This window comes from Oculina patagonica, chromosome 8 (assembly GCF_052425735.1).
Source record: "Oculina patagonica isolate OP01 chromosome 8, crgOcupat, whole genome shotgun sequence".
Classification (NCBI taxonomy): Eukaryota; Metazoa; Cnidaria; class Anthozoa; order Scleractinia; family Oculinidae; genus Oculina; species Oculina patagonica.
This window is the reverse complement of record NC_135765.1, coordinates 5,203,891-5,273,601: the sequence shown is the minus strand read 5'-3', so window position 1 is coordinate 5,273,601 and position 69,711 is coordinate 5,203,891. Positions and strand designations below refer to the sequence as shown.

At 39.7% G+C, this 69,711-nt stretch overlaps 7 protein-coding genes and 1 non-coding gene across 9 annotated transcripts in view; 7 read left to right on the top strand and 1 right to left on the bottom strand.

The window, feature by feature from the left end:
* Window positions 1-351: 351 nt before the first annotated feature.
* On the bottom strand, window positions 352-14,853 carry LOC144663403 (tyrosine-protein kinase RYK-like). Its single transcript, XM_078524332.1, has 12 exons — window positions 14,592-14,853; window positions 14,356-14,492; window positions 13,829-13,931; window positions 10,868-10,996; window positions 9,820-9,870; window positions 8,026-8,182; window positions 7,331-7,425; window positions 6,006-6,344; window positions 3,571-3,854; window positions 2,748-2,857; window positions 1,908-2,067; window positions 352-1,220 (listed from the first exon to the last, which is right to left on the bottom strand). Exons 1-12 carry the CDS (start codon window positions 14,701-14,703, stop codon window positions 972-974), a joined length of 1,926 nt encoding a protein of 641 aa, XP_078380458.1. The 5' UTR covers window positions 14,704-14,853; the 3' UTR covers window positions 352-971.
* Trnal-gag (transfer RNA leucine (anticodon GAG)) lies at window positions 5,470-5,541 on the top strand. The gene has a single exon. It is a non-coding gene; the product is annotated as a tRNA-Leu (tRNA).
* Window positions 14,854-16,978: 2,125 nt separating the features above from the next.
* LOC144663438 (uncharacterized) lies at window positions 16,979-20,530 on the top strand. Its single transcript, XM_078524390.1, has 2 exons — window positions 16,979-17,428; window positions 19,838-20,530. The coding sequence occupies exons 1-2, from the start codon at window positions 17,064-17,066 to the stop codon at window positions 20,502-20,504; spliced, it is 1,032 nt and encodes a 343-aa protein (XP_078380516.1). The 5' UTR covers window positions 16,979-17,063; the 3' UTR covers window positions 20,505-20,530.
* A 3,585-nt stretch (window positions 20,531-24,115) lies between these two features.
* LOC144663372 (fibronectin type-III domain-containing protein 3A-like) lies at window positions 24,116-48,127 on the top strand. 2 transcript variants are annotated; one of them, XR_013572603.1, is made up of 28 exons: window positions 24,116-25,051; window positions 25,498-25,527; window positions 28,974-29,017; window positions 30,159-30,289; window positions 30,786-30,845; window positions 31,375-31,513; window positions 32,011-32,192; window positions 33,995-34,122; window positions 34,355-34,398; window positions 34,672-34,758; window positions 35,352-35,427; window positions 36,301-36,363; window positions 36,456-36,521; window positions 37,608-37,726; window positions 38,330-38,441; window positions 39,409-39,480; window positions 40,046-40,149; window positions 40,693-40,806; window positions 41,287-41,358; window positions 41,517-41,594; window positions 41,725-41,817; window positions 42,575-42,780; window positions 43,084-43,128; window positions 43,365-43,535; window positions 44,229-44,395; window positions 45,016-45,149; window positions 46,282-46,885; window positions 46,993-48,127. XR_013572603.1 is itself a non-coding variant. In XM_078524289.1 (27 exons), exons 1-27 carry the CDS (start codon window positions 24,535-24,537, stop codon window positions 46,624-46,626), a joined length of 3,399 nt encoding a protein of 1,132 aa, XP_078380415.1. In that variant the 5' UTR covers window positions 24,116-24,534; the 3' UTR covers window positions 46,627-48,127. The 2 variants fall into 2 exon arrangements, 1 of the variants encoding a protein (XP_078380415.1); XM_078524289.1 differs by having other exon boundaries at window positions 46,282-48,127.
* A 3,040-nt stretch (window positions 48,128-51,167) lies between these two features.
* LOC144663424 (BTB/POZ domain-containing protein 6-B-like) lies at window positions 51,168-53,008 on the top strand. The gene has a single exon (XM_078524368.1). The coding sequence runs from the start codon at window positions 51,221-51,223 to the stop codon at window positions 52,550-52,552; it is 1,332 nt and encodes a 443-aa protein (XP_078380494.1). The 5' UTR covers window positions 51,168-51,220; the 3' UTR covers window positions 52,553-53,008.
* Window positions 53,009-55,530: 2,522 nt separating this feature from the next.
* On the top strand, window positions 55,531-57,667 carry LOC144663426 (BTB/POZ domain-containing protein 6-B-like). Its single transcript, XM_078524369.1, has 2 exons — window positions 55,531-56,299; window positions 57,015-57,667. The coding sequence occupies exons 1-2, from the start codon at window positions 55,596-55,598 to the stop codon at window positions 57,637-57,639; spliced, it is 1,329 nt and encodes a 442-aa protein (XP_078380495.1). The 5' UTR covers window positions 55,531-55,595; the 3' UTR covers window positions 57,640-57,667.
* A 4,996-nt stretch (window positions 57,668-62,663) lies between these two features.
* Window positions 62,664-66,530, top strand: LOC144663485 (BTB/POZ domain-containing protein 6-B-like). Its single transcript, XM_078524461.1, has 2 exons — window positions 62,664-63,551; window positions 64,976-66,530. Exons 1-2 carry the CDS (start codon window positions 62,714-62,716, stop codon window positions 65,467-65,469), a joined length of 1,332 nt encoding a protein of 443 aa, XP_078380587.1. The 5' UTR covers window positions 62,664-62,713; the 3' UTR covers window positions 65,470-66,530.
* Window positions 66,531-68,649: 2,119 nt separating this feature from the next.
* LOC144663422 (BTB/POZ domain-containing protein 6-like) overlaps window positions 68,650-69,711 on the top strand; it is a 2,026-nt gene continuing 964 nt past the window's right edge. The window contains exon 1 of the mRNA XM_078524366.1: window positions 68,650-69,711. This exon is cut by the window's right edge and continues 964 nt beyond it. Coding sequence (XP_078380492.1) covers window positions 68,837-69,711 — 875 coding nt within the window. The 5' untranslated portion in view covers window positions 68,650-68,836.

The following is a 69,711-nucleotide window of genomic DNA, read 5'->3' as shown; positions in this document are numbered from 1 at the left end:
AACAAAAAAACCCTCCCAAATTTCCTTAAAGGGTGAATATCCAAGGGGATTTGGTGTATCGGCAGTATTGCCTACTACAGGCACTCCAACACATTTAAAAACAATATTTAATTACTATATACACGGGTGCCACGCGGCCCAATTAATATCTATACCCTTTCCCATGCTTGATCGGTGTGGCCCGCCAACACAGTATGACGGCGATTTTTATGTTCAACCCTAAACGGGACCTTGGTAGCTAAAAAAGTTGCCGTTCTGTCCTGAACACGAAAAGTGAGACCAAAATCCGTAGTTCACACCCCCTTAGCGAGACCAAGAGCATCACCGTCCCTTTCATATGGGAGACCCCCGGACCAAAGCACGCCAAACACTCTGAATCGAAAGAGCTTCAACATTTAACAAAGAACACTCATCGAGCATAGCTCTGTACTGACGTTACCTATTAATTTAATTATTTCAACCTAAATTTTTATGCAATATATTAGCTACTCTCTGCTTTATGGCTGCGTTTCAATTTCCTCTTTCTCTCTGTTATAGTCTGGTTCGTCTCGGTCCCGCGATGCTAGTAGCAAAAGGAATATCGCTTCCATACAGCAAACCACTGTACCAGTCATGCGAGGGCACGAAGACCTGATTAAGGCTCTTCTCGTGAGCCAGTCACAAAGACAGGACATTTCTTTCCTCGACTAGCGATGGGCGCATCGTAACATTACAGCGAGACGTTCTTCGTTCTTTGCTTTCGAGGCCCATGTACACTAGATTAACGTCATTCGAGCATAATGCTTCCCGAGTATGGTACCAAACATCCAATATGGAGTAAATACTCTCTCGGAGGTAAATCCTTCACAGATTTGATGCTGCGAACTCGTAAAATAAACGTGACCCCGGCCTGAAGCTTGCCTTTGAAGCCAAGAACATCGGAACTCGCTGTCAAGATGTCTTCTTTCCTTCCAAACGATTTTCACATTCTTTCAAATGAAATTGCTCAGAGCATTAAGAAAGTCCGTCAAACACACAATCATCTGCCCAAAACCTGGACGCTCGTCTTCCGAAAGAGCCCAGCAACAGGCGATCACAGTGAAGAGTTCGTCAGGGCAGTTGACGGGCTGAGAAATTCTGTGTCCTTGCTTGAGGAAGTTCAGCATCTCGAAAGCGTCGATGTTTCCGTAAGGTTGTTGTCCCAGAGTCATTAACTCCCACAGAGTGACACCATAGGCCCACTACACAAGCGGACAGGGTAAAGAAGGGAAGAAAAAAGAAACATTAATTACTAGCTTCAAAGGTACTGATACTTCGTATAAGCCCACATAAAAACCTTCAACAGAAAACAGCTAACAGACTACACACAATATATTCTCACCACCTCAGACACTGCTTTCCCCTTCCCTCCCCCCCTCCCCGCACCCTCCCTTCCCCGAGAAGAGAAATATAAGAACTCAGATCCCTTAGTTCGACGAGTGAGAAACGAAAAATATAGCCATGCGAAAACCGGGGCGATGCGCGGCCAGTTTCATTGTTTCCTCTCGTTTTGTAATTTCACTCTTCGCTCATTCCCGCGAACCGCGTCAATTTGCGGGGAAAAATGTAGACAAATGTATGGGGAATTAAAAACGTAACTGAACGCTTTCTAACCCAGCTATAACCTTCAAACTCGGCGTATAAGAATTTTTGCCTAGCTGTATCTTCACTTCACAATTCATAAGTTGTCCAGAATTCAATTTTTGTAAAAGATATTTGTCGTTGGATTCCCATACAAACACTGTAATTTCTAACCGGGTTGCCTACCCGTCAAGATGGCGTCGAAAACCGCGCCTTATCTAAGTCACGCAATCATTTAGGTAGTAAACCCCCAAAAACCTTAATATTTCAGTCTCAAACTAAAGATATCAGTTCTGTCGTGCACTCACAATGTCGCTCGCCACTGTGTATCGGCCATGCTCCAAGCTTTCCACCGCCATCCACTTGACAGGTCTGTTCTCATTGTCTCCAAGGCAACAGTAATCTTGTGGAAATAAATCTCTTGATAACGCGCAGTCAGTCACTTTCACATTCAGGTCGTCATCAATGCTACAAGATGAGTAAACATCCATTTCATACGTGATTTTAATCAGCGACCCGCACACAGAAACCAGCGTTTATCATTTTCCTTATAACAAAAATATTTCTATTTATCGGCTAAGCCCAGGAGGGACCTTCCCGGAACATTATTTGGTGAGGACTTCTGAATTTTCCTTAGAATATTTTCTAGTTATAAGTTATTCTGTCACTTTGCTAGCATAAAATTCTGTGTCAGGGTTTTTAGTTTATTTTAGGCATGGGAAATGACCATCAAATTCGTTGAAATATAAAAATAACCTCTTTAAACAGTGAAGGAACGTTTTAATAACACACCAAATACAAAAGAAGGTACGGATGGCCAAAAGTGAAGAAGATTTAAACGGATTTCCATATAGGTTTTTTAAATACTGTTGGGCTGAACGGTTTTCAAAGTTAATGTCTTTTGCTTGTAACTTTACTTTTGACGCCCGGGAGACACATTTGGTTGCAATGAAGCTATGCATGGTTCTGTCATTTAGATCCACGGAAGTAATTCTTTGCAAACATTAAGTCAGTATAGCGAGTATTTGGCAAAACTTAATAAAGTAAACTTAACTCAGTCGTGACACAGTCCCTTAAACAAAAGCCTGACTCATGTTAAGCACATAAAAAGTTGACAAAAGCTACAACTAACTTCTCGGTCTACTTACACACAATTCCTGGCAGCTACATCTTTGTGTATAATTCTTCTTCGTGCTAAGTATTGAAGTCCTTTAGCAATTTGGATACCAACATGAACAAGATCTGCTGTTGTCAGCGACTAAACAAAAGAAGTAATAGTAATTGGACTCAGTTGAGAATTAATTGCATCAATGACAAAGTTTGAGTTAAGTGAGCTCGAAAATGTCAGTGATAGAAATTTTTAACATAGGGAAACAGCAGAAAGAACACATTTACAAGAAGAATTGATTGGAGTATGCGTCCAAATTCAGCGATTTAAAAAGTCACTTACAACAAAACAGTCGCAATTTGGACCCACAAAGTGATCGTACTCCAATTACGTAACAAAAACAAATAGACGCGTAGAGATATTGAAACAATTAAACCAAATAGGTACAAACCAAACCCATTTTGAGATGCATGCACACCATACCACATTACGTAAAATGATTTTCGATTACTAAGTCATACACCAACATCACTAGATGATCGCGACTAGATGATCGGGTTTAAAGGTCTGCTAGTGACGTCACAAAATCTACTCAGTACTGGGCCTTTGAACGCGGACAGAGGCAGCTGATGTGGCTTGGGGCAGAGTGACTTGAGTTCAAGCCCTATTTCCCATGAATGGAAGTGAACTTTGAATTGCGCAGCATGTACCTAACGCGCTTATGCGATCAACTTAGCATACTCTTGTAACCAAACTTGCCTGTGTGGCCACGCTTTTGCTTTTTTACTTGGGACAAATGGCACAGTCGCGACGTAAGCCGCGAAGAGATTGGGGAGAGGCGCTTCATCTGCCTTCTGTCTTACCTTGGAGCCACCTTCAGGAGATCTGGATTTTTTAATAAACATTTTTAGATTCCCTCTGTTCATGAATGGAAACATAATTAACGGTTGCTTCTCGTCCTCCAGGCAAACCGCCATTACAGGCAGAAGATTTCTGTGAGTTAAGTCCTTCAACATGGAGCTTTCTATCAGCAACAAATTGACTTGGTCAGACGACGCCATTCCTGAGACAGTTTTCACTAAAACTCCCTGCTGTTGCTTTTCTCCAGGTCCAGTTAAAACGCCATTGTAAATACGAGCGAACGTTCCTGTGACGACAGAAAAAATGCTGAGTTGGCATTTACGCTGGGAGATAGTTATTTTGTAGCCTGCGAACAGGCTCCCGAGTGGGGTTTCTGCGAGCGAAGCGAGTGGAAGAGCGGGGCCTGAGGGGGAGTATGGGGGCGCCACGCTCTTCCGCTCGCTTCGCTCGTGTAACCCCACTCGCTTCGCTCGCGGCAACCCCACTCGGGAGCCTGTTCGTAGGCTATGAAAGTGAAGAGTTTCGGTAGTAATTGAATTATCGTTTATAGTTGTTGTGGTTCAAATTTATTTTTGGTTCAAAATTTTTCAAATCAGTTTGATTTCTATTTTCATTTGTCTCAAATTAATTTTCATAATAAGTAAAACAACTAGCCCCCCGCGCCGTCGTTTTTAGGGGCGATAAAATAACTGAAACGTACAATTTCTGTACACTGAATACGTTACCAGAAAGATGTAAAATTTACAAAAGGACAACGATAAACTTCGAAATCAGTGAAACGTTAAGTCTTGTGCGACCTGAATCCCCCTCCCCCCACCCCCCCACCCCAAAAATAGAGACAACCTCACTTTGAACTAAAGAAAAACATCTCATGAGGAATGTATGGATGTTTTTACGATCCATAACCATTGAAAAATCGCCCCATATTGCATCTTACGCCTGATTTGTTTTAGCAAGCAATTAATGACAGAAACTTATACGGCAGGTATGCTCAGGAAGAATAAACACCACGGTTATACTCCATGTTGCATATATCAAGTGGTAGTTTGAAAAAATTAAAAACTTGTTCCCAGATTTCCTCGATATTTTTAATGGCGCGAGCGAAACCTTCGAGAAGATCTTCACTTCGTTGACGGTAAGTTGCCAGAGTTTTATTAAAAAAAAATAAAACCGCGTTTACCCCCCATTTACCGCCGGGGAGGGGCGAGCGCTAATTTCCAACCCTGGAATTTGTTGTTTCTTATTATTAAATTTAATCCCCAAGAGGGCCAAATTATTTTAGAGTGGCACAGATTTTAATATCTTTACAACAATATCCGTTGATCTACTTTTATAAATGATAAAGCCAGCAAAAAAAGAGCTTCTCTCTGACTTCTGTAAAGCCACAATTTCTTTCATAAGCCAGCTGAAGAGCCTGATGTAAGCTTAATTTGATACCACAATTGGTAACTGACACTCAGTGTTGTTAACTTGAAATCAGCTCATGTTTACAACAGAAAACAGTTTCCTAGATCTGCATTTATAACAGCAGTTAAGCTTTTTGTTGTAAGCTTTTACAGAGGCGCCCAAAAGTGGACCACTTTTAATTTTTCATTCTTTCGTGAGTTTTCAATCAAGCCGTGGATGCTCGCGTTGACTTCTGTTGGTCGGATGTGAATAAATAAGTGGTCACACTTTTGGGGGTGTACTTGGGAAGCTCACTCAAAGCTCATTTCTCCTAACTTATTGCCACAATATCCTTATGTTGGTATTGGAATACATGATACTGTGATTTATTTTCGGTGTCACATCTGCTTCACTGACATCGTGAGAAGCAATCTAACGATCAAAGAATTCCCATCGGGGCCTGGGGGCAAATGTCGGTATCGATGTTTTTTGCATTTCGACCCTCCGCTGTGGTTGCCTCGGTAGCTCAGTGGTTAGAGCACCTTCCTGAGATCGGGGTGTCGTGGGTTCGAATCCCGCTCGGGGCATCTGATTTTTTTCCGACATTTGTTCTGTTTAATATATGTAGGCATATCAGAGTTTACCTCTCTGTGATGAACTATGTTCGAAATATGCCGTATTACGTACAATCTTACTTTTATTTTGAAAGATTCTTACATGTACTTATCATTGGCTTTCCTGGGGGTCGACCTCGGGGGACACCCCCGGGGATTTGTTTTCGAGGCCCAAACAAAAACCTTCTAAATCCCTGGGGTATGGGCATATTTCACACACCATTTTCCCCTACCCCGGGGGCTAAGACAGAGAAAAAAAAACCTTTATTTACAATAAAAACCGACAAGTTTGTCTATTTTTTTTTTGTTCTCTTGGCACTCAGTTTAGCGGACCTTTAAAACTGCACCATTCTCCGCATGTTCCTGGGGGTTGACCAGGGGTGTCCCCGGGGTTGATCCCCGGGAAAGCCAACGATAAGTGCTAAGTATCACCTCACCTTCTTCTAACAATTCCCCCAAGGTGATTCTATCCATTTCCACTTCCAAGTCTTTCAACTCTGCTTTCATGTCCCTGTTGCCATATTTGCCCTTCTGTGTTGATTGTAGTCCCCCAGCGCTATAATATCCATCACTAGGGGTAATACTTATTGTACTGTCCCTGACAGGGAATCCCCCTGGTATTCTTGGTCTCACATGTGGTACATCCCCATTCAGAATTGTCATTACAGGCATGTTTCTGGTTAGATTAGTTGGTGCCTGGATTTCAGCTTTAACAGGAATGTGGTTTGTGTTGTTTGCAACTGGTGTGAAACCGTTTTGAGTCAAGTGATTTCCATCTGTAAGGAAGGGAGAAGAAAATGGAACAAAAATTCTTAGTCAAAAACGGTAAAGAATGGTTCTACAAAGGATTTTATTAGTTTTAAAATTTTAAGTCAGTTGTCTTAAGTGTGGGACCACGGCAAAACAAATCTGAGACCTGGATGGGAGTCGAACCCATGACCTTTCACATGGGGAATGGGGGGGGGAAAAATGGGGGGGGGGAGAGGAAAAAGAGAAAAAAAGAAAGAGAAAAAAAAAAAAAAAAAAAACCAGGGAAAAAACCGGAAATTGGGGGAGGGAGGCCCACCAGTTGGATCCGCTCTACACCACTGAACTACAGGGGAAGTTGAAGTGTTTTAGGGGAGCAGTGATGGTCAGTGTTAAGAGCGCTTGCCTTCCACCGATGTGACAGGCCTGGGTTTGAATCCTGGACCCAGCATCAAATTGTGGCTTAAGTTAATTTGTTGTTGGTTCTCGTCCTTGCTCTGAGGATTTTTCTCCTGGTTCTCCGGTTTTCCTCCCTTTACAAAAACCAACACTCCACAACTTCCAATTCGATCTTCACGCACATACATTTGCTAACAAGTGCTCTTGCTTAAAATTGGGTGGGTAAACAAATTACATTTACATTTTTGTTTTTTCATTTACTAGGTTCATACCGGTTATAACATGCCTTCTGCACAGTGCCAGGATCAGCAAAGTTGAAAGCATTCCGATCAGTAGTGAAAGTAAGATGGTTTGAATTTGTAACACAGTGATAACTTATATGATGGCCATTTGCAGGTTATGAATGGAAATTATTAACCGTAAACATTAAAAGCTATAATCACAATTTTAAAATTGTTTCAGCACAGATTGTTTCAGCGGGGGGAAAAAAAACATAATGTACAATGCATTTTAATACCTTGAGGACTATACATGCACTTATTATTGATCAGATCAAGTCTGTAATGCGATTATGCTGTTGTGATATATGCTATAAATTCATTAGTAGTACATGTACCTGGATTGATTGCGACTTGTTTTGGTTGTTCCGCTGTGGCAGTAATGAGAGGTGTTTTGGACACAGATTGCTGCCCTCCAGGGGCCTCGGACTCACTGTATGCATAAAAGATCAACATAAACTCATAAATGCCAGTCAAACATTTCAGAAGCATGTTGGTAAGAAAAAAAAGAACTTTAATAGAAACTCCCCCTTGGGGCTTTGCAGTAACTATTTACATTTAAAATATTTTAAAGTGACATAATTTCAAATTAAAAAGCACTAAATCTAAAAATTAATTATTATAAAGTAACATATCTAGCATGAATAAAAAAGCATGCTATCGAGGGCTGAACGTTACATTTAGGTAAGTAAATATACCTTCATCATTTTCTTAAACGTTTTGAAGGAAGAACGTTGAAAATTGTCAGGCAGGCAAAAGTCACTTCATGCTGGCTAACCTTGTGACTTTAAAGGTAACAATGCAAGAACAAGGGCAGAATGATAGCCTAAGAAGAACGAACGATGGCAGTGGCAGATCCAGACCTTCAGATAAGGGGGGGGGGGATCATCCAGACCTAGAATAAGGGGAGGGGAGAGGGTGCTCTCAAAAATAATTTTCCTCACCCCTTTGGGCCTCTATTTGTTCTAAAAGTAAGGTGGGGGGGGGGGGGGGGAGAAGCTCCCCCTAGATCCACAACTGGATGGATACCAACCTTGTGCCATCTTTATTAGGATTTGGCATGGAATGGACATGAATCGCAGCCACCGCAAGGGCAATGATTAAGATAATGCTGCATGCAACACCAACAGCAATGTAGAACACTTTGGTTTTATCCATTGGGGAGATGGGTGCACTTGCTTCGGTGCCAGCTGACAAAGAAAAAATACATTTTATTAAAAAATTGAGGTACAAGAAGTTACCGGTACTGCATGGTGGGAAATAATTATAATAATTGCGGTTTTCAGTGAAATGCGAACTCTGAAATTCAATCCTCAATCAACGGTTTACACTTAGCTTTTTGCTGCCATCAATCATCTTAGCAGACCTCTCGGGAAACAGAAGTTCACTTCAACTGGGTCAAAAGGTCACGTCTGTCAAATGTGATTGGTAGATTTCGATCCATTTTGTTTGATTTCATTTTTCATCGTCCGTTAGCTGTCGCCATAATTATAATTGACGGCAGCGAAAAACGCAATCGTTAGCCGGTTGGATTTTGAATTTCAGAGTTCGCATTTCACTGAAAACTGCAAATATTTAATAAAAGTTCCTCAATGCAATTTAAATCAGATGAAATCAACCCAAACCAAAACTTCTTTATTGAGGGTGACACTAAAAGGGAACCTCTGCCCTTGAGGCAAGTTGACGTTGAGTTATTCGCAATAATACTATGACTGCAAATTTTACAGGACGTACAGGGGAGAAAAAGCATTTTATTACAACCTTTTCAACTGAAACGATTATGGCTTTTAAATTTCCCACGCGGCGTGGCATTTAGTTTTTTCAATTTATAGTATATCAGGACTATGAGAAAAACTCCATCGGTTAAGAGGAAACAGGGATATATATATCTTGTTTGAGATGATCAATTACAATATATACATGTATGCTGTGTTCTGTAGCAGAAGAGTGCTCAATGATTTTGCTTGTGAAAGAAAAACAATGGAGATCTATGAATTTTTTGGCAAACTTGGCTGTCAGAATTAGCCTGCAGGCTAAACCAGTTTTCTAGTAATGTTGTTTATCTCAGGATGTAAAACATGATACCTACATCAGTATCCTATTAAGGCAAGCAAGTCAGAAATTTAAATCCTTTAAATTCCAGCTGTGACATTATCTATACATCCATTAGCTATCACAGAGAATTGTCAGTCCAAGAAACTAAATATTATTTTTTAGTACCTCCACAAACTTCATAACTTTCATTCTTTGTGTTTGAAGAATGACAACTTTCTTACAAATAGTTATTTCCTACAGCAATGTCTCATAGTTTCTGTAGATCTTCAGATTGAAAATAATCCCAAGCAGCTTAATATATATTAGCTAATTGCCAACTGGGTAAATATATTTCTGTAGATATCCAGACTGAAAATAATCTCAAATAGCTATATAGCTTATTGCCAACTGAGTAAATATCTTAAATAAAAGCCATTCTGGCCTCTCAGTTATTAAAAAGAGGATTAGGGCTTATCCAAGATTAGTATAATCCCAGGAATGAATAAATATTAAAAATAAATCAATTAAAATAGAATCCCCACTTCTCGATGGAAACTTCAGGGGAAATACTAAAAGTTACTTCAAGAAATCGGAGGTTCAAGAAATCAGAGGTAAAATTTCTGGTAAAATTTCTTTCAAGGGAAATGAAAATTGGTTTCGGAAACCTGGAGTTTCGAGAAACAGAGGGTTTGAGATGAGAACTCAGGATTCTACCTGACTGTATCCCTGACCAGCAAAGCTGGGATAATTAATAAACATCAAGTTTCCGACCAAATACCTAGTAAATAATTACCTCTCTGTGGTGAAATTGTTGGTTTGGTTTTATCAGTATTTACTTGAGCAACTAGTGGGAAAAAATGCAATTGTTAGTTAAACTTTTCAGCTCAAACTTTTCAGCTAGGCATGAGCGAGAAATGGTCTGTAAGTATGAGCCCCATAAAATTAAAGTTTTCAACCCATAGTAGGTGACTGAGACCTACACCTAAGGCACGTGTCTGAGTTGATGTATGGAGGGGGTGGATCATACTAAGTCGACAAAGATTTGAGAATAGGTAAGGTCTAGGTTGGGTCAAAGGGTCCCATCTTGCCAGAGCTTATCCCAGTTTCCTTAGCGTTAAGTGACTAGGAGTATGCTTATCCCTGGATGGGATGCAAGTCCATAACATGATTACCTCCAACATTAAATTCACTGGTAGCCATTTATACACCTGGGTGGAGAGAGGCACTGTAAGGGTTAAGTGCCTTGCCTAAGAATGTCACACAATAACCCCAGTCAGGGCTCGAACCTGGACTGCTTGGTCCAGCGTCCAACACACTAACCATAAGGCCATGTCTTATACCTGCCAACGTTTTCTGGGTCAAAGGCGTGAGATTTTTATCCTGGGAGTGCCAGGATTTCCGAAAAGATACGACAATGTCCGAAAGCCTCCCGAAGACGTACGAGGTATTTCAAAGACGGACCGAACATATCCCGATCCTAGTGCGTGGACGTGTTTTGCTAAACACGACCCCATTCAAAATGCTTTTCTCATCAAAACTCTTAGATTTTGGAGAAAGTATCGGCACTTACTCATTTTACAAGGAGTTTTTGTTTCTCACATTGGTTTGAGTTTACATTTTTTTGGAATGTGTGTCCGTTTTGGTTGTAAAAATGCACATTTTTCGACCAGGCGTGAGAAATTGGTTCCTAAGCGTGAGTTGGCGTGAGATCGAAGTTTTCAACTTGCAGGCGTGAGACTCATGCCCAAGGCGTGAGAGTTGGCAGATGTAATGTCTCTCCAGAAAAAGAACTTTAGAGAGAATCATTCTTTATATTTGTTTATGCAAAATGTTAAAACTACCTTTTCTACATGATTTTATCCTTCGAAGATTTAACACTAACTGTCTTTCTTCTGAAGTAATGTTAATCTGGATCATCATTACTGCTGTGCCATCTTTGGTTCCTCTACACGTCATGTTTACACAGAATTCTGTAATGAAAGAGAGAAAATATGCAGGTATCTAGTCAGGACTTTCAATACGACACAGAATCCAATGGAGCTCTGACAGGTATTCTGTCATGAATCACTAGCTAAAATTTAAGCCGCTCCCTGTAAAGAGAGATACTTCCAGCTTGTTATATTGCTTTCTGACAGGTGCTGCACACTGAAGGGCAGCCACTTACTTAAAATCTTATTGAAAGCCTTGCAAGTACTGTAAAGATACAAATGCAATATTAAAATTTATATTTTCAATGCATAGGTGGTAGAGCAGGGGGTGGGGGGGGGGGTGAGGTGGCAGGAGTGGTGTTGCCCCCCAAACAAAATTTGGGGGGTGAGCCCCCCCCCCACATTTTGGGGCCGAAAATATTGCAAGCACAGCTTAAAATTGGTTTGTCAAGGTATTCTATCTCGTGAGTGAGTTCAAACATCTCCAAAAACTTCCTTGGAAGTCTTGGAAGTCTTTGGAAAACTTTGTTTATCTTCCGAAAGTTCAAAAAATGATCGGAAGCATTTGTATGGTCTTCGACCAACAATCAGAGAATCTTTGGAAATCTTCGGCCTAGAAACTGCTCAGAAAACAAAAAGTTGGTAGAACTGAAAAAGATTGCTCCAAATATGAAAACCTGCCGAGTATTTTTGGGACCGTCTTAGCCCCCCCTACGTTCCAAAACGCTCCGCCGCCTCAGCAATGGTCCAAAAAAATCCACTAAAAAGCTCATGATACCACGGGTCAGCCCAAGTGGCTGTCTTGGATGGAGAGGGAGGAGGCAGGGGTCTTAACAGCAGAATATGTGCTAACAAAATTCTAAACCATCGCTGGTTTATAGTTTTCCATTATTTTTTAAGAAGGGTGGAACACCCAGACAATTTTGTTTGCATCCTTTTACTCTGTACCTAATAGCTTGCTTAAATGCATGTGAATTTATACAAAGGATTTTATCCCAGTTTCTCGAACCCCTAATTTCTCATACGTCCTAATAACTGAAACCAAATAAAGTGGTTTGTCTTGAATTTGCTCCACTCACTTGAACACTGCAATCCCCCCCCTTTAATTTCTCAGACTCCCCATTTCTTGAACCAATTTTTTCGTTTTCGAAGTTCGATAAATCAGGATTCTAATATACTTCACTTGTCTATGATGCTTATTCCAAATGCAAATTCACATTAGGGGTCCCTTTAAAATATATTATCTCTTGGAATATGTAGACAGGAGAGTTTGCTAAGTTATCAGACACTGAATACAATTTTCATTTTGTAATAACTTTCTCTTTTATTCACATGTCACCTGAGTCCACATCTCAGCATAAGGAACACTGCAAGGGCTGACCAAGAAGGGGTAATACATGATTTAATTTATAGATCTAGATCAATAATTTTGCAGTTTCTACAGTTTACTAAACAGGATGATATTTGATAGTTAGTATCAACTTTGTAAAACCAGTTTGTTCAGTTTGTAACATGTTTGACTGGTTCTCAGTAGAATAAAATTGATGTAAATAGAGTCAGACAGAAAGTTCATAGTCTTTCTTGGTTGACAAGCTTCAATAAACAGTGCCTTCAGGTCATTACTTTATATTCCACCTTCGATAATTACATCCGGTTATTGAGAATTTGTACTAATTTAGGACTTGTTTATATCATCAAAATTTTAAATTAGTATTATCAACTTTGAAAGTTATGAGAGTTAATTGAACTATAAAGTTTCAAAGATTCAGAGAAGGGAAAAGTACTGTGAAGTACTGAATACTGGACTGAGGCATACAATATCTGGGCAGATCAAGGGAAAAATTAATTTTAATACTTCTCGTAAGTTCCATCTAACAACTTCTCTGCCTGTGCACCAGAAAATTATAGAGAAATTGGGGGGGGGGGGAGTTATTAGTTCGGGAATCAGAGCTATGGTTATCAGATAAAATCATCACACCATTTTAGGCAGGATTTTATCCATGTCAAGCAAGTCAAAACATGGCACATTAATATAAATCAATTCTGGGGAAGGTAACAGATATATATTGAACACAATCTTAAAATAGCCCAGGAAGGATATTTCAGAAGCTATGTAAAATTTCAGCCGACTTTAATTGTTTTCAGTGTTTTTATTTGGTCTTCGAGGTGTCAAATGCAATCATTTTGGACGCAGCAAATATCTTTTGTATCACGTAAGTAAACAGTTCTTGATAAGGGCACAAATGTTGCTCGGTTTCAACTTACAAGTATCTAGATAGGACGAGAAATTTCACTGCACTATTAAATTTATCTCCTTTTGTACTAAAACATCAGGAATACACACGCACATGCACAGGAAATATAGAAAATTGAAAATGTGCGTGGTGCATTGCAAGTATCCGATCAATGGCATGAGATAAGCTAAGCTAAAATGTGTTTTATATTGTAGGTTTTGAAACGATGTCAGATAGCGCGGTATTTCGCGAATGTTCTTGCAAATGGGATGTTGGGAGCTCTTGAAGCCTTAGCAGAAGATACAATAAATTCATAAGAGTCTTTCAAGATATTGATCAAAAGTTCTCTTGTGCTTGTGCGATGTCGCATTTGGGGTGTAAATTACATTATCCGTGCGCCGCCGAGCAAGTAATTTCCTTTTCCGCACACCTTTATAATTATCGGTCAAAACAAGGAAACAGTATACGTTTAAGAGCATTGGATGAATTCTTTTCGATAAAAACCTCACGTATTTTCTGGATTTCTGTATTTACCCGGTATGACAATTTCGAAGCCTCAAGTAAGCCTGAATGTATTAGTGTCGCCGGATGACTCGTGAGCTATGCGTTTGGAACGTTTGATCAGAAAATCGATACTAACCTTTCTTCGTTTCTGGAACGGGACCAAAGTTTTCAATGTTCACCTTTGGTTTGACCAGAAGATCGGGAGTAAACGATCTCAGCTCTAAAGTGTAGTAGTATCCCTACGAGAGAAAGGTCATCAAAAATTGCAAACAAAGAAAACAATTTCGCTGAGGGTAATAACAGGGCTATTGTAAACACAGCAATAAAACGCATCCAGCACACAGCGAAACTTACTATTAAAGTGTACAGTTTTGAGTATAATTCGCCAAAATAACTTATTTTATACACTTTGCGAATGAAATCCGTATTTTATACATACATTATGGACAACATTGGTTCAGAATTCAAGCAGAGAGAAAACCGACGGACAAAATTGATGAAATCCGATGAAATAAACAAATTTGCACGATTGCGTCTCGCGCAAAGGAGTGTGCCGCAAATCGACAAGAATTATTACAACATAGCGCTGAAATAAGGTTATCGAATACCACACACATAAATTCACTTATTTAGAATTCTGCTCAAATGCCGTAAGTTTCTTACCATTGGCTTCGAGGGTATCCGTTTAGAGTACCAAATAAATCTCAAACAATTTACTCGCGAGGGCACCGTCATGTTGAAATTCACCGCATTGGGTTTGACTTCTCCGTCTCGTATGTAGTAAATGTCACCTTCGATGCCTGCCAAGAAAAATCACAACAGCAAGGTTAATAAAATCTGTATCGTTCGAAGAGTTACTTGAACGATCGATCGATCGTTCGATCACCGAGGCAACCCACCGAGAATTTTCTTGGATTCAGTGCGATTTATGTACAAGTTGAGCGAGCAGGACGCCCTCAGTGCGACGTCCAGAAAGGGCAATAGAAATAAAAGTACAGCCAGATTATTCATCGTGCCTTCGCATCGATTTTAAGTTCTTGAAACGGACACAGACAGCCGGTCAAAAGTTTATCTCATGCCTGCAGCGATCGATATACTTGAGAGAGGCTTTGTTAGGATGTTTGTGTGGAACTTGAAGGACTCGAGAATAATAGCTTTTGTTGAAGAGCCAATCAGATTTATTGATGCAAGTAACTTCCGATATTTTGGGGTACAATATTCGGGTAATATAAAGGGTAGCTGCCACAATAATTTTTTTTTCTCTACACACGGCTGAGAATTACCAATGTTCCGAGTATACAATAAACCATAAAAAAGCAGACTGCAAAACAGTCGGCCCGCGTGGCTTCGAACGAAAGCGGCTTCAGTGACTGTCAAAACCGAGAGCGGGGTGGGGGAGGGGGTACGGGACACCCATGTTAGCGACGGGGATGCTCCTTGTCCAGCGTAGAGGTGTAAATTTTCCGACGAGTACCCCCTTCCCTTTCATATAAAAAAATTTCAAATGCCAACAACTTTGCAAGATACCCCGCCTACCCCCTCCCCCCCACCACCCCCGAAAAAATTGCCTTTTCGTCCGAACCTGGGTAGATTGAAGCCAGGAGCCCATCTCCCGTTGAAGCTTGCTCATATGCATCGAGCTTGTATTGGGGTACCTATAGCCTCCCACGCAGTCGTTTTTAAGGGCGATCGTGTTTCACTCCTAAAAACGACTGCGTGGGAGGCTAATATATCGGGTAGGGAGGTGCGGCCCGGCCCCCTTGTCCCTCTGATTTTTTTAGACACGAACCTCTGATTTTCCTACCCTATTTATGACAGAATCCAATTTTTGATACCCTGTACCTCACTGGCTTTGTTGTTATAGTGAATTAAGCCAATGCAGAAATCAACGTGAGTCAGCACAGTACGGAAGAATTTGTGAAAATTCGGTTTGTGGCTAAGTTTAGTCCCAGGGGGGTACTCGAAGTATATTATATATCTTTTTGGGTCTTATCTCCGAGCGAACTTTTCCTTTCGGGTTTTCGTTGCGATCAGTGGATCGTAAAAATATTCATTCCAACTTTTTTTCAGCGACGTGTGTTCCAGAAAAACTGTTAATATGGCTTAATACAGTTTTGAGGGGGTAAGTGAGCCCAAATTTTAACTCTCTTTAAAAATATTCAGGAATGTTCTTTCTTTCTCTTATTACTGTTTTTTAAAGCATATAGCCATCATATGCGACATTTGACCAAAAAAAATGCTAATGAACAATCAATAAAGTGCGAAAATGAATGGCCGAGTGCTTAAGAGGGGACTGGGCACTAGTTGTTTTAACAGCGTTTTTCGCAAAATCTACCCGTACGACCCCACCTGAAAATTTCAGAAATTACAAATTGGCTTTGATTAAACATTCATGCAAAGTAAAATAAAAATCTGTAAGACAGAATTTGAGCTATTTTTTAAAGGGGCAAAATATCACATTTTCCTATTTTGCGAAAAATCTGTCTTACAGATTTTTATTTTACTTTGCATGAATGTTTAATCAAAGCCAATTTGTAATTTCTGAAATTTTGAGGTGGGGTCATACGGGTAGATTTTGAGAAAAACGCTGTTAAAACAACTAGTGCCCAGTCCCCTCTTAAGCACTCGGCCATTCATTTTGGCTCTTTATCGATTGTTCATTAGCATTTTTTTGGGTCAAATGTCGCATATGATGGCTATATGCTTTAAAAAACAGTAATACGAGAAAGAATGAACATTCCTGAATATTTTTAAAGAGAGTTAAAATTTGGGCTCACTTACTTACCCCCTCAAAACTGTATTAAGCCACCTTAAGTCTTGTATTTTATGTTGGAAATTTTGATGCCAGGTATTTTTTTGGGTCTAAAATTTCAGGCTTGTGTATTTTTTTTGGTTTGCATTATGAAGCTCCGTCGGACCCCCCCCCCCCCGTCATGGATACTTCGAGTACCCCCCTGGGAGTTTAGTTTAATTTGTATAAACTTACACCTCTGAAGGCATACAAGCCTTTCCTGTTTGACGTTGGTCCATGACAAAAGGGGTGAAATATATTCCCCGTTCAAGATAAAAAAAGCCTGAAAAAGCGACAACACTCGGTTAATAAGCTTCAAACTCGGCTGTAAAATAAAGTGACAAGAAATCAGTTACTGAGATTATTCACGATCAACTAATAACTGAGAAATATGACCCAAATCCAGCGCCCCTGATTTGTCGCTGCGTACTTTTAGAAATCTTTGGCTGAGTCGTGTGGGAACTGGACACCAAGGATGAGATTTCCTCGGCTCAGTCCCACTCGTGATCTTATTCCTTGGGCGCTCCTGGCACTTTTTGACTTGTTGCTTGTCTTTTTGACTTCGTGTACGGTGCAAAGAATGAATATACTATTGAAAAGGATTTTCCTTCGATCTGCAACTTTACATGAGATTTATGACCTTCCAAACTGCCTTTCTGTAAGATGGTATTCATCGACAACCAAACAAGAATTTGGTAGACACTTTGAGGCAGTCGTTGTTCAAAGTTTGAGAAAGTATTCGTTTGATGTAGCCGTTTGTGGTGGCCCAAAAGACAGGGGAATTGATTTTAGAGGAGTGTGGCGTCTGAAAGCATCATCTGTTCGTGTAATAGGTCAGTGTAAACGGTACAAAAGACGCTTGGGACCAAAGCATGTTCGTGAGTTAGAGGGAACGTTGACTCATGAAGCGAAAGGAACTCTGGGTATCATTGTTACAGAATGTGGGTGAGTACTGGGCCTTTTAATATTACTAAAAATCAGTTTTTCCTAGGGGGTGTTGAATGGTAAATGCAAGACGACGAGACTGATATATTTTTGGCGTGCCTGAGACCTTTTTAGCCCAGCCTGCAAAAGAAATCAAGACTCCGAGAAGACATCAAAGAAAAATTCGAGATGACGAGACCCCTGCAATAAGGCTAAAATTTTGTGAGACATGCATTTTTTTGAAGGATCATTCACCACCCCTATACTTCAACTCCAGAAATCGTAACCCTTATATATACCTATGCCGTAAAAAAGGTACCTGTTTCGGGCAGAGCCTCCCTATATCGCCCACTAAAGGCAGTTCCCCCTTCCCCTTTCTATTTAACATCTGACTGCCTGCCACCCCCTCCCCCCACCTTAAAAGGACAGGTTTTTCATTCTTACCACAAAATAAGTCCTTTAAAATGTCTTAAACCTTCAAGAATATCCTTTGAAAATGTACAAAGTGAGGCACTGTGAGAGTAAAGTGTCTTGCCCAAGAACACAACGCAGTGAGTGTGGCTAGGGCTCATACCCTGACTGCTTGATCTGGCTGGAGCCCGGGAGCCCTAACATTTTGCTGCTTGGAATCCTTTTTTGTAGAATGTGGAGCCAGTGAGAATGTTTTCCACAGATTTTGGGCCTGGAGTCCTGGAGGCCTAAACCCCTTTGGGATCCTGATTGGGAGTCAGCAGGCTATTTGATTCTCAGTACCAGGGCTATAACCAGACCTTTGCCATAGGCCAGGCAAGATCTTGCTGGGGGGTTATGGGAACAGGCAGGTCCTCCAGAAAATTTTGAAATCTAGAAGCTCTGAAACTCTTTCAGAGACATTTTTCTTGAGGCATTTCTTGAGAAAAATCAATCTTGTTCTACTGGGGATTATTTACACTTTTTGGCTAATGTCTTCATTTCTACCTGAATACCCTGCAGTACCCCTGGATCTAAGGGTGTCTTATGGGGGGGCAATGCATATCTCACCAATGATCACTACCAAGACTGATACATTAACTCTCAAACTGATTAAGATTCATGAATTCACAAGCCAGTCGGGATACGCCAATTTGGTCAGATGTCTGTGGTTTGAAACCCTGATGAAACACTGGTACACACTAATTTCTATCAGGTGTTATTATGCCAGTGAGACATGTTTTTGTTGTTCTTGGCTCATTTTGCATGTTTGAGAAGCTATTTCAAAAAACTTGTGCTGCCTGTTTCGTTGGGGTTTCAAAACGCTCAAAAACAATAAACAGGGGCGTAGCTAGGATTTTTCAAAGGGGGGGGGGGTCACACTCACTATGTTACACCCAGGGTATGTAACAGATTAACACGCCGACATCCACGTTGTGTTTTGCTAGAAGTGAAATTTTTTGTATGAGCACTCAGAGTCAGGGTTTTCTATAACATTTTTTTTTTTTTTAATTAATACTTTATTGACACTCAAAATAATACAAACAAAGTATATAACGGTTTTAAATAACATTAATGTTAGCAAAAATAAACTTAAATACACGTATAACAAGGAAAAAAGGATACAACATATGAACGATTAAAAAGCGGTAATTTTAAATATACATACATTAAGAACAGTATTGAAATGTTGAACTGGAGGATATGAGCGGAAAGGCGTAAATTAACATGTTTGCTAGAGAACTCCTAGGGTGGGTTTGGGGCCATGCTCCCCTGGAAATTTTTCAGAATTGGACTCTCAAAATGGCCTTTTCCTACATTCCCTGGAGCATAATTGGTTAACCGGGAAAGTCTTTATGGCATGAAAAAATGCTCACAGTATTTGTTCGGTTTTTAGTATAGTAGATTCCAAAACAGACTCCAATTGGAAATAGAGTGTGTTACTCCCAGATATGAAAGATGGTTTTCTTAACTATTTACATTAATTTAAATAGTTTTTGGCCAGTTTAAGTGAGGTAAACTCTATCTTTGATTAACAAATGCAAAATCGACCAATTTGCACACTTCTAAAAAAAATTATTTCATGTATAAACTAACGGCGTTACATGTCAAACAGCTGGACGGCCACATGCGCGAAAGAAACCCTTGAGAAGTGAGAATGGGGGAGGGACAAGCCTGCAAAATAGCTGCATAATTTGTCAATGAGTATCTAGGACTGGTAAAGAAAGATTTAATACATTGATGCCCTGTTTGATCTTAAGATTTGCGTGTTTTCGCCGATGTTTGTATATTTTTTCCAAAAAAATATCCCACAAAGGGGGGTCACAGGCACCCCAGGACCCCCCCTTCGCTACGCCACTGATAAACCACTCACTCTATGGCCTCGTGCTTTCATTGGTTTTCTCCTGTTTGGAAACCCCGACGAAACACTCAAACTTGTTTTTGAAATATTACATACTAAATGTTTGTTTATGTTTTTAGATACAGCAAAGATGCTTATGGAGTGTTCATGGGGTCACTGTACCCTATTGCTCTTACAACACTGAAAGGCTACAGTGATGAACTGCTCCAGTGGTATTTTGATCAAGAGAACGATGAAAAATGTGACAGTAAAACTCAAGACACTGCACAAAGTGATTCAGCCAATAGTGCATGGTATAGAAGCATGGATGTGCACTCTCCAAGGGACACTCAAATTGTGTGTGGTCGTGTAAACAGTAGTCGTTTGGGAATGAATGACGACGAAGTAGCTAACACAAAGGAAGTCAGTTGTCTTCAGCAATATTCTGCAACAGTTCAAGAAGATGCGAAGAGCAGTTTTAGCCCTAATCACATCAGAGATGTTAATAGGATTGTAGAATCAAACATTTCTCTTGCATCTGATCAGTCAACTCACGGAAAACCAAAACTGGTGAATAATGGGCCACTGACAAAAGATTTTGAGGATATGGAAGATGATTTTGGACAATTAACAAACTCCAACATTTCTGACATAGAATCTGGCGTGTTTACCATGTTTGAACTGAATCCAGCTGCACGAAGACTGTTGCCAAATTTGGTGGTTGGTGTGAAGTATAGAAGGCGAAATTCAAAAGCTCCTGAACTTTTTATAAATGAGGATGATTCATTTGTCAGCATACCTGAGTAAACATTTTTTCATTGGAAGTTAATTAATTTTTTTATGCTTAGGCCATCCCCTTTTTTTCTTTTTTTTAGTGTCGTCCGACCGACCGACCCAGATTTTTCGCGTTTTCAAAAAAAAAAAATGTTATACAGAAGGTAATGAAGGCAATGACACATTATTTTAAATAATGGTTCATCCTTTTTACACTGTTCTCGTTTGATTTTAACCATGGCTTGTAAAATTCATTAATAATTCATGAGGGTGCAAACCAATCCCAGCACAGTATTCAGATCACATGTACACAGCTGTAAACCCCCATACAAATCAATCAATAGAATTAACTTTTGATACAAACTCCTGCTCAGCTAATTAGTATTCATTAACTTTTGATACAGATCTCTACTGATTCGCATAATAATACTTTGCATTCAATTTATTGTTTTCATTTCACAAGTAGAATAAAATATTCGCGTCCGATCTGTATGGGCGTTTACAATGGCTCGCCTATCGGCTCGCCATTGTAAACGCCCATACAGATCTCCCGCTCATATTTTATCTACTACGTCAACTTTTCCTTCCTCCATTGCCACTATGTTGACTTTGTAACCATGTCTTCTTGTTTCCAGGCTCCACGGATATTATGCTGAGGTACCAGGCCTCCTAGTTCCAGACTCCTTATCCACTTTTTTTTTTTTTTAATTCCGACCGACCGACCCAAAATCAGAAAACGTATATGACGATAAACGAAAAAAAGGGGTTGGCCTTAATCAAATGATACAGTATTTTTGATAAAATAAAATGGGCTCTAGTTTTTTCAAGGTTAAGTGAAAAGGTAAAGTCTGTGTTCAGGCCTAGTGGCCCATCAGTCGTAACCTGTGATCAGGTGTAAATTATGCCTGATTGCAGGTTACATCAGACCTGGGGCCCATTTCTCAAAAGCCCCTGAAACGTTTTGGGCCTGCAAAGCCTTTTTCAGTTATCTGTATCTTAAAAACAGAGAAGTGTACAGGCCTGGAACTTTGTATGAAGGGAACCTCTGTTCATATCAAAAATATGCAAATCAAACAGCTTGGTAGAATCATAGGGTTTGAGATTTTGCTATGGCTTTCTGGGTGTGAAAACTTTTCAGGACCTCCAAGAAACAGGACTTAGGGCTTATCCTGGTTTCTTCTAGCATGAAGTCATTAGGAATATTTGTACTCTCCCCCCCCCCTGGATGGGATGCTGGTCCATTGCAAGGTTACCCCTCCTCCAGCATTAAATTTGCCGGGAGCCATTTATACACCTAGATGGAGACTGAGAGTGTAAACTAGTGGGAAATACGGTATTTTGCGAGTAAATCCGAAGACTAATATTTTAAATGATAAGGATTTTTAAATACTTACAGACTAAAAAAGGTCAAAGAATATAGAAATTAACTGATACTCTTAGAAATCATAGAAAAAGCTCCTCTTTATCAAAATGCCAAGAATAAATATGACTTATCGGTTAGCAGTACGAGTCAAGTTTTCTAATACATTACTTGCAAAAAATTTCGGACAAAAAAGGGTACGATAATTTTAAGCGTCCGAAATATTTACACAACAAACCCGATCTGACAAGGAAGGGTTTTTAGATGGCAGAAATAGTGGAAGCTGTTCCAGTCCCTTAGTTACAGTTTCCACTGTTTCTGCCATTTCAAAACCCTTCCTTGTCACATCGGGTAAGGAACTAGAACCAGATGATCCATTAGAAGATCTTGTACCAGATCATTAAACCACTTTGAGCTCCATAACTTTTAGTTTCCTTTATGGAACTCTAGTTAGGACACGGCTTGAGATACGTAACGGCTTGATAGTATTTGTTATTTTTTGCGTCAGTGTATCTGTAAAATCTTGAGGGTGCAGTAAAACCACCATTTTCACAGACGTTGTTTCAGTCTAATTCGTGTTTTGTAGGCGTAAATTTACATAGTTAAAGTGTCCGAAATGAGATAAAAAGTGTCCAAAAACTAAACGTCCGAATTGTTTTTGCAAGTAATGTAGAAGCGTGCAAAAATGTCACGCGCGCGCAAATAAAATGTGTCGTCGTATCCTCGCCCCTTTGTATTTTCGTCCTGCAGTAATTTTATAAAAGGAAAAAAGGTTCGTTTTTTGTCTTTATACTTTGATTAAGATCATACTACGTGATTTTACTCCCTCTATTGGCTTATAGAACCCTTGCCTGCGGCTTGGGTTCTTTCTACGACATCACGGAACACTGAATGATAAGACGTTTTAATCAGAGTTACAGATAAAGAAACGGGGGTTTTGCTCCTTTAAGTACTTTATCTAGAAATGTCCAATATAGCAGCGGTTACAGGTCAGTTGCATTAAATTGGAAAGAATTATAAGTACAGCAAGAAAAATTATAAGTACAGCAAAATAAAAAAAAAAAATCAAGAGTCCGGCCTGATTTCTGCAGTTTTTGTGCGCGTTTAAAAGTAAGCGCGCGTGGTGCCTGGTTCTCTGCGCTCCCCTCTTTTTCATTTTTCTGTGTTTTCGCCCGTTTCCCGTCCCATTGAAGGACTTAGGAGGGGAGAGCACTCGGCAACGTTTCCCCGCACTGGTCCGAATCCTCGCAGCTTTAGCTTTTGTCCGTTGTTGTAACAAAAGTAACGTTAGTGTAAGTGTTATGAGGGACGACTGAGATAACGGCCTTGACGCAAGCATAAGTGCAAGGCGAGCACAAGCACAAGGATCAAAATGTTTTGTACTTGGCATCGGAAGTGGACAAATGGTGGAAGCCAGGTATTTCCCTCACTCAAATTGATGGGAGCAGTTATTCCACGCCAAATGATCGACCAACCAAGGGGGGGGGGGGGGGGGGGGGGGGGGGGGGGGGGGGGAAAAAAAAAAAACGCCCCCCCCCCAAAAGGGAAGGAAACCACCCCCCCCCCCCCCCCTTTGAAAACCCGGAACCGCCCCTGCCAAGGGGTTTAATTTACCTTAAAAATTCTCGCATGACTATTTTTATTTTCAATGTTCCCCGTCTTCCCAGTCTGAACTTTTCTTCGTTAATTGTCTTCCGGACTTTCTTTGATGTTTTATAACGCCCCCCAAACGCCCCAAAAACTTCCCCAAAAACTTTTGCAGCCCCAAAATGCCAAAAATGGCAATTGCATATCAAAAATATGCTCTCTTGTTTAATAATTCAGTTCCTTATAATTCCTAGCCTACGAAAAGACGCGTGTTACAGTATTTCCTGCCTGGATGGCTTTGCGCACTTATTATAATATTGAATCAGAAGTACATAATCTACGTACTTCTGATTGAATCCCTGATTATTCTCAATTTTATTTCTTTAGTGGTTGATTTCAACTTGAGGGACTTTATAAAAATGTTTGACCTATGTTAAGAAAAATATCCCACATAGACGGCATGTTAGCCGAGCTATTAAATTGTGATTAAATTAAAAATAAACTGAAAATGAAACTGTACTATTTAAAACATCAGTGTCAATATTTTTTTTTAGGATTGGCAAGGAAATGGCACTTGAATAGTGTAAATTGGATTAGAAGTTCTTTTGAGGTGACTGGGGTCAAAAATATTCAGAAAGGAATTCTCAAAACGGGAAAAAATAAATTTAGAAACAAACAATTTCCAATATGCGGTTACTGTTCTGTTTTGGTTCCGGTTTTCTACCCTCCCACGCCTCCCCCACAGAATTCTTTGTTCGTTGAAGAATTCGTTGTGGTCAGCGGATGTTAAGTGCGAGGAAAACAAAAAAAGACTACGTGGAAGTTAATGGTGGGAAGCAGCTGTTAGCTTGAAAATTTACGCTAAAACACCGCTTTTCCTTTTCCTTGGGATTACCAGACTAGTGGCACTAGTTAATTTGACATTCGAGATCGGTGTCTTCTTGTTATGAGGGATTTTAGACTCTTCAGTCGCGCCAAAACAGCGTCGAGTTGAAAGGTGCTTTTGAGATTTTCACGCGGTGTCCGAAGTCATATCTTGTGGACTGTGAAGACGAAATAGTTTTATTTAGCGATTGCCTTTGAGCACAGGGCTTTAAGAGTGTATTCTATGTTGTAATGTCGGCAGATTTGAACAAAATGCCCCCACAAGAAGAAGCAGGGGGATGTAAGATCGAGCTACGGACTTCGTCTGGCACGGTCATTTGTTTGAATTTCTCTGAAAAGGACCAAGTGCTTCCGAAGATTGTTCGACTGGTCGACCCAGACACTGATCATGCGGTGGTGTTTCGGTCGGAAGATGGAGTCTATCACGAGTTAGATTCGGATTCTGCTTCGAACTTGCAGGAATTTCAACACATCAACCACTGTCTCCACTGTAACTGCAGCGATGGAAACGAACAATCTCAAAACGCGAATGCCGACGTCCGAAAAAACGATGAGCGCTTAGAAAAACAGCGGGAAAAACTACAGAAGAAACTCCGGGAAAGAAAGGCCAGCAACAAAGAAGACGAAAATTGTAATGGCCATTGCCATCAGGTCATTCAACTGCCGATTCAAGGGCTAAAACAATATGTACGAGTTAATTCAGCCGGCTGTATGAATGGGGAGAGCAAAACGAACCCTTCTAAAGACGGTAATTACAGCATGAATTGTAATCCTTATGTTTTCGCTTTAATTGTTAGATAAAGTATACAACATTCTTTGATAGTAGCTAATTTGAAAAGCAGAACACGCTTTACGGCTTACAAACTTCTGATTTCAGATCTGGTTTGGTTTATTTCTTTTAGAATTTTTTCTTGAAATACGCGACGTTTGTTCTAGTCGGTGGCTTGATGCTAAATATAATTCTTGTCATTTCGTGAATTTTTATTATTGTTTGAGTTTGGGGAATTTCTTTTTGCCTCTAAGCTTTTTTTTGTCGCTTCTCGATTGCTATTTTTGTCGTAGTCTAGTCGACTGAAATGACAAAAATAGAAGCACAGGAAATATATTAAAAATGAAAACCTTGCTATTACCAGTGAAGCTAATAGCTGACAGAAAGGGCTAATATATATTTCTTCTTTTTTTTCTCTGGAACAGATCCTCCATTGGACTCAAAGCCAGATAAAGGTATTTATTATAAACGTGCTTCTGTTTTTAATATTTTTGGTATTAATTTCTTTTCATCTTTGTTAACAAACAGCTTTTTAAGTTACAAATGTTCATGGTAAAGTAGTCCCACAAGTACTTAGCTTGTAACCTGTGCTATGGTTGACATGCCACTCTGTGGAGTGAGGAAATTAATAAACAGGAATTCCTTTTGTTCTGTATATGTATAATTAAAAATATCTTGGGGGAGTTTTAGAGAAATCTGAAAAGGGAACAAGAAGTTTTCCAGACATCCATTTTTATTTGTAGTTTCATAACCACATACTTCCTATGAAGTAAAAAAAATATTTAGACTACTGACAGTAAAGATAGAAGTTTTTATAGAAGGCTAAAAATTTTAACCCGATTCTTGTGTGAAATATGTTTTATAAGTAGAAATATTATTGTTTTCCTTTTTATGGATACACGCAAACAAAAATAGAGAAACTCTAGATACCTCGTGTTTATAAAATTATTTTTAATAGATTTTCTTTTTTTTGCTACATATACAATTTATTCTCATTTTAGACTTTTTAATTAGCTAGATTATCATTAAAATTGAAACATCATCTAATGGGATTAAGTTGCATTGGCTTTTATAATAGTTCTATCTGACACATACTTTTTGCTGTTTATTTTGTAAAAAATATTCTGGATTTCTTTTCAATACATAACCATTATATTGATCCAAGAAAGAGAAAGGTGAAGTTGCGAAAAATGTGCAATACCAGTACACCAACTCTTGACAATTGATAAAAGGAAACTCCCACTGCTAAATAATGTATTTATTTTTTTAGTCATTTTCAAATTTACTGATCCCAATGGGTTCCCTTTTTTTAAGCGATGACATAGTCAACGCTTTATGTCCTGGGCTGTCGAGTGGTTCTGTTTCGCGCGACCGACAGACTGAATAGGACTGGGGACTAACTACCTGTAGGAATAAATAAGACATGGACAGAGATCAATTTTTGCACAAGAAGAAATCGCCGCAAAGAACACAAAGCAAAATACTCCTGGAAAGTTAAAAAGGAAAAATACAAAATATAAACAAAACAGACAAATTATATTTGACCAGCTCTGATAGATTCAGTTTACAGACATCATGTGGGGGGTTTCATTAAATTTTGAAGTAGGAAGGCATCCAAAAGAGTCTGGAGAGTTAGGCAGGTAGAAAAGAAGAATTGAAGTAAAATTTCCCCCTGGCAATACTTAGCGGGGGGGGGGGGGGGCAGTTCCCCCCATCAGGAAAACTAAGAATACTAAAAAAAAAAAAAAACTACATGTAAACTAAAAAAACCCACTTGCCCCAAAGAGAAAAACTTGCCCATCGCTTCATCGCTTCTGCATGCACTGCATGTTGTTTATTGAAAAGTGACAATGAGATGCTTTGGCTCGTAATTTGTTTCCTGTTGGGCTAATCTCTGATTTAACCACAGGGACATGTTTGAGAATACAGGGAGATAACATGGAATTGTCACCACAGGGGAAGATTGGAGATTATGTGCGATTGGCTGTGTCCTTTAGGGAAATTTAAACCAAGGGATTTTGCCTATTCTCTCATTTCTACTTAATTCTACTTTTTACAACCCCTCTTGTTCAGGGGGGGGGGGGTTGTTTGTCCCCCCGGGGGCGGGCCGGGGGTTTGTTTTTTTTAATTTCTCTCCCAGGGAACCCAGGGGGGAAAAACCACAAAAACGAAACCGAAACCCGCAGGCCCAGCCGAACAGACTTTCCCTTACCTTACCTTGTTCATGAGATCAAACTCCAGGGAAAGTCCACAATATACATTGTATTATAGACAGTTATCTATTTAGCAAGTAGAGAGCTGTACCACTGAATTCTTAGAATCTTGCTCACTGATTACAGTATGCCCCAAATGAAAGTTTCTGCCTTTTACATCTTGAGAGAAATGGGACACATCTTGAGAGAAACAAAATACATTTGTTTAAATGCAAATTAATTAAATTTGATTAAATGCTGGGTCTCAAATAAATGCTGGGTATCTAAGGTGGAGTTTTAAATAAACTCTTCTTGAAAGCAATAAGCTGTACATATAATAGAAAGATATACGTGTCATCTTTTAAAAATAATGAATTAAAACCCTTGCTTAAATAAAAAGTCGCCAGGCTCGAATAACCTGCAGGAGTTGAATACTTTAAACGTCTGGTCCTCTAGGCTACATGTAAGTTTGAAATAATTCCCAGGGATTTTTAATCAAGAAAATATGGCAAAGGAAATGAATATAAATTATTATACGTAGAAATTTGTGATTTATAATTGCTTGCTATTTTTTGAAAACAATTAGCTGATTTATTTTGAGAACAATGCTTTGGCACGCTTATTATGACCAGACTCTAGTTTGTTGTTTTTTACAAACAATATCCATTTGTTGGATATTTTCTTTTTGGAAAAATAATACCCAAAGGCAAGCCTCTGTAAGGGAGAAGAATAGTGTTTGTTAATGACTATACAAATAAAATTCCAGATGCGTTGATATGATACCATAGTGATACCAGCTTCAGGATACAGGCTGCTTCAAATTGTGAAATGTGATATACATCCTATCAAAATGTGTTATAAGAATTAAATAAATTGTATGAAATGCAGCGGCCTCAAATGGATTTTAAAGAAAGTTATAATAAAATAAGAACATTTCAGTGTCAAATCAATCCAGAGGACTTTTTTATTTTCAGAAATATTTTAATTATTTTCTGGTTGTTAAAGCCAGGTTTTACTAAAATCAATAGCATCTTTTTTCAAGTTGGATTTTGGGAAATGAAATAATTAAAACGTGAAATTTTCCCTATCAGTCGGAATATTTTTTCACATCCTTATCTGTTAGGGTTTTTCTTTTGCCTTTACACCCCTTAACACTTGAAGTCATGATATATATTATATTTGCTGACTTAGTTTTAATTATCATCACAAAGAGAAACTTATAAATAATAATTTTGAAAAAGAAATGTTACTGTGTAGTGTATCTAGTAATATGATTGTGTATTTTACAAGAAAGCATTTTCTAGCAATTTGATTAAATTGCAACATGTTGCTGTGATCTTGTCATTTAATATTTTCACATGTAGTTTGTTAGTCCAGTTGGGAAAAAATACGAATGAAACATTATCTTAACTGATCGTGAGCTACATTTGCATGTTTTAAAATAATATCATAATATACACCGATATTTAGCGGCCCGTGCATCGGCGCCCCGGGTCGGGTATCGTCTCGGACGGACATTGCACTCCTCGCTCTCCCTAATTGACATACTGTACCATGCTGGCCTCCCCGGTCTTTCGTCATGTGCTCCGCCGTCCATCAGGTATACATGACTTGTGTCATGCTTTAAATTACTAAATATGCGTACCGCTTACAGTAGTTACTTTGAGTATTTTATTTAGAGGCTTCTTTCTTTTTCATTCATTCTAAAGGTAAAACTATGTCTGAGGAGCTGAAGATTCACAAAGCACCTGAGGTAAAAGTTAACACTGCAGAATTAATTTACTTTTCTCTGTATAATTCCAATTTGCATAAGCCTGATAATCTCACACTTGAGAACATTTTATAATTTTATTGAGAAAGATGCAATGAGCAATGGGACAAAGAAAAAATCTGACGTTCCAAACAGCGGGTGGTTGCTCTATCCACTGAGCTACAAAAAGACTCATGCTGAACAAGGCCATTTACTAGGTTCATATGTGACATGCGTCCAGCATACTGCTAGGATCAGCAATGTGGACAGTGTACTGTATGAAGATAAATAAAGTAGGACAGTAAATTTCAAGCTCGGTGGTGAAATGACAAATATGTAGCTCTCATCAGGCCTGTCCCAGTTTTTTCTTTGCCCCACCACTCTTATTTAACTGCCAACTAATACATCAAACTCGAAAAACAGTGTTTTGTTGGGATATCCAAACACTGAAAGGAGAGTTGAAAATATGGAACAGGGTGGAGTACGTCGTATTTTTGACAACAATTGAGGTGATTGGATAGCCGATGAAACACTGTCTCCAGTGTTTGATGTATCTTCTCAATTGAAACAAAAACTACAGATCAGTAAATGGAGAAATACAGTCGCTTGCATCTAAGCGTGAACATTGCCACCGAAACATGATCTACATGTAATTGGGTATTATATGTGGCATGATATGTCATCAAACGTTGAAGTTTGGCACACCGTAACGGCAACTTTCGTGCCGAAAGTTCAACACATTCTGGTTTCGAAATGGCGGAAAGATTGGATATGAAGACTTCTTCCAAAATATTGATCCTGATCTGTGTCAATATGCATTTGCAGGTTCACTTGAATCACTTCTGGTGTAAAGTTTGCCTGTACTCAGTGTTTTTAGTGAGAATTTTGAGTGCAAAGGGCCTTTACGGTCTGCTTAACTTCAACGTTTGATGACGAATCATGCCAAGTTTAATACCCAATTAGATCATATTTTGGCAGCGAGTGTTTATGCTTAGATGCAAGCGACAGTAAAACCCTAAATGTTTATGCTAATTAAGGCCGGGTATCCAAACCTCCTTCACATTTATTTTATAGTATGTAGGTCTGTATGTTGACTACTATACGTTAACAATATACAAAATAAACTTTTTTACTTTTCTTTTAGATTGAAGTTTTAAACTGCTCAACAGTGAAGGTGTCATGGGCTGGACAAGTTAGTAACAACAGTCATCTAACTGGATGCAGCTTTGATCTACAAATGTTCTCCAAAACATCACCTTATACCTCAATTTACAGGTAAACTTAAGACTCTTGCTGTAGTTTCATATGTTTCATATATTGTGCTAATTTACATGGTAAGATATGATCAAATGCGCATCACAAGTGTTTAAATACCGTATTTATTCGTTTAGCGCCCTGGGCCTTATTTTTTTGGGCCTTGAGAGTGGGCGCTTCGAGGTGGGCACTTTTCGGCTGGGCGCTACACCATCGTTCGCTTATTTGCGAGAAAAAAACAGACGTGGAGTCCAACGAATACTGAAAAGTCTGTTGCTGGTCCGGTGTCTCGGTGTCTTCGATTCTCCTGTCATTCCCCTCTCGTCACGTCAATTTTTAGCGGGTGGGGTGGGCGCTTCGGGCTGGGCGCTTCTTCCAACCTACAGGGTGGGCGCTTATTCGGGTGGGCGCTATTCGGGTGGGCGCTTAATCGAATAAATATGGTACTATCCAAGTACATGTATCCCAAATGAGCTAAAAATTATATTATATTAATTTAATTTATACATTTTTGTAGTGGTTCAGATATGGAGTTTATAATTAAAGAACTCAGGCCTGGAACTCAGTATAAGTTCAGGTAAGGCCTTAGTTTGTTACTTTTCACCACTGTGGCCCAGGTTTGATTCCCAGACTGGCGTCCAATGTTGGTTGAGTTTGTTGATGGTTCTCATCGTTGCTCTGGGGTTTTTCTCCTGACCAGTTCTCTGGTTTTCCTTCCTCGACAAAAGCCAACACCTTTTTTAAATACCAATTTGATCAGGGAACAGTGAATGAAGAGCCATGCACTCTGTAGGATTGACACTGCAATTTCCCATTTTATTTATCCCATTTTACTAATACCTTTAAAAACCTAAAAACATATAAATTTGCTGATGGGGATTGCTCTGGTGTCTTCATTGGTCTGTATTGGCCAAAACAAAACATTTTGATTAGAATTTTTCCTGTGAGTTTGTACACTAAACAGCTGTTGCAAGGCATTGATTCTTTACTCAATTATGTAGTTGAGTTCAAAATAATGTACACTGTATTAGCAAACCAGGATTACTTTTCACAGTCAATCAAGAGCTTTTTATTCAAATGCATGTGTTGCGTCAATTGTTTGATAGATTACAAGCTAAGAAGGATGATGAAGAAGGAGAATTTTCTCCAGAGGTTACTTGTGACATGCCATGTTCTGTGCCATCCACACCTGCTCAACCTCATCTCGGAAACAAGACAAAAACCAGCTTCACTCTCAAGTGGACGGTTAGTTTTTTTTAGTTTAAAATTTGTTCTTGCTACAATGCATCTTCAAAACTCATAGTATCAATTTTCATTTCTGACTGCCAGACTGGTGTTTCAGAATTTTTAATCCCTTAGATCTCATCACCTACATGACTTGATATGCTTGACATTTGAAAATTATATCTTGACACTGCAGCATTTGTGAACAATAACCTCCATATCAGACAGTCAGTAGTTCATGGATTGTTGGCTGCATGCCTGAGGTCTGACCAACAGTCTAGCAAAAGCCCACCAACATTTGGCCACTCTTCCCTGAAACCCGACTTCTACCTATTTTCAAAACAACTGTCAAAATCTGCCCTCCTAAGCTCACAGGTCCCTTGGCCTATACTTGCTTAATATAATTAATCAACAATAATTATTTAGAAGTGTACCAAAAACAAAAATAAATCCATACTTTGGTTTCTCAGTTGGCCAGTGGAAAAGTAAACTAACCTTTGTTATATCTTAATTCTCAGGCTCCATCAGATAATGGCTCTCCGATCACATTATACAGACTGGAATGGAATAAAGGTGAAAAGGGTGGTCCATACACAGAGGTGTACTGTGGGCCTCAGAGACAGTTTAAACTGACACATAAGCTGCCTCCTGCAACACCATGTGCATTCAGACTGCAGGCTGTGAATAGCATAGGAGCTAGGTGGGTATCATATACTGTAACTCATATATAAAGCAGTTTACATGCACACCAGGCATTTTAATTTTTTAGTGCAGAATGCACTTTTGTGATGGTTTGGTGGGCTGTCATCTGCTAAACCCCTAACGCGCTAATGTGTAAACTTTTAATCACCAATTAATTAATTATTATCAATTAATTAATTATTCCTTGTGGAGGGGGTGGGGGTGGGGAGCACCTGACCGTACCCCTAGGTAAAACCTGGAGCACATCTACGTTACTTTCATATGAAGATCTCAAACGTATATATTTGTTTCAGAAAACCCTTTGCTCTCCTTGTGGTACTACTCGACGTTCTAGGGCAACGTTCTTTACGCCAAACGCATGCGCAGTTTAGTCTACGTTTTTTGCTGGAACTCTCATGAACATCACTTGTATTGCGTGTTTGTGGTAGGATTCCTGCAGACTTCGTGGCGCCAAGTGAAAACCGCAAATTAATTAAATTAGATTTTTAGACTTTCATAGCGCTTTCGTAATGTAGGAAGGTAAAAACTTGCACCGGGATTTTCGGCGTGAAACTCCTCATAACCAGGAAACAGATATCCTAGCTGTACTGCGTTTTAAAAACCTTTCGAAAGAGATGTTTTTTGACTAGATTTGCTCTTTACTTTTTGAGAAACGTCTTTCGTGCAGTTTAAACCGCAACTTAATTAAATTAAAGTGAAATAATTGGCTTAATTATTGAAAGGAAGACAAATGCCATCGATGTCGCCGTGAAACAAAAAAAGAGACAAACGAACAAAGGGTCACGTTACGGCATTTTCAAGGAAAACAACAAAAGTATCTTGTTACAAACGAACAGAAATATCGTGTTACGTTTGCAAAGATTAGCGTAGCAAAAACTCGGGAAGGAATACAAGTGGTGTTTCAACATCTAATTGCAAGTAAAATAACGCAAATAAACACGAACATAAAACAATACTTTCAATTGTCGACTCCATTGCATTCTGCACTGTCCTTTGATTTAACATTGACAATAAAAGTTGATAGTTACTTGTGAAATAGTTTTTGGCTAGTCTGATTGAAGGTTTTATCCAGTCAACGGGCTCTTCAGGGACCTTTCTGCTTGCCAAACGTGTCGAGTAGGCACATGCGTGTTGTTCGACAAGTTTGCCAAAACAGAAAGGTCTCCGAAGAGTCCCTTGGCCGGGAAGAAAAACTGCATCAGAATAGCCACAAACTATGTAATTTTACAATTTCTTTTTAATACCACAATGTATTTTGGATGTAAAACCAAGACGGCAAGTCAAAAGAACAATTAACCACAAAGTAATGGAGGGATCATATTTTAACTTAACTGTACCACAAGCGACCCCACTTTCTGTATGTTTAACATACTATAACTGTAAATGACAAGAAAGATGAAATGTTCACTTGTCACGAGTGTCGGACAAAGAAAAGTCTGAGTCCAAACAGGAATAAAACACATGGCCTTCCAGATACCAGTTGAGCACTAAATGACATTGTTCTTAACACTTCCCAAAAATTTTGACTGCTGGAAGATACCCGAATTGTTTTCCCTACCTCAGAAAAGCCCTTTGTTGTACTACAGCGTACCTCGAGCCTTATCTTCTGAGGGTACCTCCTTCCCAAAGGGAACTAAATGCCCTTCACTTCCTAGGGTTGGTATCAACCATCCCGATGGTTTCCTCTTGCCTTTCACCCTTATATCTCTTTCACATTAATAACACATTTACTTGTTTATCACTTTGTGAAAAGTTACATATATTATTATTTGTTTCTGTTTTTTTTTATCATCATTGCAGTAAATTTAGCAAAGAGTTGAAGTGCGTAACCAGTGCAGGAGCACCATCTGCTCCCACACCTCCCAATTTAGACAAGGCTGGCGTCAACTTCATTAGTCTCTCTTGGAGTAAACCAGAGTCCAAAGGAGGTAAATGTCGTGATGCACTGTATGAGTAGTAAAACTTCTACACAAGTCATGTGCATGAAGAACTTTGCTTATATTCTACAGAAACTTGCCTAAGTTTTAGACTGTGTGGATCACTCACTGTGCTGGATTAAGCAGAATTTTGAACTAGTCTTGTCTTTATTTTTTGTTTTAATCAATAAATTTCAATCATAAAAATGCAGTATTGATGTCAGTTATTGATATGTTTTTCTAGCTGAGATCTCAGAGTATCTATTGGAGATGGAAGATGATACTACGGTAAGTAACAGATCTCTTTTAACTCACTTCCCTGACTAGCTAGTGTACTCTCGTAGTCAACAGTAAATTCCAGTAAGATTACATGCACACGTAGATGTTGATGATCACACCAAGGTTCGGGTAATGTTCCTGCTTTGAATGTTTAGAATGGACTTAATTGCTGGGGGTGCAAAAGGGGTTGATGTGTTAAATGTGTTAAAAAATTCTGTTCTATAAAAAATAATGCTTTGTTGTAACCATCCATTTTTTTTCTGATGATCTTTAACATTTCAGGGCTATGGTTTCCGTGTGGTTTATCGGGGGATAGAAAACGCTTGCATAATTGAAAAGCTACAGAGAAATACTTGCTACAAATTTAGGGTAAGTGTGGCTGGTAAATAAATCTCATCAAAACAAAAGAATGTTGTTGATTATTGTAGTTGTACATGTGTATTATAGGTCATTATGCATCCTTTGCTCGTCAGAGGTTTAATTAAAGGCCAGACAGCATACAGTTGGCTAGTTGTGAACACAGTCTCTTGCAAATATATAAAGAGATGCTGATTCAGTTCTGAACATGTTTGTGCAACCACCAGATCTTGCCCTCATGCGGAGGCTAAATGAACTCCTTAAGGTAGAAAACGAGCAGCCCCCCTTTTGTCTTGGTCAGTCCCTTTTTCTTTTACCAAGGGGGGGGGGGAGTGGGGGGTGCTGAGTTGCAGAATCAAATGGATTTCGTGCTCTTAACTCTTCAACTTCCTCAACATGGCTAACCTTGTTAGTTCCGTTATCTCAGAGTCGAAAATTTTCATTTTGCTGTTTCTCCCCAATAAAATGCCTGAAATTGTCACTAGCCATTTTGGCAAGTGAAAGCCCGAAACCTACAAGCCACAACTATATTTCTATCACTAACCCTGGACTCAAATAATTTTATGTGCTACATGTGATGCTGATTTATTGTGTTCTGGTGATAGCTACTGGCTTCTAATCCACAAGGAAAGAGCAAGTGGAGCGACACTGTCATGTTTGACACATGTCCTGAGAGACCAGGTAAGAACTTTATTAAAGCCAATCCTAAAAGCGAAGCTCCCCGGTAAATTCTTACTTTGCCCTTTATGTAGTAGATAAAATATGAGTGGGAGATCTGTATGGGCGTTTACAATGACAAGCCGATAGGCGAGTCATTGTAAACGGCCATACAGATCGGACGCGAATATTTTATTCTACTTGTGAAATGAAAACAATAAATTGAATGCAAAGTATTGTTATGCGAATCAGTACAGATCTGTATCAAAAGTTAATGAATACTAATTAGCTGAGCAGGAGTTTGTATCAAAAGTTAATTCTATTGTTTAATTTGTATTGGGGTTTACAGTCGTGTACATGTGATCTGAATATGGTACTGGGATTGGTTTGCACCTGCATGAATATTTGATGAATTTTACAATTATGTATATGAATTCACTTACCATAGACAGAAAAAAAAATAGCACTTGAGCCCACGATCCAATAGAAAAACCATTTTCCAGTCAGCGGTCAACTTTAAAAAACACATGACCTCAATGAGTTATACACCTGAGCCCACGATATGGTCATGTGATACTGGTCAGCGGGCACGTTGTATTGACAGCTGTCAATTGACCATGACGTGGATGCCCAGTATCAAAGAGGTTTGGGTTAATCTATTTCTGCAGTGGGCGACGTACGTACGTATGTACGTTTGCGAGCCATGTCGCTAGCCGTGATGACCATGAAAACTCAAGTTCATGGTTTTCCTATTTCTGTGGTTATGGGGCTCCGTCCTGCGGTCCTTGGGCTGCTGTGGAGCTCCGCTATAAAATTGGTAAATTATTTTGGGGCTGTCTCCTGAGGTGATATATGAAACCAGGTACATGTAACTTTTTAATTTTATTTATCTCATAGGTCAGCCATCTTGTCCTCTGCTTGAAGGAAAAGTTCGCTCTTCAGGATTCACTGTTTCATGGGGTAATTAAAACAAGATAATTACACCTAACAATAACTGGTAAATCCCCTTTTTCACACAAATGTGCAACATTAATTTTTTTTTTTGCCTTTAGCCCCACCATCAGATACAGGAGGATCAGAGATCACAGCTCATATATTAGAGGCAGATGATGGCAAAGGTACTGAACTGCTACATTTACTAGTAAAGCCCTAGCCAAACGGAGTCGCAAGTAGATGCAAGTTTTCAACTTCCGTCTACTTGCGACTCCGTTTGCGTGCATTTGCGTTGACTTGCGATGACTTGCATTCACTTTGGTCGAGATCAAAATTGATAATTTGTACGCAAGTCAAGTTTTTCACCGTTTGGCCACCCAATGGAAGTCAACGCAAGTCTTGCTGTTTACTTCAAGTACTGAATTGCAGCGCACGCAGTAGCATTGAAATAGCTTTTTTTGACAACTTGTGTGCACTTGCACGCAAGTTCAACTTGCGCCTACTTGTGTTCACTTGCGTTACCTTTTGGCCAGGGCTTAAGAAATAATACTCACAGAAACTGCAGACTACTAACTAAAAGCAAGGGTTCAAGAAGTTACGATTCCTATGTACACTTCTAAGTAGCACCATCATCGACAACATTTATGCCATTATTTAATGTACAAAATTGCCGTCAAATTGAAAGAAACCTCAAAATAAGACACCAAAGAAGAAATAAAGACTGAAAATAGACAGATGGCTACGACTGACATTACAAAAATAATCTTGAAAAGATGAGCCATTTTTTCTAGATGCACAGTCCATTAGGATTGGTGTAATTGGAACTGTAAAATGTCACAAGGCTTTAGAGGGAATGGTCAAGACCTGAAAAGCACTTTTAAGAAACAATCATTTCTCGAACCTCCCAATAACTCAAACAAAAAACTCGTTTTCATGTACGTTGGATTTTCTTCACTCAATCAAACACGGCAATTTTACCCTGATTTCTTGATCTCTTGATTTCTCCAACCAATTTTCGTTTTTCTTGGACGTTCGAAGAATTGAGGATTTCACTGAGTAATATTTTGTGATCAGAAAAAGTAGGCCTCCAGCTGATGGAAGAGAAAAATGTTATGTCAAGGAGAACCAATTTCTCATAGCAAGAACATAGAAAATGTATCATAACTAGTAAGAAGAATTTCAAAGCTGATAGTGTGACTGAGCGTGTTATATTCAGTATTCAGATAAATTTATTTTTATTTATTTATTTACTTATATTTTTTATTTTGAAGGTGGACAGTTTAAAGAGGTGTACAGAGGACTGGAATGTGAATACACGTTTACTGGCTTATCTCCTGGACATTTGTACAGAATCCGCTTTGCAGCAGTTAGCGACGGCGGTATCAGTGAGGTGAGCTTGCAGACTTTGATTAGAGCAGCATGGCATATCTATGTTTTTATGGTAACGTGACAAAAATTGAAGTACTCCAAAGTGGTTATGCGATGTTTGAGGAAACTCCATCAATGCTTCTACAGTCTAGCCTTCAATAAACTGACACCTCCAGAAGAAGAAAAATCTAATACTCAGGAGAGGTGTTTACTCAAGACGAGTTAAAAATGTACATGTACTGTTTTTGTGCGGTGGACCACACTGACTGTCCACGTAGGAAAGGAATCCAGTTTTTCCATGGGAGGTTATTTATTTTAAGACATTCTACATCTACATGAAGTGTTTTTTTTAAAGGGCCACAACCAAGTATTTACTTAGGAAAAGTGCCCAGTTACCAGACGTTTTTTTTAAAAAAAAAAATTTTGCATTTTATTTGTGACCATACCCTTAGCTACAAACTGTTTGTGTAGACTTTGGAGACGTGAATACCCTCGTGTACATATCTAAGAATTGTCTGTTAGACATGAAGATTTTTCTGCATAAAAAATGAAAAAGATGAAATAACAGCACTTGGTTATCCATCTTTGCTAGCAGTTCATATTTTGTCTGTCTTCTATATTTCAGTGGTCCAAGGTGACAAAGATCAGGACATTACCAGTGGTACCTGGCCAAGCCAATCCACCAGTCTTATCCAAAACTCACAAACCTCAGCCAAACACTCTTGATCTTCGCTGGGGTAAGCTTAACCCTTTACCCCCTAAAGCAAATGGCCTTTTTTCGTGAATTAAAAAGTATAAACCAGATATCTTTGTATGAGACACCATTTGAAAGGTGTTGATCAGTAAATTGCATAAAATACTTAAGCAAATAAAAAGAATGTTATAGCTTTAAAAGAAATGAGTTAAAACGTTGAAAAGAAAAATATTCAAAAAGTTGTTTATCTCCGTAAATTTTAGGTATACCTCTAAACTATATCTTATTGTGCAGCTCTCAGTGTAGTGGTTAATTTCAGTTATGTTGCATACCACAAATGTATCAGGCAAAAAAGTTTCAAAAGTTATAGGGGTGGTCAATCAAGTCACAAATAGGGGGAGGTACAATTTTATGCTTTCAAAATGCAGATCTTGCCAAGACAATTTTTGTGCCAAAATTTCAAATCAATTGAACAAATATTGACCAAGTTATGACATTATGTGCCATTTGGCACTCTTAGGGGTTAAAGGGTTAAAGCAACACCTTGAACATACGTAATTGAATATCTGAATATACCCAAATTTATAGTTAGGAGTTGTGCTTATTTGCTCACTGGTCTTGTGGTCAGTACAAAAGCGTAATATTAGTTCGGCAAATATGGACTTTAAAATGCCACCAGGTTTCAAAGCTACTTGGTATCTGTACCATGTATTCAGCTTTTTACTGGGTCACAGCAGCTTGCTTAAAACATCGCTTGTTGTACAAAAAAAATTCTCATGGCATATTGAGACAAATTCAGCGAATTTTAGTTGAGTTGACCTATAAACATGTACAGAGAGGAGGAGGGAACAACATGTAGTTTGACCGGTGAAAACGTATTTAAACGGGTATTACGTTTGAAGTTTGTCTCAGTAACAAGTTTAAATGACGTTTGCATCTTCTTTAAAGCTCTCGTGGAATAATCACAACGCCAGTGATTGACTATTTTTGGATTTTTGTTTTTCTGGCAGATCCACCCAGCTATGATGGAGGTGCTGTGATCTCAGGCTACATCATTGAAATGGAGACTCCTGGATCAAAGGGTGAGAACATCAGTTTGCTACTGTGCATTGCTAGGTCAGGAATTCTAGCAATCAAACTTCGCATGAGAACTCTTAAGCCCGGGCCAAACGAGGATGAGAGTTGATGAGAGTTAACTCTCCTGACAGTTTTCGTCAACTCTCATTGACCATCATCAACTCAGGCCAAAGGAGAACAAGAGTATGCCAAACTCTCATCGACTCTCATGAAAAGTTTGAGCACGTTCAAAGTTGATGAGAGCGCATGAGAGTCGATGAGAGTGCTAAGAGTTCCATGCCAAACGAGAGCGAGAGTTTGAACTTTCATCAAGTCTCATCCTTGTTTGGCCCGGGCTTTAAGGGGCGGTACGATTTTGCCTACGATTATCGCATGCGACACACTTACGCCATGACTACAACACGAATCGTGTTGTATAAATCAACCAACCACATCCTTACGACAGACGCGCGCATGTGTAAATGGACCTAGGTCGGCTGCAGTGTAGCCTACATGTGGTTATGTGACTTCCACCCAGGTACAATGCAAGTAACTACATGAAATTAAAAGCTGTATTGTGTTTTTTTTTAGAGTTCAGAGAGATGTACCATCTCGTGGATAATGTGTGTACTGTATCGGGCCTTCTTCCTGGACGGACTTACTCGTTTAGAGTAAAAGCAAGAAATGAGGCTGGGGTAAGAGATGATCACTTAGAGTTGAACCCGTTATTTACTCAGGAGCACGTTCACCCAACGAGGAAATTCAGTCAAAAGTCTTGGAATGTCGTTGTACTGTTTTCCCGTATTGTTTAGGGACTTTTACAAGGATATTTTTAAAAACTTGTGTAAATGTTTTCGAATTTTCTAGCTGAAATTTTAAAGTGGAATAAACTAGAAACTTTAAGGAAACAAAAACTTATTACCTGAACTTGCGAGCTGTTATTGCCTTCCGAAAATCCTGGCTGGCGTTTTACCGTGCCCAAAACAACATTTTTACCTCTCCGACCGAAAACAACAGCATATTTCCCATATCACGAAAGTTAGAGGCGACATTTTACTAACGGATATCTGAAGGGATTGCAGGCCTTCGGAACAAGTATTCCACCAAGTTATCCGTTAGGTGCCCCTGTCCACTGTACTACTCTTATCCCGATGTCTATCTGTTTAGTAAGTACGCCCTGAGCCCGTTACATGAAGTACCGCCAGTACTCATTGCCATCTGCTAACTCTCTTTCACAGGTGGGCAAGGTATCCACCGTGTCGCACATCACTACAGCCCCAGGCCCCCCTGATGCTCCAAGAGCGCCTGACACTTTGTGCCGCTCAGCTGCTGCTATCATAGTCTCCTGGGAGGTGAGTAAACTTTCAGAGTGAATAAGACAACACATAACTTGACGATTATTTTACAGCCAAGTTGTATTGGATTTAACCAACTTGAATCGCTTTGATGTTTGATTTTAACTTATCTTGGTGAAAAGCTAACCAATTAAATCAAGTTTAGAACATGTTACTGTGCATTACTGCAAAATCCAACACTGTTTAGTTGTTGGTTGTTTCTTTGTTTTTGTGTAAACTGTTATTCCGGACAATAGGTCAAAACCTGCTGGAAATGTCGTCCAATTCATTTCTTAACTTTAGAAATCCTGCTTTAAAAAAAGCAGATGTAATTTAATCGATTTTCTGAGGTATTTTGTTAATTCTTTCGTCAATATGCAGTGCTGTTGATTTACAACAGAAGCGGTCTTTCTAATGGAGCATCTTGTTATGTTGCGCTTCCGAGTTAAATTCGAGTAATTAGTCTTGGTAACCTTGTTTTCAATATTTCTTTCATAGTGCCCCACAGAGAATGGTACGCCAGTGACAGGCTATACCTTGGAATGGATGGAAGATGGCACGTTCATTGAGGTACTACTGTAAATGAATTCATTCTAGGGACATAGCCTGTCCTAAAAAAGTCTTAAATAGTCGATAAATGTCCTGTAGTGGAAACAAAAAGACCGTTTTGCAGTTTAAATTTACACGATGCTACTGTATTGTCCTGATATATTCGCTTAACCTTCCAGCTGTACAGTGGCCCGGATAAAACTTGTGAAGTCCGCAAAGGAATCAGTCCAGCCAGCTTTTATTACTTCAGAGTTAAGGTTTGTTGTTTTGAACGTTTTTGACGAATATATAATGCACAATATTTTCATTTGTTTCTTTTCGATTGCTTATTTTCCTCTCAGTTTCAGTTTGTTCATGTGTATTTACACGAATTGTAACTCTCCCCAGGCTCTCAGCGCGGTTGGTCCCAGTTCCTGGAGCGCGGTTAGTACTTGTCAAACCCCAGCTGCCTCGCCTTCTGCGGTGACGTCAATAAAAGTGGTAAGTACTGGAGTATAAATAATTACTTTTATACTGAAAAAACAGCCATTCAGAATACAGGAAAGCCGTTGTATATTCGACGGTATTCAACCCAACCTTCCCATCATGCGCTGCGATCATATTCTCGACGAAACTTAAGCCTGGTTTTCACTAGCGACGCAAGCGCAACAGCTCCTATTTTACTGTGAATACGGCTTCGATGCAAGCAAAAGCACAAACACATTGAATTTTGATGCTTACTCTGGAGGTCTTCAGTAGCCTTAGATTAAACTTGGGTATGTGTTTAGTAAACGCTAGTACGGCATCAGTAGACTCGTGACAGATTCACATGAACCTGGACCTAGTAGCCATGCAGTTAAAAACGTATGTTGAAAGTAAATAATTTTCGAAGTTAATATGGTAGGAGGGTAAAAGTAAATTGCAGCTGGCGACTACAAAACTTGGGGAAAGAGGCAAAAAAGGCTTGATAAATGTGCTTAAGGTGGCTCAAAATAGTTTCCTGCCGTTTTCAGCACCTCAACTTTAACGGATCAATACTTCGACTTTATTTCAGTTGAAGCAACAATTATGGTATGAAACATAGTTTAAACAAAGTCTATACATAAGGCCCTGAACCCCATGTTCAGATTTTTTTAAACTTTACCAGTTTGCTTGTTTTAACAGTAAAATACTGCTGTAAAGAAAACAATAGCAGGACTTCGAGAAATACTGTGGTGGTCCTGTAATGAATAGCTTAACGTTATCTTTAACCTTACAGGTCCAGCAGTCATCCTCTCATGTGCGCCTTCGCTGGAGACATCCGGGAAACAATGGTACCGCTATTACGTCATACAACGTGGAAGTGGCCGGCTGTAAGAATATTAGTTTTGACGTAGACACCGGCGAGGGATCTGAAAGCGGGGAAGAAATTTCTGTCATACAGGAGTATGATATCACTGAACTTCAGCCCAACACACTTTACAGGTAGGAAGACTGTTGTGCTGCGGTTGACAAGTGAAATTGCTTAGTGTATGTATTATCAACTTGAAAGTGAAAAGGTAGATTTGTTTTAACATTCCTTCTTCATTGTGAACAAAAACAAAACAAAAAAACCTGATTATACTTCTTCTAGCGCTTGCTGCAATAACGACAGGTATTCTACACTAGCAATTTTTTGTTTAACTCTCTCATTCGGGACATATTGCGACAAACCTTATTTTGCTTAACGTATAAAGACTGAAGAGTTTATTCTTTCCAAGCCTCATCTTTCTTTTGTTTTTCTTTTAGAATACGTGTACAAGCCGTGAACAAAATAGGATGCGGTCCATTTAGGTGAGACTTTTTTCATTATTTTCATTAATGTGTCGCATGTGGTTTAGTTGTTTTCCTGAGATACGGCTTCATTAGATTATTAAACCATTATAAGCTTGGTTTACAGCATTTTGTCTAGTGTGGTATCTGTTCGCCGAATCGATCTCTTCTTCGGTACACTAACTAATTCCCCCTTAAGTTGCCCCAGTGTGCCAGAGCCCTTGTAACCGTGTAAATATTTACATTTCTTTTCGTAGCTCAACCGTGTTCGCGACCACTGGTGACCTGCCTCCTCCAGCTCCCTTGTTGGAACTGGCCACGCCCTCGTACCAGAGTCTGAAACTGAGATGGACGTCCCGTGGTACAAGCGGCAAGACTGGTACCGCTGGCGTGACGTACAAACTTGAAATGCTGGACAAAAATGGAAGGTGAGTAGCGCTATAGATTGGAAGTAGCTCACGCTAGCCGCTGGTGTTGTTGTTCTTGTTGCTTTTGTTGAAAAGAAATCCTTTGCATATGAGCTCATAGAGCAGTTTTAAATTGAGTGTCGTAAAACCAAAAGCAAAGTAATTAGTTGTAATTACTCTGGCCGATCACAAAGGACACAGACAATCCAGTGAACCAATCAAAACTTGAAGCAAATACATGAAGCCAGCACGAAGCGAGGGAAAACGTGCGCGAGCGAGACACGATTTATTTTGGTTTTAGTTCTGATTGGCTGAGATAGTGGTGCGAGATTTTTAAACCAATCACTTTCGACACTCAAGTTAAAACCGCTCTAGTGTCGAAAGTAATTAACGTTTGCTTTGGATTTGCATTGCTTTGCTTTGTGATTGGTTTAAAAAACTCTCGCCACTTTCTCAGCCAATGAGAGGTAAAACCAATGAAAAGTAAAACCAATTCCAATAATGACTTGCTCGCGTTCGTTTTCCCGCGCTTCGTGATGACTACATGCATTTGGAGTCTTGATTGGTTCACTGGATTGTCTGTTGTTTGTGATTTGCCAGAGCAAGAGAATGCTCTGGTTTTGGTTTAACTATACTCAATTGAGAACTACTCTAGAAGGGCAAATCCACTTTTGGCGTCCATACTGACAAGTTTTTTGATGGCCCTTTGTGCAGCTTCGTCACTGCCTTTAATGGTCCTTCCACATCGCACAAGGTTGGAAAACTACACGAGAGGACTGAGTACCAGTTCCGTATCCAGGCGAGTAATGATGCGGGGCCTGGGCCCTTCTCTGATGTCGTGTCCTTTGTGACCACTGCGCAGCCGCCCAATACAGTCAAAGGTGAGTGGTTGGTAAAGCGATAACTCACGAGAAATGTCATTAAAATGGAAAGAAATCCGTAAAAAAAAACCTTGCAGGTGAATCTACTAACCCTTTGACTCCCATTTTCAGGTTCAAACGCAAAGTAATTTCATGCAGTGTAGTAGTCGTATAGCCTGTTCCAGCCGTTCGGTTAGTGTGGAACGGCGCGAAAAAAAAAAAAACAAAAAAAAACAAAAAACAGAAAAAGTAGGGTGGGCTGAGGTGTGGGGAGGGAGGGAACGTCTGTGATCATTTTTTTTTTACAAAAGCTCTTTCTGCCTACTTTCCCTCGCTTCCCCTCCCTAGTCCCCTCCCTATTTTTATGTTCACCGTTTTCATCTTCATCATCGCATTCATTGCGCCGTTCCCCACCAACCGAACGTCTGGAACAGGCTAGTAGTAGTACTGTTTGTTATGATGTAAAAGGTGTTTTCAACTTTTAAGTCTGTAGATGACCCTAGTGTGTTACTGTGTTACTACTGTTGCAAAAAAATGCAGAGATGTTCGAATTGTTACTCTACAACAAGACATTGTTTGGACGTATTTCTTGACAACGGAAAGCATGTTTGAGTAACCAATTTGTGATTGACAACATTCAGGTCTGACGGCAGAGAACACAACGCCTTCTTCACTGAATGTGAGCTGGGACCCTATACAAACTGTGAAGAGAGGAGAACAAATTGAATATTTATTACAGAGACAATGTGTTGGAAAGGACCAAGATTTTGTTCAGGTTAGTGTAGCAGCTCTCGTAATCTTGCAATTCTACTGGTCCTCTTGTGTACCAGTTGCTATGACTTTTTGGGCTTGGGGCTTGGGGCATTGTTCCTGTTGTTTGTTCTATCGTTTTCCCGAAGGGTAGGGGGTTGTTCATGTGAGACCTCGCGAGAACTGCTATTCGACTCGTTAGCTATCTCAAGTGTAAAAGTGTAAAATTCTTTTACTGGTCTTCAAAGCTCTCCATGGGGCATCGCCTTGCTACATTAAAGAGTTACTTTACTATCACACCTCTCGGAGATTTTTAAGATCATCTACACAGCACCTTCAGGCGACCCCTAAAACAAAATTAAAAACATACGAAGAGAGAGCGTTTGCTGTGGCGGCCCCAAGACTGTGGAACACGATCCCACTTGAACTTAGATTAAGTGCTTCTGTTGACATTTTTTAAGAGACATTTAAAAACGTACCTTTTTAAACAGTCTTTTTAATTATTGTATTTTTTAGGTACATTCGAACTTAGATTTGTAAATATCCGTTTTTTAAATTTTTAGAGTTTTTAACTTTTTAACATCATTTTATTTATATTTTTATTGTAAAGCGCCATGGGCAATTAGTGGATTTTGGCGCTATAAAAATACTTTTTATTATTATTATTTTATTAAATAGCCTTGCAGATGCATGTTTTTCGACAAACTTAATATTTGTCTTAGTAAGCATCATGGTTTGGTAACACACACTATTAAGCTATGCTTTTCTTTGCATTTCACGAAAAGCTTGCAAAAACGCGAATGGTATGCAGTGATCACCGTACATTAATTTTAATATTTTACATTTGCAATACACATATCTACTTTCTCTTTGATGATAAATATTCACGTGTTTGATTTTCACGAATCGACGTTTATGCACTTGAAATGTAACGTAGCGTCATGTGTCCCAGTTGGACGATATAAAATGTTATGAAAAGATCTAAAAAGGAACATGTGTTGCACTTTGGGCACAAAGACAGTATAGTTGATAGTCTTTACCATGGTGAATTACGTTTTGACTAAAAGCTAAATTCTCCCAGAAACAATAAAGAAACTATGAAAAACAGGAAGAGAATTTCGTTTTTGATCACATACTTTCTGCTACTTCGTTTTCAGGTTTATCAGGGGCCTAATACAAAGTTCGAGTACAACTCGCTCCCAGCTTCCTCCGAGGTTCGCTTCCGAGTTTGCGCAGTACGACTTATGAACGCTCCCAGCGGGTCCCCAGGCCCCATCAAGGGGGTCTTTTCACCAGTGACGTCAGCGAGGACTATGACACCAAAGAAGAAGAAGATTTCGGAGAGCAGCGCGGACGGTGATCAGCAAGAACCGGAAGTGAAGGAGACCACCAGGGTATCGCTAACAGATAAACAGTGGGCCTTGATTTTCTTTTCAGGGTTCTCCGTGCTGGTTATCGCTGTAATTCTCTTGCTTCCTTCTTTGTTCGGGGTCACGGATTAGTTATCCTATGTACTCCCAAGTGCAACTGTTCAAATTTGAAAAAAAAAATCCCAAATTTCATATGCAGAATATTGAAAAACGCCAGACGAAAAGTGCAGTTCATTAGCTTTCATTTGAATGGTCACACACTAGGGTTTCATCCACAGGACCAGAAGTAAGAACCTAATTGTACAAGATAAAAACAAACACACATGAAAGTACTGCTCAATAGCTTTCATTTGAATGGTCATACACTAGGAATTCATTTACAGAACTAAAAGTTAGACCTTTATTGTACCAGATAAAGAACAAAAACACATGAAAGTACTGCTCAATAGCTTTCATTCGAATGGTCATACACTAAAATTTCATCCATAGAACTAAAAGTTAGAACCACCTTGTATAAGATAAAAAACAAAAACACATGAAACCACAGACTTCAAGTTAGAACTACATTAAGCAGCACAAGTTTTGCTTCTGGGAGTAACGTGGTTAAGTATGTTATACTTGAGGTTTTGACTACTGTCCGAGTTTTAATCTCAAATCTCGACTCGTGATACAAGCCGTTAACATATTAAGTTATAAATATTTTTCGTAGGCAAACAAGTGGGTTGTTAGTTGGTGGGGAGATACCCCTCAAACGTGTTTTAGGAGGGTAATTTATTAATTAGTTTCCATTACAAAAACGGAGAATATTACGATAACATTGGTAATTAATTAGCAACGTCTTTGTTACAAATTGACGTTAGTTTCATCCGTGAAAAAGAAAAAAAGGTAGATATAATGAATCAAGTTTTAGTCACGTTTTGCGGTCACGCAACAAATTTCTTTTGAATAGGATAAGCGTTGCGTGACCATCGTTAGTGGCGTTCGGAAAGAGCCATCGAGCTCCTGACTAAGAGCTATTCTTACTCGTAAATATAATCGGGTGTTAAGTATGCCAAATGACCTTAGTATTGGTTATGAGATATTAATCACCAAACGCAGTAATAATTAACAAGTTTGTCTTTAAACATAAATAGTAACTTAGCGTTTGGTATAGACAGACAAGTTCTAGAACCTCTGTTGCCTAGCAACCTTGTTACCAAGCAACGTCGTAACCAGGAAACGAAAACTGTCGGCCTGAGACGCCATGTTTGGACTATCTGATTAGGACAAAAGATAAACAATTTAGAAAATGTTATGTTTTACGAAGAATATCTCGTGAACCAACCCAGTTTATTCCTAGCTATAGTTTTAGCTCGTTTGCGTTCGAGTTGGAAACATGGTTAGGAAGGCGGGTCTTGAGGAATTCAAGGACATTTTGTTCCAATTTGCCAAACAACCTCAACGTTTCCAAGATTGTTTGCAAGTATGTGGGTCAGGTATTCTGTAGTGAAAGGCAAAGGTGTGAATTGAAAAACTATTACGTCCACATAACAGTCCGTTCTCACAAAAACATCGCGCTATTCCAGATTTCTTGTTGTTCTTCTATTGCCAGTAATGTTGTTTCTAAAAGTATTCCGGGCCGATGACATGATACCGGAATTTGGCTGCTTCTTTGGGCTAAACAGTAAATGCTATTGCGTTTTTTCCTTTTGGGTTCAAACTTACATCATACCAGAATGAGATGCCATACCAGACCGAAAATTGCATTCGGAATGAAAACCGGAATGAAATAACTCGTAGGGGAACAAAATTCCGTCTTGGTATCATGTAAACATATGCAGAGAAATATATGGAGATGAAATGAACTCCTTCTGGAATGAAAGTCATTCCGGTTTCATGTGAACAGGCCCTTAGTCAGTTAAGAAGGTCATTTATGTACCTCTCTTCAAACCTGTGGCCTAATGGCCGTTGTGTTGTTAAGGGGATTTATAAAGGGAGTGTTAAAATGCGCCATGGTTTTAATACCTACCCATTGTGTAGCGCTTTACAGGTCCTCATTGTTTTAAAACACACTTTGGAGGTACATGCCTCCTAGAACTGTTTTTCTTTTCAGTCTTTCAAATTTCTTACTCTACTAAAGATAATTTAGAATTGACAAATCACTGGGTAATTGTTTTAAATTAATAACAAACATAGATAAATTCATCGTCGTACGAAGTGATTTTTTAGGTGCGCTCATGCATCGAGATATAATTTAGTTTAAAAAGTAATTTGTCGGAAAAAGGCATCGATGAATGGTTTAATTCGTGAAGCGTTAGAGTTTATTGAAAATGCAATTCGAAGAAGAGATATATTTATTTTTAAAGATTAATACCCTGTAAAATAATGACTAGTTAAATTGTACAGAGATTGTCGACCTATTTAACGTTATATCCCGCACTTTGGTCTGTGTTAGTTGTAGTACACAATAAACATAACTAGTACTGTTGAGTTGGAATGAAGTGATTCGTGTTGCTGATCAAATTACTATTCGCACTGCATAAATTAGCGACATCGCATATAAGCACTACAAATCAATAGATAATTTCCTCATTGCTGATCCTAACAGTATGCAGGCCGCGTGTCACATATCAACCTAGTAAATGGCCCAGCTCACAAGGAGTCTCCAACCGGTATCTTGGAGGCCATGGGTTCGATTCCCGTCGGGGACTCAGAATTTTTCTTTGTCCCATGCTCGTGTCATTGTTGAAAAATTCATTGTCATTATTTATCACCGAGCTTAAAATTTACCATCTTTATTATTTACAACACACAAATAAAAATTAATTGACATTGTTCAAGCGCGACGGCGGAGGGAACATACCAAGTGCGATTAGTAGCCAGCTGGTTGTTTTGTTGAATATTGTTGGGAGCCAGTTGTGGGTCTATCGTTTGAGGATATCATGGATGGTACAATTTCACCTACCCACCCACCCTCCCATGATATACTTAGTTTGCACTGCGACTCTTGTCGGATAGCCGAATTTTATCCCCAATCTTAAATGCGATGCGATGATTGTTGCAGTGCGGAATAGGATACTTGTTGTATTCTTAAAAAATCGATCAGATTCACCTTTGTTGTAGGGGAATTTGAAACGGTTGATCTGATTGGCTATATTTAAATTCTCTTTCCTAAACATCTAGCCAATCAAATCATGTGCCCCAAAGCCACTTGTTCCTCGTGCCCCGGGTTCTGCTGGCTAAGAGGGACAAGCGCCTCTGGGGACGAGAATGAGTTTTATACGGTGATGCTTCGCCCCAGGGCCAAACATTCATCCTTTTATATACTAATACCATTTGAAAGAAAAGGTAATCCCGTTATATACCTTTCATGGAAAATGACACCCCTTTCCCCATACCTAAATAAGAAATACTGCATCTCTTTACTTAACTTTTTCCTTGAGAAACCCCCCAAAATACTCAGATAAATCAGCCGTTTGGTGCGACTGTTTGAGATTTTTTAAATGGCCTTTTCAAATACCCTAACAATTTTCCTTCCCTTTCCTATACTCCAACTGGTGATATACCTACCCTTCCATATACCTACCGGCCTGATAAGGTACCCCTTTCGGGAGGAGCCCTTCCCGTATAGTCCATTAAGGAGTACCCCCGGAACCAGAACTTTCCATGTTGCCATTCTTCTTTAGATTTCGATGATTTTATTTCAACTACTGAATAGTGAATTTTGTCAAAGGTATACCTCCATATAACCCCTAAAAACTGTATTCAGATGAATCAATCTTTTTAATATTTGCTTCCTCGCTTTTTGCCCCCCTTTGCCCCCCCCCCCCCCCGTGGGGGGTTCTCCCATATATGGGCTATATAGGTATGTGCCGCGGAATAGGATATGGTTTTTGAGGTTCTCGGTCCTTAAATAGGGTATCATTTTTGCTCCTTTTGGCATTGTGTTCCCGGTGTGATCCTTAGATAGGGTACCTAAATTCTATCTTCAAAAAATTAACGTCCAGCAAAACGAAAAATTAAAGGAATCTTAAAACTGAACTAACCGTTCAAGTATTAGTAAAGCGATTTTATAAAGATTTGTGCTTTGCCGTGCGCGGTTGGCCGTTATTTGGGTCGTCACGGAACGCTTCTCCTCCCCTTGAATAGGGTACCATTTTTTTGGTTTTGGGCCTTAAAAGTCGGGTATCAATTTTCGCTTTCTTTATCCTTAAATAGGGTCAGGGTTTAAGAAGCTTCGCGGCACACCCCTATCCGAAATTTATGGGAGTTCCCACCCCCCGGGCTTTTGGCTCAGTGCGACCATCATTGTAGTCAGTTATCGTGTCGAAATTTAAAGAGTGTCCCGAAATAGAGGTCGATTGCGAAGATAGATTGTACTGTAGACAAGTCACAGCTGAGATGACCGGTCGCGAACTTCTTCGAGTTCTCATGTGTTTCACATACAAACGCCAGAATCAGGTGCCATATTTAACTTTTCATATTCTTGAAGAGTAAAATAAGCATTTTGTTCTGGTCAAATATTGAAATTATTGCGAAGTAATGTATGCTCGACGATGCTCGACAACATTTCAACCTGGAGATAACCTGGAGTCACGTGTTGTGTGGCACAATAGGAGCCTGCAGGCGAGAGCAACATCGTCAGCGGTAACTGTTCCACGTTTCGTTCGAGCACGAGGCGGCGCAGTGAACTGAGCTGCATCAAAACATTGTATCCGTAAAACGGCGAACAAACCACCGGATAACGATGGCTGTTGTTGAAGATAACTGGCAGACGAAGCGATCAACTATCATAGAGAGAACCTCGTTTATTTTCAATACGGAGATACTGAGTGATGTGAAATTTGTTGTTCCAGTGTCGACTGGCGAAAGTGAAAGCAAAAAGTCTAAAATGGTGATCCCAGCTCACAAGTTTGTGCTTGCCATCAGCAGTCCTGTGTTCTTTGCTATGTTTTATGGTCAAATGGCAGAGACTACAGACTCTATTGAACTGCCAGATTGTGAGTATGAGAGTCTGTTGGAGTTGTTTCGTTATTTGTACAGCGACGAAGTGAAGTTGAGCGAAAGTAATGTGATGCAAGTGCTGTACTTGGCGAAGAAGTATATGGTGCCTTCTCTCGCTGGAAAATGTAATGAGTATCTTCGACACAATTTGAAAGCATCAAATGTGTTTTGCATTCTGCTTTACGCTCAGAAATTTGATGACAAAGATTTAGAAGATCGATGCTGGGAAGTGATTGAGAAGCATACAGAAGAAGCTGTGACGTCAGATAAATTTGTTACAGTTGAGCGATCACTTGTCGAGACAGTTGTGAAGAAAAAAATACTGAACGTGAAGGAAGTGGAACTATTCAAAGCTGTTGATCGCTGGGCCATTCAAGAAATTGAAAGGCAAGGGATAAATCCCGGTGGCAATGTAAAGAGACAAATTCTTGGAGAGGAGATCGTGAAAGCAATAAGGTTTCCACTGATGTCACAGAAGGAGTTTGCCTTAGTCGTAATTGATTCTGACATTCTTACTTTGAAAGAGGTTGGTGACATGATGAAATACTACAATGATGTTTCAACATCTTTGCCATTTATTCAAGCCTCAAGAAAAGAATCTCGATGTCAGAGATTTCGAACATTTAAACATCCAACTTCATTTTGGACCAGCGGTCACGGCACCTTGACTCAATATCTTAATTTTTCTGTCAACAAGTCCATAGAGTTACGTGGAGTTCAGCTTTTTGGTTATAAGGGTGGCCAGTACACGGTTTTCACTGAAATTAAAGATACCACAGATAACTCTTCTCTGTTCACTCAATCAGGATCATACAATTCAAAAAAGGATGAGACTTACGGCTATTACAGCTTCGATGTACGGTTTGATCATCGATTTTATTTCAAGGAAAATAAGGAGTACAAGTTAGTATCGACAATCAAGGGTCCCATGCCATGGCATGGAGAAGACGGGCAAACATTTGTTGAGTGTCAGGGAGTGCAATTTACATTTCGTACTTCAGACGACAGCAATAATAATAAGACGTCTTATAAGACAAGTGTCACAGAAGGCCAGTTTCCTGCTTTTTTCTTTTAGTTTATGTAAGCCTTCCTTTATAGAACTTTAAGAGAAAGTTGTCCTGGCTAATTGTTATACATTTCTACATGTAGTTCTCTGGGTTAATTAGATCTATTTTTAAGCACTGTCAAATATGCTTGTCAAAAAGGGACAAAAGAAGATTATTATTTACATTTTTAACAAGATTCATATACATACATCTTTCAAGATTCGTATATATACATCACAATGCAATGTATCCATCAAGATTCATATATATATGTTGCAGTTAGTTTTTTATCTCAGGTAATTTTTTATTTTAACTAGTAAATGTTTTTTTCTAACAAGTTGATTTTTTTATACTAGATAAATAATAGGGTTAGCATATGGGTTGGAGTCATATATTTTATAAAAAATAGTGGTTCACCAAACGTTTCCTATGTCAACCTCGTTCCCAGGGTCTCTCTCTCCCCACCCCCAAGAGCGAGGAGAGAGAGAGCCTGGGAACGAGGTTGTTCCTATGTGGCAAAGTGGATATTAAAGCGGTTGGACAGCAAATCCAGAGGTTGAGAGTTCAAATCCAGTGCAGGTTAATAAAAAGAAAACAAAAAATAGATGATAGTATTTAGGGGAGGGGGATAATAGCAGATAGTAGGGGAGGGATAGATAGGATGGTGGGGGGGGGGGTTATAAGGTGTTTTAATTTTTCTACTTATTGACCTGGTATTAAAAAACAGACTAGTTTGAGAAAAAACTAGTTAAAGATCAAAAATTAACTGCAACATATACATTATGCATGTTTACACCACAGAGAAAATCGAATCTGGACCCATCAGTCCGGACTGACCACTTTTGTAAAGAAACAGTCAACTTTACGCAGCGCCATAGGCACCTATTGCCCCACATCAAGTTGACTGTTTCTCTTCAAAAATGGTCACGTCTGGACAGATTTTTTGACCGATCTGTAACCTATTTTCTTTGTGGTGTAAAGATACATATACAAGAATCTTGTATATGTACAGACCTCTCAACCTCAAAGCACTGGAAATCTGGAGATTGAGGTCAAAAAATCTGGAGATTTCAGTAAAAACCGGGAGATTGATCAACTGACGGACAAAAATAACTAAAATAGTCCTAAAACCAGGAGCTAATTAAATGACTTGTTACTCTGTTTACCGTGAGATTTCTGTTTCTCATCGTGAGATTGAAGTGAAAACCATGAGTCTCAGGACAAAATCGTGAGACTTGAGAGGTCTGTATGTAGATCATACTAAGACTATCCTCATTAAATTAGACTGAGTGGGCTGTATCCTAGCGCTCAAAGGCAAGCTGTTTCAGAAAACAAAACTGCCATAATGAGAACTTTGTTTGCCTGCTTCAGTACTTGGCCTAGGAACGAAAGGTTGTATTTTATATTTCGTAGATTATGTAGGTGAACACCGGATGCACCTTTAAAAATACTATTTAGAAGAATTGGAGGTCAGGATTTGAATGTTGATTCCAACATAAACAGTGTTATTAATATACCACATCTTGAGCGGTTTTAAAAGCTAAAATATCCATCCTTGATTTTTGATTCCAGCATTGCTGATGTTAATTGAAGGATCATACTTTGCCAACGAGCCAAAACAACCAATAGTTTTGAATTACAAGATTATTTTTATATTTTCATATTAGTTTTAAGACCTTTTGTAATATTTTTTGTGTTTTAGCTATTTTAATGTTACTCCTGTTAAGCGCTTTCATCATCATAATCATCATCATTATTTTTAACGTAGATTTTCGCAACTTTGTTAAATCCCAACCTCGTTCCCAGGGTCTCTCTCTCTTGCTCTTGGCGGCGGGGAGAGAGAGACCCTGGGAACGAGGTTGGTTAAATCCTAGCATTAGTTTTGGCTCATTTGCATTCGATTTGGAAGTGTTGGAAACGAGTCTTGAGGAATTCAAGGACATATTTTTCTAATTTGTCAAACAACCTCAACGCTTCCAAAATTGTTTGCAAGTATGCGGGTAAAGTATTTTGCAATGAAAGGCAAAGGCAAGGGTGGGATAAACTATTACATCCAATGTTAAAGTTTGTTCTTGCAAAGACACCAGGCTATTCCCGATTTGGAGGGGTTTGTTGTTTTTCTGTTAGTCTATTGCCAGTGATGCTAAGCCTGCCGCACACTAGAGCAACTAGCTGAGCTAACCGCTTCGCGTGCCCGTTTGCTCAGCAGATTTCTCTCGTGTGCGGACATTTTTCGTGAGAATTTTGCCTCGCGAGGCCCTGAGGAAAATATCTATGGTGTTTGATATTTTTTGCCTCGAGAGGCAAAATCCTCAACGTGTGCGGGCGACGTGAGCAACTTGCTCAGCCAGAAATATCAACTGACCATTAAACACACGCAGAATGCTCACGTGATTCAACATGGCGGCTTCCAAATCAAACTTGCTAAGCACTTTCCTTACTGTCTGCGGTGAAATGTGCAGTGAGTAAATGGCTGAGCAAACAGGCACGTGAGGCGAATAGCTCAGCTAGTTGCTCTAGTGTGCGGCAGGCTTAAGTGTATTTGTCACTTTAAAAAGCCTCTTTTAGTACCTCGATTCAATCCTGTGGCCCAGTCGCCGTTGTGTTGTTAAGGGAGTTGAAGGGTTAAAATCTTCTCCTACCCAATGTGTAGTTCCTTCCAAGTCCTCATTTAAGGGCCTCTTTATATGAGCCCGGTTGACTGGGCTCACTCCTATTTCTTTGTATAAATTTCTATGTGTTTATATGAAAAGGCCGGCCAGTCCGAATTGCCTCCTTCAAATGGGATTTTTGCTATGGGGTTGTCATAGCAAAAAGCCACAAACGGATTCTTCGTTTCTTTGGAAGCAAAGTATCCGTGTGATCATAGATCAATGATTCAATTTTGGATTTTCCCTAAGAAAGGCTCGAGCTCCCCGAGTCTGTGCACGTGCAAAACTTCTGTTGCGTGACAGATGTCACGCATCAGAAGCCCGCGCACAAGCGCACAAGAGCGCAGCGGAAAGCTCGATATTCGACATGAGTCTCAACGTTGTTGTATCAGGAAAACTGCGAACAAACTGACGAGTAACGATGGCCTTTTTCGAAGAAAACTGGCAGACGAAGCGATCAACCATTGCAGAGAGAACCTCATTTATTTTCAACACGGAGATACTGAACGATGTGAAATTTGTTGTTCCAGTGTCGACTGGTGAAAGCGAAAGTAAGAAGGTGATTCCAGCACACAAGTTTGTGCTTGCTATCAGCAGTCCTGTGTTCTTTGCCATGTTCTATGGTCAAATGGCGGAGACTACAGACTCTGTTGAACTGCCTGACTGCGACTATGAAAGTCTGTTGGAGTTGTTTCGTTATTTGTACAGTGACGAAGTAAAGTTGAGCGGAAATAATGTTATGCAAGTGCTGTACTTGGCGAACAAGTATATGGTGCCTTCTCTCGCTGAAAAATGTAACGAATATCTTCGCCACAATTTGAAAGCGTCAAATGTGTTTTGCATTCTGCCGCTTGCTCAGAAATTTAAAGATATAGATTTGGAAGAACGATGCTGGGAAACGATTGAGAAGCAGACAGAAGAAGCTGTGACTTCAGATGAATTTGTTACAGTTGAGCGATCACTGGTCGAGACAGTCGTGAAAAGGGGAAGGTTGAACGTAAAAGAAGTGGAACTATTCAAAGCTGTTGATCGCTGGGCCACAAAAGAAAGTGAAAGGCAATGGTTAATTCCTGATGGCGAGTCGAAAAGACGAATTCTTGGAGAGGAGATCGTGAAAGCGATAAGGTTTCCATTATTTTTATAATTAATAATATTAATTAATTAATTTTAACAGTATATAAATTTACAAATTTTATGCAATATTAAGTTACAGTCATTGAAATCAACAATGTCGTTTACAAAGCCACTGTCGCTACAACACCCGGCGAAACGAAGGTTTACATTGGCATGACTGAGCATAGTTTCAAAACTAGGTACAATAACCATAAGCTTTCTTTCAAACATCGCAAGCATTCACACGACACTGTACTATCAAAGTACATCTGGGACCTGAAAGACAATAACACCGAATTTTCGATCAAGTGGTCCATTGTCACGAGAGCAAGCGCTTACAGGGGAAACCTGTCACGCTGCAATTTGTGTCTGACGGAGAAGCTCTGCATACTATCAGCTGACAGATCTACTCTCTTGAACAAAAGATCTGAGCTTGTTACCTAGCGCAGGCACGAAAACAAGTACTATGCGGCCAATCAGAGACAGGATCGTTCTAACCGTCCTCCATGAACTAATTTTAAATTGTATTTCACCCGCATCTAACGGCACAGTCTGATGATCGCTTCATGTGTGAAACTCTGAGTAACTGTCCGTGCAGTTTCTATGTAAAATAAAATATAGATGAGTAAAAACTTGAACACGAATACAATAAATTATTGTTCTAATGTTATCACAATACACTAATATTATAACTTATAAATTAACTACATCTTCATTTATCTTTAAGGTTCCCATTAATGTCACAAAAGGAGTTCACCTCGGCAGTAATGGATTCTGACATCCTTACTTCCAATGAGGTTGCTGGCGTGATGAAACACTTCAATGATGTATCGATATCTTTAGGACCATTTATACAAGCCCCAAGGGTGGTGCCTCTAACTATATTTCGGTCTCAAAGATTTAGAACCTTTAAACCGCCAGATATGTTATATTGGAGATATGGTGCCTGGGCGACCGATTGTATCATTTTTTCTGTCAACACACCCATCATGTTAATTGGAATTCAGCACTTTGGTTCTGAAGGTGGCGAGTACACGGTTTACACTGGAGTTAAAGATATCACAAATAACTCTTCTCTGGTAAAACTATCAGGGACATACGCTTCAGAAAAGGACGAGACTTATGACTATTATGGCTTTGATGTATGGTTTGATCGTCCAGTTCGTTTGGATGAAGATAAAGAGTATGAGTTAGTGTCGCTTATCAATGGTCCTACATCATGGTATGGAAAAGATGGACAAATATCTGTTGAGTGCGAAGGAGTGCGATTAACCTTTCGTCATTCAGATGGTAGCACAAATGCGACCAGTGAATTAAGAGGGCAGTTTCCTGCTTTTTTGTTAGCTTATTAAAACCTGCCCTTTTTATAGGTCTAAGAAAGTTGCCCAGCATACTAGTTGTATGCTTAGTTGTATGCATCAAGTTCCATTTTTATCAGTCATGTTGCAGGGCTGTGGGTGGCAAGAGGCAAGGTAATTAAGGCACTTGCCTCGTCAAGATTTAAGTTTTACCCAAAATTATAAACACAAAAGTCTAGTTGGGAAATAATTTCCCGATTGACCCAGTTGAGCTTGACTGATTGAAAGTATAAAAATAGTGTCCCAGAGCTTTTAAAAATTTTCTAAGGGGGCATTTTCCCAGACCCCTCTAGCGGCTAAAGCCTTTGGCAGTCACAGATTTTGCTTCATCTATGCCAGAAGTCTGGCCACCCCCCTGTGTTAGTATACTTCTAATTTCAATTTTGTTAATTGTAGGGTCTGTTTTATGAAAGGTACATTAATTAAATTATACTTCCTGCTATGTTACACTGAAAGTGTACCAAATACTATCAGGTCCCAAAGGGGCTTAGGGCTCAAGGACTCCAAGCCAAAAAATGTGGGGATTTAGTTCTCCCCTCCCTCCCTCCCCCAAGAAAACAAAATGGGGCACTGGGCTGGCTCTGGGCTTTGAGGCAAACAATTTCATGGGCTCCATACTCTGCAGCAAAGGGCTTCAAGCAGCAAAGCATTGGGGTTCAGGGCTCCAAGGGAATATTTTTAGGGCACCTGGGCTGCTGCCATCCCCCATCTTTTGGACCCCAACCTATAAGAGATGGCTGGAATGTGAACAAGTAGAGCGTAAAGAAAAAGAACAAAGGACTTTTTACTACTCATGGCACTGGACTACCAAATGAGCTATGAATCTGCAAGGAACACGCCAACAGCAAACCCAACTTAGCGCTTTAATAATATATGAGAAATAAATAAATTATTTATAATTGCACAAATATTTAATTATTGGATAATTGAAATGAGGAGAGACAATCAAAGTGAAAGTAAACTTCCCACTCCTTCTCTCTGCCCTAAAAAGGCCTCGGCCTGGACTCAAGCAGGATTGGAACCCATGCCCTTTGTGATCACTTCTCCAACCCCGATCGAGCCATGAAATCTGTTTATCAATCCTCAAGCTTACTTTCTTGTGTTAACAATTTAGTCTTGAGGTCCGTTTTCATGGGTATTTCATATTCTTGGGAGGAGTTTAATTCTTGGGGGGGGGGGTGGGGGGGTGGGGGTGGGGGTGGTACTCCCAATAATACAATGGCCTATACAGGGAGGCTCTGCCCAAGTAGTACCTTTTTCATGCTTCAGGTATGTAAAAGGGTAGGGATTTTTTGTGTTAAGGTATGTGAAATGGAAGGGAAATCTGTTGTTTAATAGATATTTAAAAAGGCCTTTAAATTAAATATTTCGAACAGATACAGCTTATGACCATATCGCGCGACATAAAACTTAGCCTGCGAATACAGCCACCTCTCATTGCTCCCACTACTAGTCCTGCTCCGCACATAGCAGCAGGAGGGTTGAGAGGCATCCATATTCGCAGGCTACATAAAACTGACAAGAAAACTTGTTTTATGTATATGCCATATCATTTTAGGTAAATGAATCGAAAGGGGTAGAGTGCCTTTTTCCAAATAAAAAGGTTTATAAAATGGGTGCCTTTTTTGTCTAAACAAAATGGTATATAAAAGGGTAAGGGGTTGGACCCCTGGGTGAAGTCACCCTGTATAAAAACTATTTGGAGTAGCCCCTTCCCCACCCCCTTTAATGTTGAACTAAAGAACCATTAAATTTTGATGAGGTAGGGACATCTGGTAGGGGGCTGGTGAAATATAGGGGGGTGGCTGGAAAATGTGGTCTGTAAGAGAGGAGTGGGGGGAGTGGGGTGGGTCACTTGAAAATATTACCACCAAGTGCTGTAATGGCAGCATCAAAAATGGTGATTACCAATATTAACAACAGCGGGAGAAAAGAGAACGAGCAAAAGAGCAACAAGCAACCGGCATTAAAAGAAAAGGCTATAGATAAACAGGAAATGAACTTGGAACTGAGGCACATGATTTAATTGACCTGATTTCAACTAAGGGAGTTTGAATCTAGCTAATCAAATCAACTGTTTTAAAATCCCTTTTTTCTAAGACAGTTGAAAATAGTTGGTTTAAAATCGTCTTGATTTTTATTTTCTTTGATACAATTTGGCCAACGCGTGTGTCCTCAGTGCGGACGTATACAAAACATGGACCCGGGTCCATGGACCACCCCTGTGGACCCGGTCCATGGACTACCTTGTGGACCCGGTCCATGGACCACCCCGGAGGACCACCCCTAATTTTCGAAAGAAAATCAAAGTGTAGAAATATGGGGACAGGGTATAAATTGACGGCAGGTACTAAAACACAAAACAAGGAAATGAAACCACCGAAACGACCGAAACAAAATTAGCGAAACCACCGAAAAGACCAAAACCAAACGTCGCAAAGGGTTGAAACAAGCGAAACGAAACAAAAACACTAAAACCCATTACCATTAGCGAGAGCAAACCATAAACAGGCTAACCTGAGCGTTATTCAGGCTAACCGAAGTGCTATTGAGGCTAACTGGAGTGCTATTTAGGCTAACTGGAGTGGCGAACCGGAGTGGAAGGCATGGAAGGTGCTCTCCGGTTTATAGCCTGAATAGCACTCCGGTCAGCCTAACTAACACTCTGGTTAGCCTGTTTACGGTTAGCTTTCAATAATGGTAAAGGTTTTGCTTGTTTCGGTGATTTTGTCTTGTTGTCTATGCCACTCTTTCGGCCGTTTCGGTTGTTTCGGCGGTTTTGTATTGATCGTTTCGGTGGTCTAGCTTGTTTCGGTCGTTTCTTTTCGGTGGTTTCATTTCGTTGTTTTGTGTTTTAGTACCTGCCGTCAATTTATACCCTGTCCCCATTCTACACTTTGATTTTCTTTCGAAATTTAGGGGTGGTCCACAGGGGTGGTCCATGGACCGGGTCCACAGGGGTGGTCCATGGACCCGGGTCCATGTTTTGTATACGTCCCCTCAGTGCTACCTGTTTCTCGTGCAAAGGGCTAATGCTCTAATGCATCAGTCAATTCCAGCAGTGCCCACCCCCCCCCCCCCTCCTGGGCAACCGTGGGGCATTTGCTCATGTTATCAGTCCCGGGGAGGGGTATTTGCATTTTTAGCGCGGCCCGGGGACTGGGCATTTGCACACCCCGGGGCAACCCCTGGGCATTTGACACGTGGTTTGCAAAAGTGCCATAATGGAGGATTTCATCGGTAAAGACACAGTTTGTGGAAGATTGGATGACGCACGAAAATCGTAAAAAGGACGTTACAAAGTAGTATTCTCGTATGAAAAGTGAACGAAACGTGTCAGGGTAATGAACGGATTTTACCGGATTTTGAACAGCCAAAATTTATATTTGTGTCGCATGAAACCAAGAAATAATAGCCATTTTTATTAAAAATTGCTATATTCAGGGTTAGAAATTAGCGCTGGCCCACTCGCCCAGGTGAGTGTGAAAACTGTCGGGCGAGTACAAATCACGGATCACTTGCCCGGTTTGGCGAGTATGATTTTCAAATATATTATTCAAAATAAGCAGAACTTTTACTTTCGACTTTAAAATAATCTACACTGTCCATATGCCAATAGCTTACCAACATTTTGAAATCTCCATCAAAGCTATTTGCTTGCAAACTACAGGTATTTGGGAATACATATCAGATTAAACTGTGTTTCAACTTTTGAAGGAAGTGTGCTCGCGTTTTTATTGTGGAGTAAGGTCTTTTTTTGGCGAATTTTCATTTAAGAAATAGGCTTAGATTGCAGCAGTCTGTATCGTGATCAACCACTACGGTGGCACGGTGAGTATCAAACGTGCTTAAAAATTTAAGTTGTACATTTTATTATTCGTGGGGGAGGGGGACTAAATTTTCCTTTTTTAATGGAGGATACTAGGCGAGTAAAAACTGATCTGGGCGAGTGCTCCGAAATTTAAGTTTCTAACCCTGTATATTAGAGCACTGAAACTGTTAACTAACATTATTGGCTGCGGATGGCGCGGATGGAAACGGATTGCAATTTGAAATCGTTTGGCAAACGTTTTCAAATTGTTTCCGCGCGTCTTCAAAAAGTCGATATTTGTAGCCTTAGCTTGATTTCTATCCGCAAATTAAGGTTGTATCTTCCTTTAGATGTTCAAAGATATTGTTTTATATGGGTTTAGTTGTCTTTAATTAATTTCAGAACAGTTTAGACCAAAAATCTGCGAAATCTCCGTGACATAGTCCCTTTAAAGATAAAAATCAGTTGTAGTACTTAGTATTATTTTTATTGCTTATATATTGAATACCGTTTTTTTCTATTGTTTGCCCTTTGACATAAACATAGACTAGCCATTTTTGTGGATGGAAGGATCCAGGAGGGGTTCCTTGCTTTGTTACCTCTCGTTGCCACTTTTAAACTTAAATATCTAGATTTGTTTCTTTACTTATTGATTAAACGAACTGTTTAATAAAGGATTGAAATAGAGTTTTAAAGTTATTTGATTTCTACAAACAATCACAATTGTTTATTAAAAATTAAAGGATTGTCTTTAGCATTATTACCAAATATTCAGGATTAGAAAAAGGTCAACTGTTCAAAACAAAATAAAGAGAAACAGAATCACACTTGAAATCTCGACCTTGCATTTATAAACTACTAGCTACTACTGTGTCATAGACGAACGATCCCGGGGGCGGGGCATTAACCTTTTTCCTCCGTCCCCACCCCAGGGCATTGAGCAGGCTCAAGGGGACAGGTGGCTCCAGGTTTGAAAATGGGTTTTGACAGAACTCATCACAGAGGGCAAAAAAAATTAAAAGTTATAAGATTCAATAAATAAAAGACCACCGACATCATTTCGAGGTAAAGAAAGTAGATACATAGTGGAAACGCTCTCCAAAAGGCTCTCCCCGTGACAAGGTCACGCAGTTGTGTGAGAGGAGGAGCCCGCAGTCGCAAGCAGTAAGCGGTATTCCTACCCATTTTCGAGTTGAAGAAATGAGTTGCTTCGATACGTTGAATCAGTAAAAACTGCGAACAAATCAACAAGTAACGATGGCCTTTGTCGAAGAGAACTGGCAGACGAAGGGTTCAACCATTGCAGAGAGAGCCGCATTTATTTTCAACACGGAGATACTGAGCGATGTGAAATTTGTTGTTCCAGTGTCGACTAGTGAAAGCGAAAGTAAGAAGGTGATCCCAGCTCACAAGTTTGTGCTTGCCATCAGCAGTCCTGTGTTCTTTGCCATGTTCTATGGTCACATGGCGGAGACTACAGACTCTATTGAACTGCCTGACTGTGAGTACGAGAGTCTGTTGGAGTTGTTTCGTTATTTGTACAGCGACGAAGTAAAGTTGAGCGGAAATAATGTTATGCAAGTGCTGTACTTGGCGAAGTATATTGTGCCCTCTCTCGCTGGGAAATGTACCGAATATCTTCGAGACAATTTGAAAACATCAAATGTGTTCTGCATTCTGCCGCTTGCTCAGAAATTTGATGACAAAGATTTGGAAGATCGATGCTGGGAAGTCATTGGGGAAGCTGTGACGTCAGATGAATTTGTTACAGTTGAGCGATCACTAGTCGAGACAGTTGTGAAGAGCGAAAAGTTGAACGTGAAGGAAGTGGAACTATTCAAAGCTGTTGATCGCTGGGCCACAAAAGAAAGTGAAAGGCAAGGGATAACGCCTGATGGTGATGCGAAGAGACAAATTCTTGGAGAGGAGATCGTGAAAGCGATAAGGTTTCCATTGATGTCACAAAATGAGTTCGCCTCAGCTGTAATCGATTCTGATATTCTTACTTCAAAAGAGCTTGGTGACATGATGAAACACTTCAGTGGTGTTTCAACATCTTCTTTACCATTTAAACAAGCCCCAAGGACGGCTTATCGTGGGGCAGCTTATCATGGGATGGCTTATCCTGGGGCAGCTTATCATGGGCTGGCTTATCCTGGGGCAGCTTCTCGTGGGATGGCTTATCGTGGGGCAGCTTCTCGTGGGATGGCTTCTCGTAGGACGGCTTCTCGTGGGGCTGCTTCTCGTGGGACGGCTTCTCGTAGGATGGCTTCTCGTGGGAGCGGCTTCTCGTGGCCGTTCTCGTCGTTCTGATCATGGAAAGGAGCGTAACAGAGCCGAATGCAATTAGGTAAGTGAATAAAACCTACGGGGAAACAAAAAGAGACATTTCGTGCCACACGAAATGTTAGGAACCTCGCCTGACCCATTTTACATGATTCTATTTTTTGCTTTGGGCAAAACGACACTGTGAAATGGAGGAGGGTTATGTTTCGAATGCAAAATCTGCACGTTATTATTCAAGTGCCCCTCCCCTCCCGTCCCCCACAGAAGCATTCTATACAAGAACAAAAAAAAATCATGCTTGTTTTTTTTTGGGGGGGGGGGAGGGCAGGGGGATGAAATGGTAAGTGGAACCCCCAAAACACGTGCAACATCTTTACTCTCAAGGTAATAACTTTGTCCCTTTTGTACGACCATTTATAACCATGATAGGCAAAGTTTTTCCAGAAGCGATTAGTTTTTTGTTAGTTCAAGTCTCCAGGTTGTGTACATGATAGCCTTAAACATTAGGAATAAATCTTCAGTGTATTAAATGACTCCTTACTGAATTCTCCAAAGAGAATTGAAGAAAATGTTTGAAAAACAGGAGGAGATCTTTGATTTTGATCTTTTAAGACAGTAAATCAGAGAGCTTCTCTCATTTTCTGGTTCATCAGGGGCCTAACACAAAATACAAAGAAGTGGAGTGCTTCAAGCACATACCCGGCAGGTCCCCAGGCCCATTTAAGGGCATCTTTTCACCACTGAAGTCTACAAGGACTATGATACCGAATAAGAAGAAGATTTTGGAGAGCAGCGTCGAGGTGACGCAGATTTTGGCGATAAGCAACTGATAAAGCAAAAAGGTTTCCATTATTTATATCTTTTTATTTTAAAAAAGTAAATAAATTTACAAATGCATAGTCAAGATACAGTCACTGAAATTACTCTTTATACACATAACAAAAATAAAAGAAAAAATATAAATATAAATAAATGTAAATATATAATATTTATAATATATGTATGAGTAAAATTGTGAATGTGACTGCAACTGTTCTATTTGTATCACTAACATTATTACTACTCTAACACTAATATTATTACTACTTTATTTATCTTTAAGGTTCCCATTAATGTCATAAAAGGAGTTTACCTCAGCAGTAATCGATTCTGACATTCTTACTTCCAATGAGGTTGCTGGCGTGATGAAACACTTCAATGATGTTTCGATATCACTAGGACCATTTATACAAGCCCCAAGGGTGGTGCCTCTAACTATATTTCGGTCTCAAAGATTTAGAACCTTTAAACCGCCAGATATGTTATATTGGAGATACAGTGCCTGGGCGACTGATTGTATAATTTTTTCTGTCAACACACCCATCATGTTAATTGGAATTCAGCATTTTGGTTCTGAAGGTGGCAAGTACACGGTTTACACTGGAGTTAAAGATATCACAAATAACACTTCTCTGGTAAAACTAGCAGGAACATATGCTTCAGAAAAGGACAAGACTTATGACTATTATGGCTTTGATGTACGGTTTGATCGTCCAGTTCGTTTGGATGAAGATAAAGAGTATGAGTTAGTGTCGCTTATCAATGGTCCTACGTCGTGGTATGGAAAAGATGGACAAATATCTGTTGAGTGCGAAGGAGTGCGATTAACCTTTCGTCATTCAGATGGTAGCACTAATGCAACCAGTGAATTAAGAGGGCAGTTTCCTGCTTTTTTGTTAGCTTATTAAAGCATACCCTTTTCATTGATCTGAGCTAGAGTTCCATTGAGTTCCATTTTTACCAGTGGTGTCGCAGGGCAGTAGAGGCACTTGCCTTGTCAAGATTTAATTTTTACCCAAAATTATAAACACAGTAAGACTAGTTGGGAAATATTTTCCAGATGAACCCAGTTGAACTAGATTGAGGGGGGCATAAGGGTTTGCGGTGATGCGGTTTTGCGTTTTTTTTTTTTTGTGCGGTTTTGTGGTAATTTTATTTTTAACCCACGGAAGTGCGGTTTTACAACACTTTGCGGGTTGCAGTTAATACAAATTTTAGGTTGCGGTAATCGGTAAGAAATATTTCTGCATTGATATAAATTGGTTAATTTTCAATAGAATTTTCTTGACCAGCTGTTTTGCTTGTCATAGCGTGAAAAATGCTTTGTTAAACAACCAAAACTGTTATGCGAATGCTTAACGTTACATTTCGATTGTAATGCATCCTGATAAGGACAAGTTTTCTGTGTGGCTCTCTTTTTTGTCTGTGGTTTCGGTATTTGTGGTAAACGTTGATGTGGTTTGCAGTTTTTGGGTGCATTCCTGTGCGGTTTTGCAGTTTTTGAACCCCCCCTTACCCCCCCCCTCCCCTCTAGATTGATTGGATGTATAAAATTAGTGTCTCATAGTTTTTAAGAATTTTCTAGGGGGCATGCTCCCAGTCCCCTCTAGTGGCTTATTCCTTTGGCAGTCACAGATGTTGCCTTATCTATGCAAAACGTTTGGGCTCAGCCCAGTGTTAGTGTACTACAGTAGAATCCCGGTAACTCGAACGCTGAAGGGAAACGAAAAACAGTTCGAGTAAGCGGGGTTTCGAGTTAACGGGGTCGATTGAATAAGAATGAAAGGTGGGTTCAAATTCAAGGGAAATGGAAGTCTGTTCGAGTTAGCGGGGTTGTTCGAGTTATCCGAGTTGGAGTTATCGAGGTTCTACTGTACTTATTTCAATTTTGTTTGTAGGAGCTGTGTCTTATAAACAGTACATTTATTAAATTATTAATTATTTATTAAACTTCCTGTATATAAATACACTGAAAGTGTACCAAATACTATCAGGTTTCCATAGGGGCTTAGGGCTCAAGGACTCCAATCCAAAAAATGTGGGGATCTAGTTCTCTATTCCCCCCCCCCCTGTCTCCCTCCCCAAGAAAACAAAATAGGGCTGGCTCAAGGAGCCTGTGGCAGACAATCTTAGGGCTTGATGCTCTGCAGCAAAGGGCTCCAAGCAGCAAAAAGATGGAGTTTCAGGCTCCACGGCAAAGACTTAAGGGCACCTTGGCTCCTGCCGCACTCCTCCTTTGGAACCTTATCCTATATTAAAGAGATGGCTGAAAATGTGAACAAGTAGGGCATGAAGAAAAAAACAAAGGAAGTCAAGTTATTGAATGTACTTAATTACTACTTATGGCACTGGTCCACCAAATGAGCTATGAATCTGCAAGGAACATGTTAACAGCAATCCCAACTTAGTGCTTTGATTATAATATGAGAAATAAATAAACTATTTATAATTGCACAAATATTTAATTATTGGATATTTGAAATGGGGAGAGACAATCAAAGTGAAAGTAGACGTCCCACTCCCTGCCTCTGCCCTTAAGAGGTCAGGATTTAAACAGGACTCGAACCAATGCCATTTGTGAACACTTCTCCAACCCTGAACCATGAAATCTGTTTATCAAACCTCAAGCTTACTTTCTTATATCAACAATTTAGTCTTGAGGTCCCTTTCACGGGTATTTCATATTCTTGGTAGAAGTTTAATTGCCAAGGGGGTTTTCCCTATAATATAATGGCCTATATGGGGAGGCTCCGCCCGAAAGGGGTACCTTTTTAATGCTTCAGGTATATAAACTCACTCAATCAACCCCTTCCGACCCTTCGTCCCATCGGGGACATAAAGCCGCAGATATTTAAAAAGGCCTTCAAATTAAACATTTTGAACAGACAGCTTATGGCTTTATCATTTTAATTTGTTAAGCGCTACATAAAACATAAGAAAACTTGTTTTATGTATATGCCATGTCATTTAGTAAATGAAAGGAATATGGTACCTTTTTCCAATAAAAGATATATAAAAGGGGTGCCTTTTCTGTTAAAAATGGTTTATAAAAGGGTAAGGCGTTGGACCTCTGGGCAGGGTCTCCCTTTATAAAACTTTTTGGAGTAGCCGCTTCCCTGCCCCCCTGGGTTTTAATTGTGTTGAGCTAAGGAAATTAAATTTTGATGAGGTAGGGACGTCCAGTAGGGGGCTGTTGAAATATAGGGTGAGTGGTATGCCAAAAAAGGCTTCAAAGTGTGGGCTGGCTGGAAAATGTGGTCTGTTTCTCGAAATAATTAGCACTAAGTGTTGTAATGGCAGCATCTATAAGGGAGATTAACAATATCAACAACTGCGTGAGGAATGAGAACGAACTCGACAAGCAAACGAGGGCTTACCGTCATTAGAAGAAAAGGCTAAAGGTTAACAGGAAATGAACATTAAATCAACTGTTTTAAAATCCCTTTGTTCAAAGACAGTTTAAAAAGGTTGGTTTAAAATTGTCTTGATTTGTATTTCCTTTGTTAAAATTTGGCCAATCAAATCGTATGTCCTCAGTGCTACCTGTTTCTCGTGCAAAGGCCCCACGGGAGGTACAGATGGCTCTAGGGCATTCTCGTTCCCAGAGCCTCCGTTTCTTTTGGTCACGTGGTCGGCGAAACGTCATTTCATGTCGTGGTCGACTACGTCATGTCATTTAAAAAAATACGCGTGGCCCTGGGGAAGAGGATGGCTCTAGGGCCAACCACGACGTCGATTTTCCCTCCTCCTATGCCGCCATGTCGACTTTGTAACCATGTTTTCTTGTTTCCAGGCTCCACGGATATTATGCTGAGGTACCGGGCCTCCTAGTTCCAGACTCCTTATCCACTTTTTTTGGTCTTTTTTTTTTAATTCCGACCGACCGACCCAAAATCAGAAAACACATACGACGATAAACGAAAAAAAAAGGGATGGCCTAGGCGGGCAATTGGGTCAAAAACGGGTTTTGACAGAACTCTTCACAGTGCACAGAAAAGTTTTAAAGCTATAAGATTCAATAAATAAAAGGTAAGGTAAAGAAAGTAGATACATACTGGAAACGCTCTCCAAAAGGCAGTGCCGAATAATCATGGGCATCATGCCCCTCTCCCCATGAAAGGTCACGTAGTTGTGTGACAGGAAGAGCCCGCAGTCGCAAGCAGTAAGCGGTATTCTGTTCCGTTTTCGAGTCGAGCAGTCAAGCCAGCCAGAAAGAATCTGAGTTGCTTCGAAACGTTGTATCAGTAAAAACTGCGAACAAATCAACAAGTAACGATGGCCTTTGTCGAAGAGAACTGGCAGACGAAGGGTTCAACCATTACAGAGAGAGCCGCATTTATTTTCAACACAGAGATACTGAGCGATGTGAAATTTGTTGTTCCAGTGTCGACTGGTGAAAACGAAAGTAAGAAGGTGATCCCAGCTCACAAGTTTGTGCTTGCTATCAGCAGTCCTGTGTTCTTTGCCATGTTCTATGGTCAAATGGCCGAGACTACAGACTCTATTGAGCTGCCTGACTGTGAGTACGAGAGTCTGTTGGAGTTATTTCGTTATTTGTACAGCGACGAAGTAAAGTTGAGCGGAAATAATGTGATGCAAGTGCTGTACTTGGCGAACAAGTATATGGTGCCTTCTCTCGCTGGGAAATGTAACGAATTTCTTCGAGAAAATTTGAAAACATCAAATGTGTTCTGCATTCTGCCACATGCTCAGAAATTTGAAGATAAAGATTTAGAAGATCGATGCTGGGAAGTGATTGAGAAGCAGACGGAAGAAGCTGTGACGTCAGATGAATTTGTTTCAGTTGAGCGATCACTGGTCGAGACAGTCGTGAAAAGAGAAAGTCTAAACGTGAAGGAAGTGGAACTGTTCAAAGCTGTTAATCGCTGGGCCATAAAAGAAAGTGGAAGGCAAGGGATAACTGCTGACGGTGATGCGAAGAGACGAATCCTTGGAGAGGAGATCGTGAAAGCGATAAGGTTTCCTTTGATGTCACAGAAGGAGTTTGCATCAGCTGTAATCGATTCTCGCATTCTTACTTTGGACGAGGTTGGCGACATGATAAAACACTTCAGTGATATTTCAACATCTTCACTGCCATTTATACCAGCCCCTAGAATGGTGTCTCCAATTATCCATCGATGTGAAAG

Bases quoted from the DNA above. Each gene is read 5' to 3' on its own strand.
- LOC144663403 (XM_078524332.1), bottom strand. From the start codon at position 14,703: ATGAATAATCTGGCTGTACTTTTATTTCTATTGCCCTTTCTGGACGTC. The intron at 10,997-13,828 runs GTTAGTATCGAT...CTTTCATTACAG, and splicing joins CGTTCCAGAAACGAAGAAAG to AATTCTGTGTAAACATGACG. The intron at 6,345-7,330 runs GTACATGTACTA...CCTTCCTTACAG, and splicing joins ACAAGTCGCAATCAATCCAG to ATGGAAATCACTTGACTCAA.
- LOC144663438 (XM_078524390.1), top strand. From the start codon at position 17,064: ATGAATATACTATTGAAAAGGATTTTCCTTCGATCTGCAACTTTACAT. The intron at 17,429-19,837 runs GTGAGTACTGGG...TTATGTTTTTAG, and splicing joins ATCATTGTTACAGAATGTGG to ATACAGCAAAGATGCTTATG.
- LOC144663372 (XM_078524289.1), top strand. From the start codon at position 24,535: ATGTCGGCAGATTTGAACAAAATGCCCCCACAAGAAGAAGCAGGGGGA. The intron at 30,290-30,785 runs GTAAACTTAAGA...ACATTTTTGTAG, and splicing joins CCTTATACCTCAATTTACAG to TGGTTCAGATATGGAGTTTA. The intron at 34,759-35,351 runs GTAAGTGTGGCT...TTCTGGTGATAG, and splicing joins ATACTTGCTACAAATTTAGG to CTACTGGCTTCTAATCCACA.
- LOC144663424 (XM_078524368.1), top strand. From the start codon at position 51,221: ATGGCTGTTGTTGAAGATAACTGGCAGACGAAGCGATCAACTATCATA.
- LOC144663426 (XM_078524369.1), top strand. From the start codon at position 55,596: ATGGCCTTTTTCGAAGAAAACTGGCAGACGAAGCGATCAACCATTGCA. The intron at 56,300-57,014 runs GTTTCCATTATT...TTTATCTTTAAG, and splicing joins GAGATCGTGAAAGCGATAAG to GTTCCCATTAATGTCACAAA.
- LOC144663485 (XM_078524461.1), top strand. From the start codon at position 62,714: ATGGCCTTTGTCGAAGAGAACTGGCAGACGAAGGGTTCAACCATTGCA. The intron at 63,552-64,975 runs GTGGGGCAGCTT...CATTTATACAAG, and splicing joins AGCCCCAAGGACGGCTTATC to CCCCAAGGGTGGTGCCTCTA.